The following is a 72,089-nucleotide window of genomic DNA, read 5'->3' as shown; positions in this document are numbered from 1 at the left end:
CCCAGGAATTTCCTTGGGTGTGTGAGATTAAAGGTGTGTGACTTAAGAGTGTGACTTAGAGATCAGATTTAGAGACAAGATCTAAGGGCATGATTAAAGGTGTGACTTAGAGGCATGGTTTAGAAGTGAGACATATAAAGGCAAGAGGCAGACAGAAGACAGATCAGAGAATCAGAGAAGAGACAGAGAATCAGACAGAGATCAGAGAGAATCAGACACTTTAGAGAGTAGAACTTAAAGAACAATTTGGAGTAACAGAGATTCAGACAGTAGGAGTAGGAATAGACATTAGACACTCGGAAGAGAACAGAGGAGTACAACTAGGAACTAGGAACTCAAGACTTGGGACTTGGACTAGGAAGAGAGACTGAAGAATAAACGAGATTGAATCACACTCTGTCTGGTCTCCATTCTTCGAGTCCATCCTCACTCTCTCTCTTGCTGAACCCCGACCGGCGGACCGGAGCGGCAGCTTGGGCTGGGATACAGTGGCCACCAATCGTGGAGTGGAGAGGGCCTCAACATTTTTGGCCACCCAAAGTGGGCCAGCCTAGGCCCCAACACTTTAGGTATTTGGAATGTCACTGCCACTCAGAAGCATATGCGGAGGGGACTGTAAATTTTATTTAAGAGTCAGATAGCAATAGTCTCTTAACTCAAATGTGAAAACTTATCTATTCATGATTCAGTTCTTGTTCAGAACAAATGAAGACAGTGCTATGCAACCGAACCTTCTGTAGCTATAGATGTGTTTTTATCTGGCTTGTCTGATGTGTTAGCCCATAATTTCTATTCATTTAAATTTAAATTAGATTGTTAGAAATGTGCCCACCAGGCAAAGGTGAATAGGGAAAGTTTGGGAGGTCCCAGAAAATAAGTCCAAGTAATGTAAGAAAAAAATAAAGTGACTCAGTCTTAGTGCCACACAGACAGAAACCTCAGAGTTCCGGCTCTCACCAATTCTTACGTGCCTACCAGGAAAGCAAAGGGATTCTGATAGTTCATAGGCAGGAGCTTGTCAAAGACCGTTGAAGGAATGCAAGAAAAAAATAAAATGTTTCTTCTATCCTTTTAGCTTCAGTAGCTAAAATATAAGAACTGACAAAAGAATAAGGGGACACACACACACACAAGGAGCAGCTAAAGAGGCAAACGGAATATACTTCTTTGGATTTTAATCCAAGTACAGTAGGAAGCTTCAAAAATGTTTGGAAGTATGTAAGTGACTGTCCAATGTGCATTACAAAGTAGGGGTTCTGGGAGTAAAACAGAGTGAACAAGAGCGAAGACGGGGAAATCGCTCAGAAGGTCCGAAAGCACAAGTCTAAGCCCTAATCCATGCAACAAGCATGCAGGCAGGATCCCACTGTATACAATCCATGGTCTGACACCCAGAACTAAAGCACTAAGTGAAGACATTGATGCTGAGATTTCATCACAGATCAGCTCAGAGCCTCAGGCTGATGTCTGAGATTCCCTAAACGGAAGAGTATGAAATAATGTCGTCATTGAGATAGCGAGAGAGCTCAAGAGAAGGAAATGAGGAATGTGTAGCCTGGAGTGGCAGGATGTTTGCAGGACAGGAGGAGCGGGAAGCAGGAAGAAGACTCAGACTTGGCACCTCACAACCACAACCGGCAGGCAGTGTGCGTCCCTTCATCTGCAGCTCCCAACCACACTTCCCTGAGTGCCCTCATCACGGAGCATCGGCCCCCCCGCTCAGCCACCTCAGATTACACATTATTTAGAAATACTTGGAATGGTGCCTCGAAATTCACAGCTGGTTCGGAACATGGACAAACTTATTTAAAGTAATATATCTCTTCCTCAATAAAAATCTAGTTCACTTTAGGATTTAGCTGTGCCATTATATTAAATTTATTTTTATTAGTTATAAAAACCCGGTCACCTCCTATACAAACCTTGTTCATTCTCTTTGCGGCTCTCTATTGAGTTTACTCAGACATTTGCTCTTAATAAAACAGTACGGACAGCTTGAAATTTATTTCCTAGGTTAATATAATTAGGGCTCTAGCTATAACTCCTTTGCAAAAGCAGGATCGATCCAAAAATCATCTGCTTTAAGATGAGGAGACGTCTGACAAAGGAAACGGCCTCCTTGTGCTTTAAACCATAACTTGGAAAAGGTCAAGAGGGGAGTGTTAGCATTTGAAGTGTGATTCAAACTCCTTCCCTTGTGATTATGAGCAGAGTCAAGGCGTTTCATTACATCTCAGTGGCTGAATTATAAAGCTCTTTGCAGCCATAATTATTTACCATATGTAATTAAGTTTGCGGTCACAAACTCTGGCAAGAACCAACAGTAACATTTTTTATTTCTCCCTTTAAACTGGCTCAATGATGAACGTAGTTATTACAGAGGGATTATAGGGCTGAAAAGCCTTAATTGTTACTAAATCTTAAACCCTGCTCTGTACTTGAATGTATTCTTACAGAAGTTTCAAAGAATTGGCCGTTTGAACGGTCTCCATTTTTACATAAATGCCATGTACTTCTTCAAACTTGCCTTTAATAATTAAGTCATTTAAGAGCTCATAGACTTCTGGAGTATGGAGACTGTACAGTAGTAAGGGTAAAATTAAATGACTCACGTCCTTTGTGTTCGGAGCCAAAAAACTTGTCTAACTATTATCTTGTGGATTTCACCAAATACCTCACAGTCATTCGCTGAAGCTTTCTTCTTGCTATTTCAAGCTACATTTCAAGCTATTGTGTACAAAATGAACTCAACTCTTCATAATATACCTCAAAATTTTTCTTTTAAACGTCCTACAATGAAAACAACACTAACGCCAGGGAATGGTGGTTCACACCTTTAATCCCAGCACTTGGGAGGCAGAGGCAGGCGGATTTCTGAGTTCGAGGCCAGCCTGGTCTACAGAGTGAGTTCCAGGACAGCCAGGGCTACACAGAGAAACCCTGTCTCGAAACCACCACTCCCCCAAAAAAAAGAAGAAAGAAAAAGAAAACAATACTAACACCTAGCAGAGGGGAGACCCAGTTTGTTTTCTTAATTTGTTTTTGTTTTTATTTTTTAATAATTCTTATTTTTGAGATTAGAATATACTGACAGCATCTCCCCTTCCTTTTCCTCCCTCCAACCCATCTCGTGTTCTCCCTCCCTTGCTCTCTCTCATATTCATAGCCTCTGTTTCTTTCATTGCTCATATATATATTCATAAAGGTATACATCAACCTGTTCATAACATAAACACATATAATGTTAGTTGTATGTATATTGTTTCAGGACTGATCATTTTGTGCTGGATAACCAACTGGGGGTCTCTTCCCTAGAGAAGAACATTTCTCCCACTCAGAGTTACTTAGTTATCTGCAGTTCTTTGTCTAGGGCTGGGATCCCCTGAGAATTCTCCATTCCATATTAATATGCCTATTGGTATGGTCCTTCTTCAGGTCTTGAAGCAGCCAAGTTGTTGAGACTTCATGGGTGTAGCTTCCTTGACGTTTCCGAGACAAAAATATCATAGCATACTTCCTGTTCCTCTGGCTCTTACAATTTGTCTGCCTCCTCTTCCATATGATCCCTGAGCCTTAGATACAGAAATTCTGTTGTAGATATATTAGTTGGGACTACTGATGGAACAACCTGACTCCATCTTAATAATGGAAGCCATTTTGTTATAAGGTCAGAAGTCCAATTCTATTTGCTGCAAAATTCAAGTTGATCATGCTTTAACATGTTTCTAGAACTTGACATGCTCCCCACCCTATGGAGTTTGACTCACACCTTGAATATACCCTGATAAGATAAACTGTTCTGCCAAATAACTTTGAAATGTTCAGCCAAGTTCCTATGTATCAAAATTCCTCTGGAAATCACCCACTCTTTGAAAACCCCCTAGTCTTGCAGGTTTTTTGGGCTATGTAAGCCCACATTTTCCTATGTTCAATAGTATAGTTTCAAACCCCACTTTAGGGAGATAAACCTGTGTGACAGAAAATAAAGCTTGCTTAATCTGACTGGAGATTGGTGAAGTTAATATTAACTACCACATGTTCTCTGCATTTTGAACAGTTGTAGTTTCCTGTAACAGTTTCTGTCTGATACCTGTTGAGGTTTGGTGTGTTGCAATGTATTGTAATGCTAAATTCTATACCCAAGATACAGGCCTATAAGTGACTTTTCATGTTTACAAGCTTTTGTTGTGCAAACCTTGTTCCTTGATTTAAAACTATTGGCTAAATAAAATTGGCTACAGCCAATTAATCACTGGAGGGATTAGAGGTAGGTAACATTAGAGTGACCTGGTTGGAGACAGAGGAAGAAGCCTCCATGAGGGGAGATGGATCATGAGCACATGGCCAGGAGAGACTGAGAGTGTCTGAGGTATACTGTTGAGGAAATAGCCAGGCCAGCAGTTAAAAGAGTAGATTGGGAATCTCACTTCCACATCCTCCCACCCCCCGAGTAATTGTCAAAGTCAAATAAAATAGTCATAGTCCAAGTCTCATTTTTTTGTAAGCTAGTCAGGGAGAAAAATAAAGTGGTTGTCCTATAGCTACCAAGAGATCTTTTGTTGGGGAGAGGGAGCTACTCATCTGTGGGAATAAGAATAAATAATTAGAATGCAGTTAAGAATTATACTGGTTTTGTAAAGTAGTTGTAGGCTCTCCTTTAAGATTCATGACCTCATTAGGCCTGGGTAGTTAGCTAAGTTTCTAGTACTAGGCATGCTTTCCCTTTTGTTAAGTAAGCCTTAAGTCCAAATAAAAAGCTGTTGGTTGCTACCAACACATGAGCACCACCTTTGCACTCAGTGTTATCCTGCTGCCCTGGTCATTGGTGTAGCTTATGGTGTCATAGCTGGGTGGGACTCTTGGTTGCTCCCCTCCTTTGAATGCCTGCATAACACCTATTGGTATCATGGAAGCTCATCCTCAAGGGAGAAGCATTCTGTTCAATTCCAGCTCAGGAACCTCTGGGCCATTTGTCAGAAGTACATGGTGTCTTCAGAATTAAAGACTTACCTTCCACTCCTGGGACATAACCAAGGATAATAATAGCCTATAATGTTTTGGAAGTCTCTTGGATATCCTGACCAACAACTTGAAAAGGTTTCTCAGGCCTTATGCTGGGGTTTTTGGTAGATAGTCTATGACTCTTGGCAGGATGTTAGGAGCCGCGTGAGCCTGATAGCATTCGCCATTACAAGATGGCACGGGCATCCTGTCCTTCCACAAGTAAACAACTAACTATGCAGGTGCAAAAGGCAAAAAGCGCGCCAAAGTCACTGCCCATCCCGGGGCTTAATATGGGTAATGAGTGAACAGCCAATCAGAAGTGAACACGCCACTCTAGGGTACATATAGCAGTGCCTTTTCCGGGCTTGGGGTCTTTCCGCTTCTGCTGATACAAGAATAAAGCCTCGCTGTAGTAACCACCCGAACACTGCCTCACGTGTCTCTCTCGCGGGTGAAGGGGACACGGAGGGGCTCGGAACAGCAGGGGTTGGGGGAGCATTGTCAGCACAAGTAGAAATTTTTCATTTAAACTATATATGTGGCAGGCTGATGAGATGGCTCAGCAGATAAGAGCACTGACTGCTCTTCCAGAGGTCCTGAGTTTAATTCCCAGCAACCACATGGTGGTTCACAACCATCTGTAATGGGATCTGATGGACTCTTCTGGTGTGTCTGAAGACAGCTACAGTGTACTCATATACATAAAATAAATAAATAAAATCTTCTTTAAAAAAAAAATAAAAATAGCTGGGCGGTGGTGGCGCACGCCTTTAATCCCAGCACTTGGGAGGCAGAGGCAGGCGGATTTCTGAGTTCGAGGACAGCCTGGTCTACAGAGTGAGTTCCAGGTCAGCCAAGGCTATACAGAGAAACCCTGTCTCGAAAAAAAACAAAAATAAATAAATAAAAATAAAATAAACTATATATGTGCACACATAGGCTTATATGTATTATATGCAATTTTAGGTGAATAGGTAATAGTATGAGTCTTAGTGAATTTTTCAGACATCCTTATGGCTATTTTTACCTTCCTTCCTTCCTCTCATTCTACATTGCATTCTCTCTCTCTCTCTCTCTCTCTCTCTCTCTCTCTCTCTCTCTCTCTCTTTCTCTCTCTCATCTACCTCCCAAATCAAAGCCAACACCCATTTTTCCCAATTCCCCTTCCTAAACACTTGTACCCTGCTATTTCCCTATTGCATCCACCACAACCCACCAACGGTTCCTTTCCTTTCCTGGTTTCCACAGTTACTCCCGGTTATACTCCACATCTGAAGATTTGGAATTAGGAGCCACAATTGAGAAAGAACACGAAGGCAGAGGCAGGCGGATTTCTGAGTTCGAGGCCAGCCTGGTCTACAGAGTGAGTTCCAGGATAGCCAGGACTACACAGAGAAATCCTGTCTCAAAAAAACCGAAAGAGAAAAAAAAAGAGAGAAAGAACACGAAATGTTTGTCTTTCTAGATCTGGGTTACCTCATTCAATATAATATTTTCATCCAGTAACCTGAAATTTTCATGATTTTATTTTTCTTTACAGCTGAGTAATATTCCATAGTGTCCATGTAGCACACTTTCATTAGTTATTCACCAGCTGGAGAACAGCTAGGTTGTTTCCATTCCCTAGCTATTGTGAATAGAGCATCAGTGAACATGGCTGAGCGAGTTTCTATAGAGTAGGATGTGGAGACCTTTGGACATATGCTAAGGAGTAGTATAGCTGTGCCCTCAGATGATCAACTCTTTCTGAAGATTCTGGAAACTTTAGGACATGAGACTAAACTTGAAGAAGTAAGTTATTGGGGTACTTGGGGACAGATTATCTCTGACTGCTTCCTGTCTTGCTTTATGTTTCCTATTGGCCGTTAAGAAACAGTACTTCTTGCCAGGCAGTGGTGGCATACGCAGCACTTGGGAGGCAGAGGCAGGCAGATTTCTGAGTTCAAGGCCAGCCTGGTCTACAGAGTGAGTTCCAGGACAGCCAGGGCTACACAGAGAAACCCTGTCTCGAAAAACAAAAACAAAAAACAAAAAAAAAAAGAAGAAGAAGAAAGAAAGAAACAGCACTTCTATATCACATACTCCCAATGCCAGGATTTTCCAGACAAGTAAATGGAGGGAAGGAACTGCAGATTAAACCTTCCAAATCTTTAAACCAAAACAAACCCTCCTTTACATTGTTCAGCCACAATGATTTGAAATTATTACAATATAAAGTGAATAAACTCAACACCAAAACTCACCGAATACCATTTTGACAAGGCAAATACAAACTATTGGAAGTGTATGATCTTACAATGTATGAGGGGAAAATAGCTGTAAGAAAGAAGGGCTTCTACATTACACTTTTACTTATGAACATGCACTGTGTCCAGATAGCTGATATGTGGCGGTAGCTCTAAACAGGAATCAAGAAGCTTAGGTTTGAGCATGTTCAGACAGTAATTTATCTTCTTCACTGAGCTTCAGTTTCTTGATCTGTATATAATGGAGAGAAGAGAAAATGACTACTGATCCCAGAGCTGTTTGAGAACTAAAAGAAAAAAGACCTGTGATACCTTTTCCAATACGAAAGTCTCCAGGTGAACAAAGCTTCACTGAGTGTGTGCTCAAATGAACTGAATGGAAAGCCAAAGACAGAAAGGCAGGCTACCTGCTATCAAACTCTCCCCCGGAAACAAGCGAAGGAAAACACCCAGCATACAGTCAAAACTTGCAACTAGTGGCAATATTTCAACTGACATGAAAATGTTTTCATTTTGCAAGTTTCTATTCACTGTTAAATAATATTATGTCTTATTCCATCCAGCTTGATTGACAGGCTCAATTTCTCTCTGGGGCTAACACCAAATGAAAACTCTACGAAAAAAAAAAAAAGTGTGCACTCTGTCATAACCAAAAGTTAAAAAGATTTATGTGGAAAGTTTAAAAGCAAATCACATGTGCTTTTTCTTTCAAAAATCTGAGCACAAACCAGTCCAGTCCAGACTTTGATCTCAAGTGTTGAGATCAAAAGTCAATTTGCAGTAGACTAAAGAAAGAGAGTGAGGATGTGCACATAGAAGATACTGGCCTCTTTAGGAAGACACTCTGCTGGGGAAAGAAACCGAGGATGCTGTGGAGGACTGTACAGAAAGGCCTTCAAGGCACAAAAGAGGAGAGAAGGAGTAAGCTTAACATATAATGAGAAACAAAAGACTCTCTTGAAGCAATGATACAATCAGAAGCCAAACTGAGAAGAGAAGAGTTGAGATGCCAGAGACAAAGAAATGGGCAACAGCAATCCTGCCTTTTGCTACAACCTGTGCTGAATACAAAAGAGGTATTTTTACCTCTTTCCTTTTGAAATAGATGGAGACTATAAACAAGTTTGCAGTAGCCAAAAAAAAAAAAAAAAAAAAAAAAAAAAACCAGTGACCCTATAAGGTACACCCCAAAGTAAAACAATAACCATACAACTTCTGTGACTACAGCTCCTTCTACTATAAATATATGATAAAAAAAAAAAAAAGTGTGAACTTTCTCATTGTACATAGTTTTTTTTTAAGTTTATTTTATTTATTACTTTATGTGGATGCAAATGTACGTATGAAAATCAGAGGACAATTTTGTGGAGTCTGTTCTTTCCTCCCCACCACTACTCCCTCCCCACTTCCTTTATGTGGGTTCCAGGAGTAGAAGTCAAGCATCAGGTTGAGGCAGCAAACATGCTTTACCTAGTGAGCCATCAAGGGATCCAGTGCCCTTTTCTGGCTTCCACAGGCCCTACACAAGTGTGGTAGACAGGCACATATACAGACAACATACATATAAAGTACATAATGTTTAAAATAAAGAAAATGCTATCTATTGCGCAAGGGAGACAGCTAAGCTGGTGAAGACCTTGCCTTTCATGCTTCAAGACCTGGGTTTGATTTCCAGAGCCCTCATGAAGATGCCACATATGGTGACACTAGTTTATAATCCCAGTGTTTTAGTTAGGGTTTCTACTACTGCGAGAAAAAAAAAAATCCACCATGACTAAAAGCAATTTGTAAAGGAAAGAGTTTAGTTCAGCCTGCGCTTCCAGATACAAGCTCATCATTGATGACAGAAATCAGGGGAAGAACTCAAACAGGGAGGGGATCTGGAGGTGGGACTGCTGCAGAGGCCATGGGGTGCCGCTTCCTGGCTTGCTCAGCGGACCTAGGGCCACTAGTTTAGGACTGACACCACCCACAGTAAGCTGTGCCTTCCCATAATAATCAAGAAAATTCTTCTGTATTAGTCAGGCTTCTCTAGAGTCACAAAACTTGTAGAATGTTTCTATATATTATAGAAAATTATTAGAATGACTTACAGTCTGCAGTTTAAGTAACCCAACAATGGGCAGCTGTGAATGGGAAGTCCAAGTTGCTCAGTCCCAGAGGTGTTTCAGCTGGTCTTCTGTAGAAGATGGAATCCTGAAGAATTAGGTTCTGACAGATGTGCTGGCAAGTAAGTGTTAAGTAGGAGAAGAGGAAGATGGAGGAGGAGGAGGAGAAAGAAAGAGGAGGAAGACAGGGAGGAGGAGAGGGTCTTCCTTCTCCCATTGTCCTTTTGTAGGCCTCCAGAAGGTGTGACCCAGAAAGTTGTGTACCACCATGCCTGGATTTGGAACTTGCTCCATCCCAGGTTGGCACTGAACTCAGAGATCTGCTTGCCTCTGTCTTCTGGGATTAATGCCTGGGCCTAAGCTTTTCATGGCCACTAAGCCTCAAGATCTGGATCAAAAGTGTGTGTCATCCTATGTCAAGATCCAAGTCAGAAGCCTGTGTCTTCCAACCTCAAGATCTGGATCACAAGTGTGCCCCCCATTTCTGGATTGTAGTTCATTCCAGACATAGTCAAGTTGACAACCAGGAATAGCCATCGCAGCTCCACAGGCCAATCAGATGGGGGCATTTTTCTCAACTGAGGTTCCTATTTCTCAAATGACTCTAACTTGTGTCAAGTTGGCATAAAATTAGCACCCAATACTGGAGAGAGAGACAGGAAGATCCATGGGGCTTGGTAGTTAGCCAGTATAGTCAAATCACTGAGCAAGAAGAAGCCCTGTCTCAAAGAATGTAGTGTTCCTGAATATGACTCACAGTGTCATTGATTTCTGGTCTCTGTATGCTTACATGCACACTCATGTGCACGCACACACACAAACATACTCATATATGCAAGCATGTGCACATACATTTTTAACAATAGTTATCTGTGGAATGGATGATGAAGGCCATGTTTTTGATGTTTGTATATGTTCTTCAAAAGCTGATTGTGGTGAGCCTTAAAAGTCAATCCCTGAAGTGAATAAGGGTCTATAATTGGAAGATAAACTTAAAAAGATTTTAGAAATGAGGAAACCATACAAAAAATAGATAGTAAACACCTACTATGGTCATTCACTACTTTAGATACTTGTAGTATATCAACAAAGAAAATAGGTAAATATTTCTGCTAATTTGGAGAGGAAAGCAGTAAACTGTAATACTACATAATATAATCACTAAAAAGTAAATTATATAATACAATTAGTGTTATAACAGAACAAGGGCGTAGGGAGTCCTGGCCTAGGGACAAGAGAGCAGTACATGAAGAAAGTGATAAAGATGTACCTCGTAAGAGCAGACATATTTGAACAGTCTTTAAGGAAGTCATGGTGTTTGGTAAGTGGGTTCTGGAGCTTTGTGGCTGGCAGCAGCCACCAAAACAGGTAGCAGCATTCCTGGGATGTGTCCAGGACATCAAAGAGGATGGCTGAGCTGAGTATGTGAGAGGCAAAGAGGGTTAATGAGGTCAGCAAGGAAACATAGAAGTCAGATCATAAAGGTCATTAAAGACTCTTGGGGGCTCGCAGGGCCATAGGACAGCTGTAAGGAATGGGATGGCAGGTCACGAGATACGTTTAAATCCTCCGTGTAGCTGCTGTTAGAATAAAGGACATTGTACTGAATCTCTCCATGACCTAAGTCCCCTCACACGATGGCATCTTAGAACAATAGCATTACTTATTGACTCTTGGTCTAGAAATAGGAAACAGATAGACTGGCTGTGACCCAAGAAGTCTCAGGAGGTTACAATTAGCTGTCAGCTGGGACTGCTGTGAACTCAAACCAGGATGGCTGAGCCCAGCTGCACAGCTGTTACCAGAGGCCTCGGTTCTTTGCCAACACACGCAGGTGTCTCCAGAGGGCTGCATGACTGTCCTCATAGATGTCTCCAGAGGACTGCATGACTGTCCTCATAGGGCAGCTGTTTCTCCAGAGCAAAGAATCCAAGGGGACAAGCCCGGAGCCGTGATAACCTTCAAAACCAACTACGCCAAAGGAGCAGTGTCACTTGCCTTCCACAGTAAAGTTTCCTCATTTTTCTGTTTTTCCACATTTTCTGAGCATCAGTACTGAAGCAAATGCTTTGAGAGAGAGAGAGAGAGAGAGAGAGAGAAAGAGAGAGAGAGAGAGAGAGAGAGCACCTGTGGTTTTCCAAATGCTATAAATTTTAGCTAATCATAGCTTTTACTTGTGCAGCTCCCCAGTGATTTTTCTTTCTTTCTTTCTTCTCTTTGTGGGGGCAGAGGGCTGGGGTGGAGAACGTAGCCATCAACCTTACAAAGGAAAAAGTGGATGAGAGCAGGGTTCTTGAAGGGTCCTGATCTGCCACAAGCGGCATTAGATCTGAGATGGCTCCCGGCACACCAGGGAGGCAGAAAAAAAGAACCGAGACCAGGGTGGCAGCCACTTCCGAATCTTCACTGAAGCCCTCACAAGTGAGGATACTCCCCTCCAATACACACACACACACACACACACACACATACACACACGTACTCCTTCTGAGCTACCTCATTAGGCAGAGCTTTCGTTGGTGCATGGTGCCGGTGTGGTGAGATACGATTGGTCAAAGATTTAGGGGCTTGGGATTGGCTCAAACAGTGTATATAAGCTTGTGACCTGGGCAATAAACTCAGATCTGCACCCTGATGCTGGTCTCCGGAATTGGATTGCCCAGAATTCGTCACCTGACTCTGTCATCTCTCATCCCCTCCATTCTGGGTCCTGTTCGCACCGGAGGGAATTGCTTCCAATGTGTTTAAATGTACATATGTTTGCATTAAAGCTGAACTAAAGTAAATGGTGAGAAATTGATATGAAGTGTGCCCTTAAGAGGTCCACACGCACAGTAAAGACTTGGTTCCAAGACAGTGGTGCCAAGAGTGGAAGGTTCGTAAACCTTTAGGGGGTAGCAATAAATTGGATGAAGGTGTATAATAGCTGTGGGAGGGGCAGTAACTTGTCCCTGCCTGTTTCCTTTCTGTCTGCTGCTTGGCTATCATGGGGAGCCACTCTGCTCCTCCATGTCCTCCCCGACGTGATGCTGCCTCAGCATGACCCAGAAACTCCGAAGCTAGCTAACCACAGACGAGAAGCTCTGAAACCATCACCCAAAACAAATCTTTCCTCCTCTTGTTTCCCTAAAGCATCCGTAACATCAACGAGATGTCCGATACCAACACAAAAGTGAGACAGGAAAATGGCACCGCCAGGCACTGTGGGGTCTACTGCAGTCATGTTACGGAGAGGAAGGACTTAGGGCTTTTCTATGCTTGCATCCACCCAAGCTTTGAAGCTATGTCCTTCGCTGTGCCCATCACAATACTTTGCCTTCACAGCATGCACGTACAACTGTGTTTTGTTTCAAATATTTAGTACAAAAAACATGGGGCCATTGTCCAGGGGCCAGAAAATGAGAGCCAGTGCAGTGCCCTTAAGTTCACTGTAGCATGCTATTGTTTGAATCTGAACTACCTCCCAACCCTTCTCTAACATACAGACTTTTTTAAATGACTGGTGGTGTTATTTCCAGAGGTTGATCCTTTAAGAGGTAGGGTTTTGCAGCCAGAAGAAGTAGGCTACCAGGCACAGGCCTTTGAAGGCTAAGCATGGATCCTGGTTCTTGTCATTCTCTACTTCATAGTCTACTGTGATGCAAACAGCTTTCCTCTGCCACAAGCTCCCATCCCAACCATGGGGTTCTACTCAATCACATGAGGCCTAGTGACTATGGACCAGACCTCAAACTATGAGAGAAAAAAAAAAAAAAAAAAAAAGCCTCTTCTCCTCTAGGTGTCTCTGTGAGGTATTGTGGAAACAGCCATATAAAGGTAACAACACAAAGTTCTTCTCTCCCTCTTCTCCCTCCCTCTTCCTGTACTAAAGGGGTATACAAAAAGGATCAGAAATCAGAAATGGAGCACTTTGCTGCAAAAGAAACTCAATACCAAATGCTGGATGAAAACCAAACTCTTGTTGGCTATTAGACTGTCACCTGTGATTAACATTTAAGTGGTCTCAGGAGCATTGAAGTTCAATAATAAAGATCATGCAAAAGCCTTTAAGTGATCTGTCACGCTTAGCATCTATCGTGCTGTAACGGAAAGAATAAAAGGAAGGTCTAACGTAAGAAGGAAAAGCACAGTAGTTTCAGCTGACTGCTTTCTATTTAAAGATCTCTTTAGTGTTTTTAAGTCCTCTGACCTATTTAATCTTGGTGGGTTTTTTTTGTTTTGTTTTGTTTTGTTTTTTGTCCCCAGAAATAGGCTATTCTATGTAAATGCACCATGTCTTCGATTAGTTGTCATTTATAAAGAAAAACTCTCTAGTTTCATAAATTCTAATTAGGAAGTTTGATAATGCAGAATTTTTATAACAGTTGATATCTACAATTCAGCACTTTAAGAAAAAATATCCTCCGAGATGATACACTTCCTTTTTAATATCCCAACCTTAACTCTATGAAGGGCCTAATCCTCTGCTGAGCACATGATAAACTGATGACATGCTCCAGTTTTATTTCACTGAACACAACCTGAAAATAAACATCTTTTATTTGGGAACAAAATTCAATTATAAAGAAAATGCAATCTGAGATCAATAGCTTATTACACTCTCAGCATGAGGGATAATTTGAGTTTAGCCTTATCTACCGAAATATGTATCTATCTACGTAATGTTTATTGGCTTATTCACATCTACACCCAAAGTATCATACTTTCAGTTTACTTTTACTGAAACACAAAAGATAGAATAAGTGGTACTCAAAAACATAACAGAAACCTTAAAATCAACAAGATAAAAATGAAATACATATAAATGCAAAAAGGAAAAGGGGGCATGGGATAGGGGTTTTCTGGGGGGCGGGAGTGGGGAAAGGGGATGGCATCTGAAATGTAAATAAAATATCCAATAAAAAAAACGTAATACATAGATTCTCCTTAAAGTTGTAATTTAAATATTCAGTAGTCTCATTTTAATGAACATCTGATTTAAAAAGTTGATTGGCAAGAAGGCAGAAATAAATTAGTATTTAAATAAATAATAAATAAATAAATAAATAAATAAATAAATTATCATGTAAATTATTTCCATTTTAGTCCGCTAAAATGGAAATAATTTAAAGATGTATATTTCAAGTCTAATTATATTTTGTTTTGCTCTGTTTTGATACAGGGTCTTTCCACCACCTAGGTTGGTCGTCAGTCCTGGAGTTGAAGTGCACTTCCCACCTGCGGACTGAGTACCGAGACTACAGGTATGTACTCTCACACAGAGCCATCAGTTCGTAAGGTTAACAAGTGATGTATGAGAAGAGGAAGCCATCTGCTGTGGCAGATGCCGATGATACGCTGAGATGAAGAAGAATTAACTCTTCATTCAACAAGACGGAAGACATCATTTGCCTTCATAAGACCACCATCAGTGGGATGGTCATGGTAAAAACTTGCTGTCATGGGCTTTGTAAGCACCGGTGGGAGTCATTTTAGATAGTTGTGAGGTACTGTAAGGAGAGATGTATGGCTAAAGAAAAAGTCAGGAGGGGATGCTATTCTTGTTTTCAATGATAATTAGCACCACCCTTAGCAAAACAAAACAAAAACTAATGACTCAAAAGGAAGGTAAAAATTATTATAGTGTGCAAAAAATAGTGCCTAATATAAGGGTTTCCACAGAAGGGAAAGCACTTAACTCTTTAGTCTCAGAAGTGAAGACAGTGTTTTAGTTAAACTTTTCTTGTTGTGACAGAAGACCTTATACAGAGCAATGAGAGAGAGGCTTTGGCTCACAGTCTGAGTGGATACAGACCACCTTTATGGGAAAGGAAGGCATTATGGCAGGTGGCTGGCAGATTGGGAATCATGGGAGGGGAATACCAGTGCTCAGTGGGGTCTCTATTTTCCCTTTGTACCAGTCTGGGACACGGAATCATGCGAATCGTGCTAACCATATGACAACAGTCTTTCCCCATCAGTGAGTCCTCTCTGAAAAATCCCTCACAGACAATAATGCCCCCATGAGTTTCTTGATTCAAACAGGCTAACTGAAATGGATCTGTTCAGCTCACAGAAAACTGTGGGAGAGTAGACATAGACTAGACGCCTGAGGAAGTTCTCTCCTGCTCACCTTAGCTTCCTCAGAGGGAAACAGACCCAGATCAGCTGAGAGGGGGCAACAAGGAGCAAAAAGGATAAAACTGGCAAATTCTCAAATTTATATTGCTTCTGAAATATGCAAAGAAGTCTTTTTATAACTCATTAATTTCTTTTTAACACTTCACCCTGTTTGGGGAGATGTAGGTGGACAAGGACAGTATAAAACTGCCAATTAATATTTCCAGCTGGAAACCTCTAAACTGGGAGAGAGTCAGCCACCTCAAACTGTAGCTGTTCTTATCATCCTCCTCTTATCAGGCTGTCCTCTGAACAGACACGAAACTTGCAGAGCTAACCCGGTGATCCCTGCCATGTGTCCTGACATCCTCATACTAGTCTCACTGTGGGGTGCTGGATGTGACTTCGGGGTACACCAAGTTGTTAGATGGCGCATAGTCATGTTTCTTGAGGACACAGTCCATTATCCCTGCTCCTGAGACTTCACATCTACATCTTCCAACCCTCCTTGCTTTCTCTCTTTAGCAAGCCTACTATGTGCACATCCTCAGAGTGTGGAGGTCACTCCCAGTGACTAGTCAGCCTCATTCACTCCTGCAGAAAATCACTCCCTTTACCCTCCCCTTCGTCACAAAATTGCTTCCCACTGACACAGACACCCTAAGTAGCTACCACACGGGAACATTCCAGATAGAAAATGGAAACAAAAGCTCATTTATTCGAAGTGTCTTGGCTGCCTACTACCTCCCAGAGGAGTCAGAACCCCAAGTCTGACTACTTTCCACACATTTAGGAGCCAGAAGAAGCAGGCTCCTTCAGCTTCCTGTCAGGGTCTTGCAGAGAGCACTACATCTACTTTTCTTCTGACTACTGAACCCAGCTGCTTAACCTGAATGCATGGATGTGTGCATTTATTATACTGTAGAGGAAAATATCCGACAGATAATCTGGGTCTGACTCTAAATAACAAGAGACTTGCATCAAGGTAGAACAGAGGATTACCTAAAATGGAATTACAATTGATTCAGTGTCTTAAGAGCTGATTCCTTCCACACAAACAATAATAACTACAATCCATGTTTTCTATTTGCCTGTGCACTTTAGCGAAGTGTTGCTAATATAACTTTCACTGGTGTGGAACTACACCGGTGACTTTTCATGCCAGCACGTCATCCTGCTTCTTTTAGCCATGCTCCCCACATGGTTTTGGAGGCATTACCATCATATTAATTCTATACTGAGGTGATTATTTAAAAACGCACAAACTTTACAAATAAGCAAATCAGTAAACACACTTTACGGCTATCTAAACCGAAAACCAAAAATATCTACCAACTGGCTATGTTTAGGCTATTTGTGCATTCTCTCTTAAAGATCATGTCTCTAGATCAGAGGCCAGGCTGGAACTGCTTATGTTTTGCTCATGGACTGTTTAACCTGTAACAACCCTTTTCCTCTGGGGAGAGGAAAACCTCATCAAGTCATACGAGAATACATAGGTGTGACGGTCAAGGCTGTTAGGTGTTCGATTCTACAGTCTTCCTGAGAATGTGTCAAGTGGGTTACAGGGAACTACAGCTGCACCAAACGGGCTAGAAGGTTGATGTACTTAACAGAACAAGGATGGGTATCGATTGTCTCCTTCCATGCTAAGCAAATTAACCCCTTAATCATATAATTGTGAAGCCAATGCATTCGAGCCATGTTTGGGAACCATGGGGACATGGGTCTTTGAGGATAAATTACAAGTACATAGGAGGTTATACAAAATGGTAAAGAATGACATTTGCACTTTATAATAGGCACGTAGGTTTTTAATTCTAAAGGGAGAAAAATTTAATGAGCCCATCATAACTCAAAAGCTTATAATTCATTGTACTTTTTATGTTATAATACACAGCTGGAATTTGTTTTTCAGCTTGTGTTTTGTGCTTTGTTTCATATTGAACACAGGTAAATTTTGGAAAACATTTACCAATTTACAAATTAGTTATGAATGTGACAGTTACAGCTATTTATATTTGTTAAGTTCCCATTTCCTCTAACTGGCTTTAATGTTAGACTAACCAGGCTTGACTCCAACTCCATTATTCCCATGACCTAACCTATCTGGACTGCCTCAACATCCCTGCTCATCTAATGAGGACAATTATACTTAATGCTTCTCTTTGGAGGGTGGCGAGTTCTTTGTTTTGTTTTATAAACTGCCCAATGGCAGGCAGGCAGTGACACCTGGCTTTAAAGAACTCATAGAGGAGGGAGCCTTGCGGCTCCAATGTGGAGGACGATAGGTGTAGGTTTTCTGTGAGGCGGTTAGGAACAAAGCCTCAGAGGCAAGTGACCCAGAAATGCGAACCGTTCGTTTTTTCATCTTTTTCATAATGGTCATTAACAAGCACTCAAGCGTAATTCAAACCAGAGCAGCACTCTCTACTAACACAACTCAGGTTGCTGTCTGGAGGTGGGAGATCCTTAATACCACAGGTTCTCTGGCAACCAGGATATAGTATATTGTGGGAAGCCATGGCAAGGCCTTACTCTTGGCTAACACTCACCCTTGGCTCTCCTATCTACTATTCTTCTTTCTGCTTACCTTCTGTGATTCACTTGTCAGTCCTCAGAACTTCAAACAAGGCCTCATAGCAAACCACCTTAGTAACCCTTCCTTCTGATCTCTAGATTTAGCCAACATCCTGCTAGATAGATGTTTTTAGAACCCCTGGTAACGGCAAGGCTTTGTGAGAATAACTTAGTTAGACCCCACAGCTGCAGCTAGCTTCCTCCACCTGTAAAGCCCTCTTTCCTTTCCTGCCCCTCCCCATATCCTGTTTTTAGAGTATATAACCTGTGTGAACAATAAAATCTTTGCCAGCTTGATCAGACTTCTTGACTTGCTGTGCCTCCTTATTTTCTCCCACATCTCAGTCCTCTCCACAGGGTCTAAGGGCCCCACTCGATTGTTCAGCTGGCCTGGACAGTATATTTAGGTAGATGGACGTAATATGCTTGGCTGCAGTGCTCAGAGAATTAGCAGCTTCATATCTCAGTTCATAACAAAATCTATTGACTGTTTTACCCTAGTGTTTATAAAAGATTTAATCAATTGGAGCAATGTCTCATTCAGCCTTTTAACTTGCTTGCCCATCTCCTAATCTCTGCTTTCCTTTGACTCAACTCTTCCCACTTTTCCCTCCTCTGCAGGAACGAAGAATCCATACTTAGGGCTTCAGACATTTCTTTTTATGGTTGATACTTAGGTCTTTCACTATTGGTCCTCTATTCTCAGTCTGAATTCCTAGATTCAGACTACCTAGATTCCTAGATTCCTAGATTCCTGGTACTACCAGTGAACATTTATATCCACTGGATGGCCCCTCCATTGAACTGCATGGCATGTGTTGGGAATGGAACCCTCCAATTTCCTTTTCACACTGGCATCTTTAACCAGCCTCTTGCTTTCTGATCATGTTATCTTCTAGGAGTTTTGTTTATATTTGTTGTATTATGGATGTGTGTGAGTGTGCACATGGCACAGTGTGCATGTGGTAATCAGAGGACAACTGGTAACATTTGGTTCTCTCTCCTTCCACCATGAGTTCTGGGGAATAAACTCAGGTCATAGTGGCAAACTCCCTTATCCACTAAGGCATAACCCTAATGCTTCCAGGTCTGACACTGGAATAATAAAAGAGTGACTTCATTCTGTACAACTGATTAATCTGAGTCTTTTATCCAGAAATGTTTCCTACCCACCAATCATGTTCCATTATGCCTTTGACTGCCCTTGTCCAGTACTTGATTTCATGAATAAGTTAACATTAATTTTTCCTATGCTTTTAATTCATTCTATATAATAGGAGACAGGTCTTAAGAGTTTGTTCTATATACTGCTTGTCTAAGAGAAACATGCACAGGGTTTCACTTTGCAAAATATGATGCTGATAGTAACACCTATGATGCTTGCTTGCTCCAAGTACAGATTCCTATGGAGACTACTCTGTACACAGCCCCAAGGTGTTGAGAGCTTGGTTGCCACATGATGGATTTGGGGAGTTTAGATCATGCTAGTTTTATCCTCTTCAGAGAATTAATTGATGGAATCGCTAACATAGTATGATGCCTCTTATTTCAACCACACATGCCCCCTGCTACCCACAGCCATCATGAGGTGAGCAGCTTTCTTCTCCACATCTTTCCACCATGATACACTGCTTCATCAGACTTAAGGCAATGGGGCAGTTCACCATTGGTTGAAACCATGGACTCTAACAACTGAAGAAGCTGTAGTGGCCCACAGCTGAGCTTCCTGTAACACTGAATTAGCACTCCCCCTTAGTTCTGCTTTTTAAAACAATTGGCTCCGTATTTCAATTATTTTATTGTTTAAAGGGAAACTTTGGAGGGAAAAAAAAACCAACTTATTTATACCTGCTCATTCTTATACTTGGTATACTGCTAATAGGAGTACATTTTTTGATCCTTTATAATAAAACCAAGTATGTACTATACAATTAAAATCAAGAGTCACAAGTGCCAAGAAAGCACAAAGACTTACAAAGTGTTTCAATTTTTCCAAAAGCTTATGCATTTTCCCCTCAATAACCAGCTGCTGTTTTCTGACTAGTCACCAGCAGGTGGAGGCACACCTGCGCTGACAAGTGTTTCTAAGGAGCAGCAGCAGAAGCACTGTTTCTAAGAACTTTAAACATACACACGGATGCATTTCAAAGTATTTCTAGAAGGCTTAACTTCTAAGCAGCAGCCAGGAAGAGACGGATTGTTTAAATTTACAGATATTCCACAGATTAATCAAAGAAATAACTTAGTAAAAATTAAGATATGACAGAAAAGTCCCTAAGAAACTTGTTTCACTGGACCTATCTCTTAAAGAAAAGTACACCGTTCCTGCCTGGGAACTCTGTCATCTGGTCCCCCACCCCCCCACCCCCATTTGCTGTAACTTGGTTCTAAAAGGCCATTCATGCTCTCTGAGCCAGTGAAACTTTTTATCTCAAATACATGTGCACACCTTAACCTCGATTGTATATACTAACACAATGTATGATGAACTAAACAAATTCTAACATTTAAATCTTCACAACTAATAAATATGACCATTGACTTAATATTCAGGCAGTATTTTGCATAAAGTTTTGTTTTTCTAAGTTGTTTATATGAATTTTAGGTTTCGGGTTTTTTTGTTTTTGTTTTTTGTTTTTGTTTGTTTGTTTGTTTGTTTGTTTGTTTTTTTTGAGAGACAGGATTTCTCTGCGTAGCCCTGGCTGTCCTGGAACTCACTCTGTAGACCAGGCTGGCCTCGAACTCAGAAATCCACCTGCCTCTGCCTCCCAAGTGCTGGGATTAAAGGCATGCACTACCACTGCCCGACTTAAATTTTTTCTTAAAACATTTTTAAGCAACAGAGTTGTACTGGAGCCCAGAAAGTACAATAGTTCTCTAGTGCACCTCAAACGTAAATATTGTGTATTTCCATAATTTGCCTACCTTCCTCTACTTCTATTCTCCCATGCACAGTCCCCCAACTCCCTCTCAAATGTATGGCCTCTTAGTCTTTATTATTGTTACAAATAAATATTACCTGATGAGTCCACTTATTTCTACACATAAGTGTGTTTGGGCTGACTAGTTGGTACTAGATAACCAATTAGGGGGATCATCCTGGGAAATACTAATTATCTCTCAGCAGTTGGTAATGACTTGTAGCATTTTATCTAGGGGTGAGACCTTGTAAGTTTCACCCATGCATATTAGCACGTCATTGTTCAAATACTGGTTAAGCAGCCATGTTTAGCTGTCATTGTTCAAGTACTGGTTAAGCAGCCAGTTTAAGTAGCTTTCTTGTAATATGTAGAAGACACAATTTTATTTTATTTTATTTTATTTATATGAATACATTGTAGCTGTCTTCAGACACACCAGAAGAGGGCGTCGGATCCTATTGTAGATGGTTGTGAGCCACCATGTGGTTGCTGGGAAGTGAACTAAAGACCTTTGGATGAACAGTCAGTGCTCTTAACCACTGAGCTCTCTCTCCAGCCCAGAAGACACAATTTTATAGACTTCCTGGTCCTCTGGCTCTTACATTCATTCTACCACCATTCCTGCCATTTCTGTGTAGGTGCAGAGGTTGTGTTGTAGATGTATCAGTTGGGGCTGGGTATCTCACAGTTAGTTGTTGTCTGCATTGTAAGCAGCTATGGCTTTCTATAATGTTCTCCACCTGTTAAAAGAAGCTACCTTGATAAAGGGCGAGAGCCACATATATCTGTCTGCATTTAGAATCAGGTAAGGACTACACTGCTTTAGAAACGTGGCAGAGGTAGGTTCTCCTCTAAGATCCATGACCTTACTAGCCACTGGTAATTGGCTAAGCTAGAGTAAAATTTCTAACCTGTGAATAGGCCTCAAATCTAGTCAGAGAGAGGTTGGTTGCTGCCAAGATATGTGCCTCTGTTGCTCCTTTAGGGATATCCTGCTGCCATGATGTCATTATGGTTCACAGACATGACAGCTGGGTAGGACTTCTGACTGCTTTTCTCTTCTGGTAGTTTGCAAACCACTTTCTAGTACTGTAAAAGGAAGCCCTCATGGAGGAGACTCCCAGGTCAGATTCAATTCAGTTCTTCCAAATCCTGTCTCCAGTGTGTGTTATTGTCAATGGGACTTCTGAGAGGCAAGCAAAGGCAACAACAGTAGCCTACATTATTTGAGGGAGTTGCTTAGACTCCCCTAACTTCAAAAAACGAGGGGAAAAAACGACCATGGAGGTAAAAGGAATTCTAGAGGGAAATACCAGGATGCATGTGATATGAAGGGAGAAAAATGGTTGGGGAGCTTGAGTTAAGAAGAGGGGAAGAAGACAGTATTAGAAGAAGAGATGAAAGAGGGATAAATAACTAAGGGTGTTTTTTAAAGCCACAGAGAGGGGCTGGAAAGATGGCTCAGTGGTTGAGAGCACTGACTGCTCTTCCAGAGGTCCTGAGTTCAATTCCCAGCAACCACATGGTGGCTCACAACCATCTGTAGTGGGATCTGATGCCCTCTTCTGATGTGTCTGAAGACAGCTACAGTATTAAATAAGTAAATAAATAGCAAGAGAATCATTACCATATACCTATATAATATTCTATCTCTCTCTTTCTTGTGTTTATAGTCGATCCACATGAGATGGAACACTCTCCTCAAGAGCCATAGACTAATAAATCCTTAGGCATTAGATACCTCTTATCAAAGGCAATGTTGGGTATAACGATACTGTCATTTACATTTATGTTGAAATTATACTCCTTATGAATTTAGGTTTAAGACTTTGTGAGGGAGGTCAGAAAATGAGATAGGTATATTATTACAATTAAGAGACAGAGTTTGAAGGCAACACAGGAAAGCCCATATGTGCTTCATCTCTTTCCTGATCCTACACAATGGTGGGAAGTACTAAAATAAACAAAGACATTGAAACAAAGACAAATAAAGGACCAATGAGCACCAAACAGCTTATGGAAATGTATGCACAGTCACAATAGCACAGAGCATATTACTGAATGACCTAAGCAAACTGGAAGGCACCCTCAAAGCAGAAATGGTGTGCAGTATTTACTCCTCAGTTCCAAACCCCATCTCTTTACTCTCCATAATGCTGGAACTGGCTCAACAGCATCCATTTCTTCCTTCGGCCAGCTGGATCGTGGACTCTGCCAAGAGAGGGCACAGAAAGAGCACAGCCAGCAACAAGTAACAGGAACAGCTTCTTTTCCAAGATCTGTTTCCAATGTGGCTAGACTGAATTAAAATTAAGAATAATGACAACAGAAATACAGAGAAAAGTTCTGTTAAATAAGGGGGAGTGAAATGAAGTAAGAAGAAAGCCAGCCACCACATATCTGCACACTGTAAGAAATGTGCAGGAAAGAAACCAATAGGCAATTAGAAAGGGTTACCTGGAGTTTACCTTTCTAAAGGTCCAAGAAAACCAATTCTACATAAAAAGAATGGAAAATAAAGAAACAAAATCAAATCTCACCTGAGCCTGGTGACACAACTTGGAAGGTTGAGACAGGCACATCTCTGAGTTCCTGGCCAGCCTGGGCTACATGGGAAGTTCCAGGCCTGCCAAGATAACATAGTAAGACCCTATCTCAAAAAATGAGAGGAAAAAGGAGAAAGGAAGATCAAGGAAAAGGAGAAGAAAGAGGAAGAGGAGAAGAGAAGATGAATAGGAGGAAGAGAAGGAAGAGGAAGAGAAGGAAGAAGGAATAGGAGGATGAAGAAGAGGAGGAGGAGAAAGAGGAGGAGCTAAGATTAAATCTCTTAACTTAGTATGATTAAAAAAAAGGGGGGGGGGGAAATGACACCTGTGTGTTTAGGCAATAAAAGTATGAGCGACACGACCCAGAAAAGAGCAATAGTATAAAAATCTATTTCAAGTGGAGCTAAGACACATTAAGGAACAATGCAAGCATAATGGAATAATCTGAGTCAGAATTAGAACTGGGAGATGATGCAGAATTATGACAAGAATCCAGTTAAAAACAATTTCAAATAAAGAGCATATAACTAAACAAGCACATAAAGCTCATTAAAGGTGAAAAACAACTCTGCTTCTCCACATTCTGTCTTTCTTCTCCTTTCCTACCCAAATATACAGATTATGTACTCTAAGAATTACAGAATATTCTTTACTTTTTAACTTATAATAAAATGTATTTTCTATTAATACCCTTTGAGGGGCTTCCAACTACCTCTCTGCTATCCAAATACTGAGGTAAATAATGAAGCTGAAATATACTCTACTCTTGTACAGCAGTTCCCTCTAAATTGAAGCATTTCTTCCAGAAGTGAGAGAAGGCTCATGCTGAGCAGAGAAAATCAGAATGTTCTTGAGAGCCTCTCTCTAGCAGTATAAAAAGGAGATGTGTAGTGATTAGGAACACTGGCTTTAATCCCAGCACCCACGTGGTAGTTCACGCCAGCCGCATCTCTCGGTTCCAGGGGATCTGACACCCTCTTCTGCCTCTGTGGCACCAGGTATGGAAATAGTGCACATACATACATGCAGGCTAAACACCCACACTCATAAAATTAAAATAAAAAAAGAAATAGCTGATAAATATTCAGGATACCTTAGTATGGGAGAAAAGCCACCAGGTTTACCATGCTGGTGAAGTTGTGAGGGGTACGGAGTTTCAGGACACGGGGCAACCCTTCCCTAAATAATAAGCTGGACTTTGCACCTTCCATTGCTGAAAAGATCAAATTCTGGATTGCTGGGAAACGCCTTTAATCTATCTTGGGTGTCAGAAAACTTTCGTGAGGCCGAGTAGGAAGACCAAATTAAGGCTATAATAACCCACCACTCAGGCCAATGGTGAGGTATATTCCAACATTCTAGAGATACACAGTCTCTGGCAAGTCCTTATTATAGAACTCATCAACACAAACATTTACTGTTCGAGAGCTAAGCTCCTCTTACTGCACCCTTACTTTCCTGTAACAAGTTAACTGTTTACTGGTTACAAAGCAACTTCTGGCATCATACCCACTACATAACAAAGTATCAACTCCGTACCCATCAAAAGCTAGGCATTATCAGATATGCTAAGCTATAGGACTAGATCAGCATAGTAGCAATTCACAATACAGTCAAGATAGGGACCAATTCAGAAAGTGATAGCCATATGCCTAATGCCATTTACTTCGAAAACACAAATATCTCGACCTCTCCCTCACCTTACCATTGATCTTAGTGGATTCACTATCATAGCTGACAGTGCAGAGAAACACAGGGTTGGCATAGCTAGGGCTTGACGTACTATTAGATAGCACACCAAAATCTGCTGCCATGGTGGATGGACTCTGAAAACCTACCCACTTGGCTGAGCTTACACAGCAAATCACATCGGCTCCTTGGTTTAGAGATGCAAAGTCAAATGAAATGCTGACCACAGCATTGGATTATCCATCGGATTATGGAGCTGATTTGAGGAGCTGTTTGAGAACACAGATGACCTTATTCATACTCCCTTTCCATAGCATCTAGGGTATATTCACCTGCTTCTCTCCTGGTATGATGTTACTGTTTCAGTCTTGCTATTGTTACCTAGGTGGTCAAGTTCAACCCTTTCTGTCACTTTCTCTGGAATAAAATTCTCAGCTGAGTCCGATGTTGTTCTTATACATACTTCCAAATACTTGTATTTTTGCCAAATTAATTTCCTTTTCATTCAATGTATGTTTTCTATGTTAGGACTTATTAATCTCCTTAACTGCCTTTTTGATTTCAAAAACCATCTTTAACTTCTTTATTTTTGCAGCTGCCAGCCTTACACAAGCTAGATAAGAATTTCTCAGCTCGGGCTGGAGAGATGGCTCAGCCATTAAAGGCTAGGCTCACAACCAAAAATATAAGAATTTCTCAGCTCACTCCCCACCACCTCCCTTTGTATCTTGCATTTCCTGTAAGGAATCTATCTGCTTTCACTCATTCTAGTTTTCTTGGTAACTTTTTCACTTTTAGTTCCAATATTTTCTTAAAAATTTAAACATCTGATTTTGTGTTATTTTATAGTTTGATGTTTTCTAAACAAATTAAGCTTCAATATAAGCTAGGAGTGACGTTTATCTACCTCCTGGACATTCTTCCGTATTTATGAAAATATCATTTTGACCTTCATCATCTTTCATGATAAGTTAGTGTTATCACTTATAAGAATCAGCATTCTGAACTTTTAAAAGAAGACTTGGTTCAAGGTCCTCCTAGCTTTACAGAGATGACAATTCTATTGTTTTATTATACAATAATCAAAAATTCAGAAACAGATTTCCTTGGCTCTTAAAGGAAATTATGTGATAGATACAAAATGCTATTAGGAAAAAAATTCAAATCCAAATACAACAAAAAATATTTCTAGCCAAAAGACAAACTTCTCATTTCATAAAGGCCTAGAAGGTTCCATCCAAAAAAAAGAAAGAAAAAAAAAAACAAGGCAGCCTTTTTAAGTATGCTCCCATTGCCTAGCCTTTTCTATTGTGAATAGAGTTCTTTGTATAATGAAGCAAGATATAAGTTGCTTCAATGCAAAGGTGTTCTAATAAAAAGATTTATTTTTATTTTATCCAAACCTTCATCCCAGAAAACTAAAATCTCCAGTTGTCATTTGCAGTGACCTAAAGCTTATCAAAACCTTACACGGCTTGTTTCTTACCAAAGTGTGCTAAGGCATAGATGGATGTCCTAGGGGACAAATGCTACACTCAGTCTCGACAAGCAGGTTTTTTTACAGTCAGCAGCAGTGAAGGCAGAATGAAGTGTTGAGTGTTTAGCCCTAAAAGGAACTTCTATCTTATCGTCCACAGCTTAGGAATGTTACGCAATGGGAGTGGAAAGGCTCTAAGAGGGGGATAATGCAGAAGACTGCTGGAGAATCATGGGCTCACAGTGGCTGGGGCAGCCGTACTGGGCCTACTCAGAACTGGACCTGTCAACCTTCAAGTCACATGGCTGCTGGAGATGCAGGTGTTTTTGTCTTCTGTGGTACAGCTACTAATGAGTGCCCGATGTTCCGGTAGCTCCACACCCTTGCTCATATGGGAAACCCTGGCTAAACTCAGTGGGCATTAAAAACAAAACAGATGGGAAGGAGATGCAGGGATGGAAGACACGGGTGAGAGGGGAATAAGAGGAGGGTCTTGATCAGGGAAAATCATGACCAGAATATACTATGTGTAAAAAATTGTCAATTATTTGCAGTAAGTAGGAGGAGTGGGGGAGTAGGGAGAGGAAAGAAGTTAAAATTCTATGAAAAGAAAAGTATTAACTTAGTGCATGCCCTGTATTTTTTAATTAAAAACTTCTTTTAAGAGCCCTTTGCTGAGAACCTTATCAGCCAAAGGAGATTATCTGAAAAAAAAAGAACAAGAGACAGTAATAAAATGAAACTTTTTTTCAAAGCTATACAAGTATATAGAGATACTGTGTGTGTGTGTGTGCATGTGTGTGTGTGTGTAATGTATATATGTATATGTATTATATTTAAGTTCATAAGACACCACTGATAATTATCTGCCTGCCAAGGCATGAAAATATTATTCTGAATGTGTTAAGGGAAAGGACTGGTATTTCTGTATGAATATATGCTATTGTAACCAAAGCTTAGTGCAGAAAGGCTTCTACACAGGGTAATTCCAAAGTATAAATGCAACAGTGGTGACAACTGGAAAAAAGTCTTATTGTCTCCAAACAACTGAAACAGATAAGCATCAAAAATAAACATTTTATCAAAGAATTCAGAGAAGGTTCCAAAGAAGGTATCAGGCCTATACCTACATCCAGTGATCAAGATAAGTACCTTTAAAAGTGTGACAAGAATTAAATGCCTCTTCTTTTTATATAAAGTATACCTATTACTATAAAAAAATGAAAGCAGAATGTGATTCTCTCTAGATATAATAGCTAAGATATGAAAAAATGAGGTATAAGTTGAACCATAAATACATATACATACATACATACATACATACATACATACATACATACATCTGACCAAATACAAGTACAAGTACTAGACTATGTACTTACAACTCACATAGCTGCTTTACCAAGGCCAGGTGTGTTGAATGGTGAGGACACACAGAACTATTTAATAGATTTAACTATTTAACAGTTAAATCATAAGACACTACTAACACTATGGCAACCTCATTAAGATCACAGTTTGAGTAAAGCACAACAAAAAATAGTAAATTTGGGGAAAATTACAAATTTCTTAAATGACCTGTATTTTACATATTAATAAACTTAAAACTCTATAGAAAGGTTTTTTATTTATCCAAATATTTAGATGGAAAATATCTCAAATCTAAGAAGTACTCAAACAAAATGATAAAGGAAATCAAATATGACACAATGTAATGGTAATAAAATCTGGATTGTAGGTATAAGTTATTAACATGTTTTCTATTATTTCAGTGAACTCTTAAAACTACAATAAATGAACCTTCCAAACAAATGTTTAGCACATAAAAATTGACAAAGTTTATTAGGAAACATTAGTAGTAGATGGTTTTTAAAAAGAACATGAAAGATGACAATCCACAAGACATATACAAAGATATTAAATACTATCTAAATTAAGACCATAATTCAAATTGCTAATTATAATCACTGTGTCTTGGTAAAGCAGCTGTCGCTCTCTGTGAAATTCATCCATCTTCTCATGAAAGCCAATGAGACTCACTTCAAGCTCAATCATTTAATTTACTGCAGGAGACGATGAGTACACAGCACTAAGCATGCACTACATGACAGAAGCACAAAATCCCATCTGGCCATCTTCTCTTCAGGTGTATCACGGCCATCTTTTAAAGTGCAAGCTACAAGTAGGCTGTTTCCTTAAAGGATTGTAAAAGCTGTATCTGAGATGGGTATCCAACACTGCCAGGATGGTTATACAACTAACCCAAGGCAACTGGCAGCCTTCTGCTAATGGCTCAGTCCAGCTCTGCTGTACTACCAACCGAACATGTACTCCATCGCTCTGGACACAAGACTTTCATCCTTCTTTGGTGTTTGTCTGTCAGAAATAACCTATTGAAACACATGTCACGATAAAAAAAAAAAAAAAAAAAAAGAAAGAAAGTATTAGGTTAGCTTCCTTAGTGGCAGGCAATTCTACAGTTAATGCCTAGCACTGAACTATGTAAGTCTGACACTAAAATTTGGATCTTTAACATCTAATTAGAAAACTGACTAAGGCTGGGCAGCGGTGGCGCACACCTTTAATCCCAGCACTTGAGAGGCAGAAGCAGGCGGATTTCTGAGTTCGAGGCCAGCCTGGTCTACAGAGTGAGTTCCAGGACACCCAGGGCTACACAGAGAAACCCTGTCAAGAAAAGGAAGAAAGGAAGGAAGGAAGGAAGGAAGGAAGGAAGGAAGGAAGGAAGGAAGCTAAGTAAAACCAAACTCTACGAAATGAGTAATTTAAAATACTCATTAAAAAATGAGTAATTTAAAATTTAAAATGAGTAATTTTAAATAGTAATAACAAGAAACTCCAGTTCTGCAATGATCTCCAAATTTCAGGAGAGTACGATGGGAAATTCCCCCACGCATCTGAGCAGCACACACAGACTTCATGTGCAGGATCACAACCCGTACTAAAATGCAGGTAAATCGATGGGGCCAACAACAACTTAAGCACCTCAGTTCCCATACCATTCTTGAGAATGCAATGAATTTCTTACATTTTTAAAATGACAACTTTTCATCTCTGATACTAAAAGCTGGTCACCTTCCTTTGATAACTAATACTTTACTGTATTGTAAATTTTCTTTTGCTTTGCAGTACTAGAGATCAAACCATATACCGGTGTGCCTTCCCCAGCCTTGAGAGCAGGCCAGAAAGACCTTGTTTACCACATAGACTTGTAATAGGACCTATGTGGAGTCATCCACCCTGGCTGCACATGCAACTTCCTACAGGAACTTAGAAGAATTAGACTGCCCACTGACCTTGCCTTGCAACATAATCCAGCTGAAACAAAGGATGGGTTCCCTGGGCTTTCCCTATATATACAAGTGCTGAATATTAAACTTTGAGCCTTGATCAGAAAACTTTGTCTTGGCTCCATGTTTCTTTCACCCCTCCTTTCAGGTGAACCCAGTTCATCCATGGCCACAGGGCAGCTACATAACTATGGCACATGCTGAATAAAATGCCTGTCACTGAGCTATGTCCCCAGCCCAAATAAGGAAACTGCTTCAAAATTAAAGACAACTTTTGAACTGGTGAAGACTCTAACTTTAAAATGGGAAATTTAGAAGTTTGAAGGTTTCATCAAGGAAAATGAAGAGTAAACATTTAACTGTGTGCCCATTTTTGCGCGCACCCCTGCACGCGCGCGCGCATACACACACACACACACACACGCACGCACGCACGCACGCACGCACGCACGCACGCACGCACGCACACACACACACACCACTGATCTAATGAAACAGTAAACAGGCTACATACACCTCAGACTCTGTGTATCCTGAGAATACCTGGTAGTCACTAGTGGAGGCTTTGTATGCTGTGGCAAGAGGCCTCATGGTAGAAACCCTAGGAGTGCTTCCGGGCTGTGTTGGAGTGCCTAAGGTCCTGATGGGTGGTGTAAAGGCTAGAGATGGAGATGACAAGACTCCTCTGTCACTGTTTTCCATGACATTCTGGAGAAACAAAGAAACATGGGACACATCATCTAATACTATATAATATTTACCCAAACACACAGACACACACACACAAACTTATTAAAGACTACTATATTTGATCATATAAAGTTTTTAAGTAAACTTAGCTTTGAGAAGAGAGTATATTTCTTACCTAGAATTTGAGATCTAATCCACATCAAACAGCCTCACTTTAATTATATACCACAAGAACAAGAATGTCTGAGCAAAACAGATGTTTTGGAAGAACAGGGTTGCAGAGGATGTGAGAGAGGAATGGAGATGAAAAAGACCAAAATACATGATATACGTGTATGAAATCTTTTTTAAAAGCATTTTATAGCAGATGCTAAGATGAGTCACCAAGGACAAACAAAAGAAAACCTAATGCATGTCACTGTACAATTACTGTTGTGCCACCAGACAGGCCTAGGGAAGAGAGGACTCTGGAGGTTCCAGGTCCTAAGCAGCTTCAGACTTTGAGTCTCTCTTCCTATTCAGGTTCCCCTAAAGATTCTAAGAAACACCGTCTGTTTTGCTTGGTTCGTGTGTGCACTGGCAACAGGCACAGAAACTAGTATGGAGCACTCAGGAAAAGGTTTGCATATACTTGTTTCAATGTATTCCAAAGGATTTTTTTTTTTAAGCCACAAAGTTTAAATTATACTCACTAATGTTGAAAAGGTACATATAAAATAAGCTTTAGCACTCTGAAACAGAAAACAAGTGTCAGAAAACTTTAGCTGTTTAAAGCTGTCAGTCATTCAGCATCCATGTGGTGTCCATGCTGAGATAGCACCAGTCATTACAGGCTACTAACCCTGAGAAGCTCTGAGCAGAAGTCAGAGGGGGCTAGTAGTCCAGACACGTAAAATCTAGGCCTCACATATGTGAGTACTCTACACAAGTTACCTTTCTGTTTTCAAACAATGAGAAGTGCAGACAGATAATCTCTAACACCTTGTGATTACGGTCGGCCTGCTGTAATGCCATTTACAAACTAGGGAAAGAAGAGAAGGGAGGCTAAAGGACAAGCACGAATGTTAATTTACCTACACTCCTCACACTGACTAAGTACGATACTTTCTTTCCTCAACAACTTACTTTATCTATACACGGCTTGACACCAATCATGATGGATTCTCCAAATATTCTCCCATCTTTGCTTAAGGCTTTCCGGGCTTGCAATTTAGATTGGTAACGAATATGCATCCAGTTGCCTGTGTTAGACATCTGGAAAAAACAAATTTGTTTCTTAAGATACAAAATCCACACCTAGCATACAAACATGAGGGAAAAAAAATTGACTTTCATTTTTTATTTGATCCCCTGTAAAAACTGCATATTAGAATTCAGAAAGATCTATGGAAATAGCTTCTATAACCCCTCTTCAGATCTCAACTCTCTAAAATAAAACATGGCAAATGTTCTCTGAAAGTAAAATAACTTCCAAAAGAATTATCTCCCACAGAAAAGTTATATTAGCGACTATTATGAGATTTCTTAAAAGCTATATTCATGCATATGACTGTGTAGGAGTGAGAATTGAAATAACAGAAATGCACCCTGGGTCTGGCCTGTGTATGAAACAAGCATCTCTTAAGGTCATTGTAAGACAAAAAGCTCTTAGAGACTCCAGAAGCTCTGGGCTCCCTGCTTCCTCTGTTCCCAATAAAGCTTAAGAAAAAAACACCCCTGAACATGAGACACAGTCAACCTATCCTAAGAGCCTGAACAAGTTAAGGAGGGTGAATCCTGACACAGTCACTCAATCCTAACTATTCCTTTGCAGCTAACATTATGCAAGTTTGAGTCTAGACTCCAAAGTAAATATTCTTTGAACATAAAAACTAAATTTAAATTTAGAAAAAAGACAAAAAGCATTACCCTTCAATTTATAACTTTTCTTTCCTTAACCAAAATGTTAATTGAAGAAAAAAAAATGAGTGAGCTTACCACATGCTTTAAGATATTCCCATATTGTGCAAACTGTAATAATATATAAGAAGCAGATGCTTGTGGAAACCTGGGGAAAAAAAATTGCCCAGACAAAACCATCAATTTCCATCATCAATACAAAAGCAAACTACCATACCATTTCCTCTATAGTAAATTCTTTCAATCCCCCTTGACTCAACTATACTCCATGCCCAGGGCCATATCTGATTTATTTTATGTATGTAAGTACACTATTGCTGTCTTCAGGCATGCCAAAAGAGAGCATCAGATCCCATTACAGATGATTGTGAGCCACCATGTGGTTGCTGGGAACTGAAATCAGGACCTCTGGAAGAACAGTCAATGCTCCTAACTGCTGAGCCATCTCTCCAGCCCTGAAATTTTCAAATTCCTAGTCCCATAACTTATTACCACAGCTCTTCAACAGCTAGCCAGCTGCAGGTGTGCACATGCACATTACAGTGCATATACCTAGGTATATTAGGACTAGAAGGGTAAACTTTTTAAATTATAATACCATATCACTCTGCACTGGGTATCACCTTAAGATTTTAAGCATTTAGTGCTCAAAAATAAAATTTGACTTCAATAACAAAGCTACAAAGTTACTTAAAAGCCATACTCAAAAATTTAATAGCTATATCTTTAAGAGGATATTTGGGCCGAGCAGTGGTGGCGCACGCCTTTAATCCCAGCACTTGGGAGGCAGAAGCAGGAGGATTTCTGAGTTCGAGGCCAGCCTGGTCTACAGAGTGAGTTCCAGGACAGCCAGGGCTACACAGAGAAACCCTGTCTCGAAAAACCAAAAAAAAAAAAAAAAAAAAAAAAAAAAAGAGTTTAAGAGGATACTTTATTAAGTCTTATATAGTTTGAATATTTTACAATAAGGCGTGAATTCTTTTGTAGTCCAAATAATGACATGATTTTCTGTATAAAAACAGTAATAGCTACTTCCAATATAAAAAAATTTTTGAATTTTTTTAAACCACTAACATAGATTAACCTAAAAGTTCAAATAAACAGCTCTAAAGAAAAAAAAGGTGAAATTAAATACATTACAATCAATATGGTACATGCCTTTAATCCCAGCACTTGGTAAGTAGGGGCAGGGGGAGCTTGGAGTCCATGGCCAAGAGCTAGAGATGGAGTGAGAGTCTATCTTAGCCACTCCTCTATCAGTGTGAAAAAAACACTGCATTCACAACTCAAATTTCATCATTTACTCATATATCTCTGGATATAAGATTTTTAGTTTCAAAAAAAAAAAAAAAAGCAACAAATAAAAGACACAAAAATGAAAACAGCTGCAAGTGAGGATGGCATTTAAAAAATAAAACATGCAGTGGGCTGGAGAGATGGCTCAGTGGCTAAGAGCACTGACTGCTCTTCCAGAGGTCCTGAGTTCAATTCCCAGCAACCACATGGTGACTCACAATCATCTGTAATGGGATCCAATGACCTCTTCTGGTGTGACTGAAGACAGTGATAGTGCACTCCTACACATAAAATAAATAAAATAAATAAATAAATAAAAATTTTAAAAAGAAATAAAACATGGTTTAAGGCTCAACAGCCACTTTCAGTAGTATCTAATATTCTATTACTCTTAAAATGATCACCTAAGACAATGGATAATATTTCATTACTACAACCCAAAGTTGAAAGAAAAATTAAACTAGTTAAAGAAGGAACGTATAATGTATCTTGGAAATACCTCCCTTAAATGAGCAAAATAAAATGTTTTATTCCTTAAAAGAAAATGTTTCAAGAACCACATATAGAATAGCTAAAACATGAAGTAATCAGATACAGCATAGTAAAACCTTAAATATGCTTAAATAACTACAAGTGCTTCAAGTGCTTTTTCTAACTACTTGAAATCTTCAAAGTCACACTATTACTTCTGAACCCCAAAACAGAAACAAACATGCATGCCCAACACTGCTCCTTCACGAGAAAATAGAAAATTTAAAACACTGAAAGGTAAAATCAAGTAGCCAACTCAACTGCCAGGGCCATGGGCTCTGCAATGGCTTCCAAGGAAACAAGGAAATAGAGTCGCCCTGCTTCTCAGTGAAACAGTCACAGAATCAAAGCAGTGCCATCATGGACTGTCCCCTAGTTACAGCTGGGGACAAAAATAGTATGACTGACTTTCTACCATGCACTCCTATTTAAATTTTTAAATTTTAAAATAAATTAAATGAATAAAATTCAATAAATACTTATTACCCACTATTTATTCTTCCTTCAAGGAGCCATATATGTTATCTTTATATATTTTACTCCCAAAATAAATATAGTAGGTCCAATATATTCCAATATAAATAAGGCAATCACACTTTTGTAAATAATCTATACATGGTTTGGTGTAAAGACCAAACTGCAATCAAAAGACCTGTTTTTCTGCTGAAATTCCTGCTATTTAATGAGTGTAATCCTCTGCATGGGGTGGGGGGAGGGGATTTTTTTTTCTTGTCTATAGTCCATTTCTTCATCTGTATAAATAAAAGATTTCTAAGGTATTTAACTTGTTATGGCAATAAAAATTATTCTGTTGCGTATAGGAGCTTCATCACATTCCTAATATTAAATACTGACTAGGGGTGCCACTGTGACACAGAACATAAACATATCTCAGCACTGACAGTTCAAGCCAGCTGAGATTATTATAGTACAGGAGGAGCCACTAGAAAATGCAGAAAATGTCCTAAATCTAACAGGACAGCTTCGACTTTAACAACTACTAAATAACTTGGGAAGAGTATGCACAAGTGGTCTTTGATACAAAGTCAAGTTCTAGTTAATGATGTTCAGCTGTGGACAGTATGAACAGGATGGTCTGCACTGCTGTCTGCAGCTCAGTACAAAACACAACAGCAGCAGAAGAGAGCTGATAAACGGATGGTGAGGCAAATTCGGCCACTGTTCTGTTCACTTGTACAGTTCAGCTGGCAGGTATGCTGGTGTATTTAAGAGGATGAGCAAATACTGGGGTGGGGTAATTGTTTAACAGGTCCAGAATCCTTACCCAAAGACAGTCACCCAAGTGTCATCTAGGTGATCTTCTGAAGTCAGAGCATCTCCTTGAGTATAAAAAGGATCCAGTTGGGCAGGAGATAGTGTCGTCTTTCGTGGTTGACCAATATTTGCTGGACTAAACATGCTTTGCCCTATATTAGTAAATTTAAGAAGTTAGTTACCAAAAATAAACACATGAGCTTTAAAAACACATGAGCTTATTTTAAAGCAAAGATCTTAGTTCACAGGGCAAATTATATTAGAAGCTGATAATTAGATATAAATGATTTGAAACATACAACTGTAGCCCGTAGCCATTTCATACTATCATATAGAGACAGTCATTAATAACTGGGATAATTTGTCATTTTGTCTTTGAAATAGGGTTTCATTATATAGCCTAAGCTGGCTTCAAATTTGCAATCCTCCTGCATCCGCCTTTTGTGCTCAGATTACAGGTACGTGCCACCAGACATGATTCGGTATTTGGTTATTCTGAAATTAAACACTACACATCATGAGCATGTGAAACATTTGTAAATTTCTAACAGAAAAGTAACAGAAGCTCCTTCTCCTCCCCTAGACCCCAGTGCTGAGGATGACACCAAGAGTGTGACACACGTAAGGCCACTGCCTGCACTGTCACTGAGCTACACTTTAACCCTTGCTTATTAAGACACCTGATCCTCACACATCGAAGATTGCAGATGTACGCCACCAAACCTTGCTGTAAGTTTATTTCATCTCAAAGGTCTTGAATATATATTTATTTCTAAGTAGACATTTATTTTCTTTATCTTTTACAATAGAAATAATTTATTCAATCCAGAAACTCGCTTCATATATATGGAACATCATTCTTGATGTTACAAGCGTAGTAGTATAAATCATAAAAATATGAAACCAAGCACAAGCAACCCTAATGGAACCTAAAATCTAGAACAAAGACAAACAGATGTGTAATGCTAGAAAACATAAAAGTCTAGACAGTAACAACTGACAATTAGCAAAAGACAGGAGCTGTGAACACAGGGTGGCAGAGTGAAGCCGACACACAGCTCAATGTCAAGTGTGGGAACTAGGTGGAGACAATGGCCAAGGCAGGGCCCAAGAAGGCTGGGGCAGGTGTTGGTAAAAGCAGAGAGTCCACTACTTCCTCACTGAGCACACTGGGGAAGACTGGGAATACCAGCTCATAGGGAAGCCTTTATAAAAACCACTGAAAGGATTGTGGAGTGTGCCTCAGATGAAGAGAAAAATCAGTGGAAAATTGTGGGCAAGAGTGACAGAGAAGGCCTATAAATATGAAGTAAGAGAGCAGAGCCCCACTGAAGATTATCAAGTCATTCCACACATGTGTGATTTTACTTCCTAACTGGTCTAGAGACTAGAAAATGGGATGCTCTAGTTATAAAGAAAGAAAACCATGGAAAAGAGACTTGGAATTCCCATTCAAACAGGCAATCAGAAGCATGGCTCTCCCACAATAATCATAGTTAAACCTGTGTTTACCAAAGTATCAATACACAAGTGTAATCCAGAGACCCTCTCTCAGGCTCAGGCAAGACAAAATTACCTTTAATGTTTAAGTTTCATTTGCCTTTTCATTCTTGCCCTGTAAGCACACCTGACTTTTCCAAAGCTTCATTATGTGCTTGATGGACTGAGAAGCAGATTATGGAAATGTAGTTGTATCTTACTCAACTAGACACCAATCATTAGAAACATAAAACTTCACCATTCCTTATCATGAAACTATTTTTACCTTAGAAAAAAATATTTTTACTTCAAAATTATTGGTTCAATAAAATGGATTTACTACTACGTGTACCAAATCCCAAGACCCAAAGGTTTAGTTTTAAATGAACATATATTTAAAATTTGTTTTAATTTCCTATCTTTAAACAATGACACAGACTTCTTTAGTAAATGAACAAATTAAATAAGGCCCATCTTAGCCAGTGGTCAGATAAGCTCTGCTCCTGACTACCACAGCCCACTCTACCACAGTAATTATATTCAATGTGTATTAGTTCCTCTTGCACATTGATGACCAAGAATCTAACAGATATAACTTATATTAAAAAAAAAAAAGGGGGGGGTTGTGAGCTCATGGTTTCAGGGGGATTCGAGGCCATCACTGTGGAGAAGGCAAGATGGACAGCAGCTCCCTCTGTGACAATGGGAGTGTAAGGTAGAGCAGACGTTCATATTGCAGCAGACCAGGAAACTAAAGCAGGCTGGTCGAACAATCTCACCTCTTCTCAACTACTTTCACTAGGCAAACCCAATCTCCTAAGGGCTTCATAGCTTTCAAAATAGCAGCTCAAACTAGGAAAGGCCATTCAAAACACAAACCTGTAGAGGACATTTCAAATTCAAATAGTAACATTCCATCTTGGCCCCAATGTCTCCTCCTCATCTCATGATGTAAAATGCATTTAGTCTACATCAAAGGTCTCCACAGTTTTAGTAGTGCAACATAGTTCAAACTCCAAACAACCAAAACGCCAATTGAAGTTCTCTAATAAAAACTACAATGTAACAATATATTTCTAACTTGGGGGGAAAAAAGTTACCTAAAACATCAAACATCTCAATTTTCCTAAGTAGCCTACATAAATTGGGCTTAGAAAGCCATCTAATCCAACCTACTAATGTAGCCTTTACTTTGGGAAAAAGGTTAGATCAAACCAGACCTACTATACTTATTAAAAACTTTTCAAAAACCAGCCTGATAGCTCAGTGCCAGGTAAAGGCACTCTCCACTAAGAAAATGACTGATAACTAGAGCTGCACCCCTGAGATCCTCATGGTGGAAGACTTAACTTCTACAATTTGTCCTACCTTCAACATTCATGTCATGGCAGGTGTACATACATCCAAGGTCAAAATAAATGGGAAGACAGGAAGAAAACAAATAACCTAAAAGAGGGCTGACCACATATATTCTGGGATCCTTAGCTTTGATTGTCCAGTTGACACAATGTAGAGTCTCAATGAGGAACTGGCTATACCAGTCTAGTCTGTAGGTATGCTTGTAAGGGATTCTGTTGATTGCATAACTTAAGTGGGAAGCCTTGTCTTCTGTGGGTGGTGCCGTCTCCTCACTGGTATGCAGAATTGTAAAAATGGAGAAATTACACTGAGCACAGACACACATGTAAGCAAAGAGTTCTTTGCTCTTTCGTGTGGATGTATTTTGACCAGCTGCTTTAAGTCAATGTTGCCTCAGCTTCTCCACAATGATAGGCTGTAGCCTGAAACTGTGAGCCAACAAGACCTTGTGCTTTTGTTGTGGTGCTTGCTTGCTTGCTTCCTTCCTTCCTTCCTTCCTTCCTTCCTTCCTTCTTTCTTTCTTTCTTTCTTTATCACAATAGGAAGAGAAACTATAACACATTATAACACATTGAACAATTATTCTTCTTCACTGGGCAATGGTGGCGCACACCTTTAATCCCAGTGCTCTGGAGGCAGAGGCAGGCAGATTTCTGAGTTCGAGGCCAGCCTGGTCTACAGAGTGAGTTCCAGGACAGCCAGAGCTACTCAGAGAAACCCTATCTTGAAAAAACCTAAATAAATAAATAGTAATAAATAAATAAAATTATTCTTCACATCATCACAGATGGATTTAATAAGTAAAATGTATTTTTAAAATGAGACATTTATAATGGACTACCTCAGGAACTGGAGAGTTGGCTCAGCAGTAAAGAGCATATAATCCTCTTGTAGAGGACCTGAGTTTTAGTTCCCAGCACCCGTATCAGGCAACTCACACCTGAGTGCAATGCCCTCTGTGGACACTACTTAAATGTACATTCAGACTCAGACACACACACACACACAATTAAAAACACATCTTGCCAGTTACAGTGGCACACCTTTAGTCCCAACACTTGGGTGGCAAGAGGATCTTTTGTGAGTTCAAAGCCACCCTGGTCTAAATAGCAAGATACAAGCCAGCCAGGGCTATACAATGATATTGTGCCTGATAAACAAACAAATAAATAAATAGATAGATAGATAGATAGATAAGCCTTATCAAACATCTCTTTAAAATCTAATTAATTCTTACTAAGAAGATATGCCTTTAATAAGCCAAAGACAATAAAAGGCACATTACTATAAAACCAATTCAATTTTTTATGCCCTATATAACCATTAAGATACAGTTAAGTTATGTTATGTCATGTAATAACCTTTGAGCAAGAAATTAAATTAAGGCTCAAGTTGAGACAACCATTATGACCTTTAAAAAGACAAATCAAAATTAAGTCTCAAATGAATAAGCAATCTAATTTTTGCCTTGTCAACTAATCTAAAAAATGCAATTACTTATACTAATCAAAAAGTATTTATATAAGTTTAGTATAATTGCTCCCCGCCAAGCTAATATTTAATTGGTCCACTGATTTCACTTCCTTTAAATCAAACTTCTGGTACCTACACACTATGCTTAAGATGAAAAAAAATGCCAATCAAACCACATCAGATTAGACTATAATTTATCTCCCTTGGTAAATCACTATCCAAACATCCTTCATAAAATCAAATTAAAGGGAAGGCAAAAGCCATAATTATCCTTCAATTAACAAACAGATCCAGCCGGGCAGTGGTGGTGCACGCCTTTAATCCCAGCACTTGGGAGGCAGAGGCAGGCGGATTTCTGAGTTCGAGGCCAGCCTGGTCTACAGAGTGAGTTCCAGGACAGCCAGGACTACACAGAGAAACCCTGTCTTGAAAAACCAAAAACAAACAAACAAACAAACAAACAGATCCAATTATTTCAAAATAAGTGAAAACAAAAGAAAAATTATAGCAAAGTTCAAAACGATATGATAAATGAACACTGGCAAAGGAGGCTGTGGCCACAACACCTCACCATGAAAACAAGTAGGACAGACCTGGAATAAAGACTTCGCCTCAGCCCAATGGACACTAGAACCACTGTTTAGAAATACCTACACCAGAGAAGTTTGCCCAATGATAGTATTTTTCTTAATTATGTTAGGCTCCTCAGATTGAACTCGATAGCTTACAGATCTGTGGTCACTACAAACAGATCACAATAGCAGTAGCAATGGTTTCTGAGAGCCTTTCACATACATTATCAAAACATAGACTCATTTGGTATCCTCCACGTTTATATCCAATCCATCTGTGGATATGAAGTCCTGACTATGCTCACACTCACAGCCTGTGTGAAGTGAGGATAAACTGGGGGATTCCCTGTCTCCAATCCATCTGTGGATATGAAGTCCTGACTATCCTCACACTCACAGCCTGTGTGAAGTGAGGATAAACTGGGGGATTCCCTGTCTCCAATCCATCTGTGGATATGAAGTCCTGACTATGCTCACACTCACAGCCTGTGTGAAGTGAGGATAAACTGGGGGATTCCCTGTCTCCAATCCATCTGTGGATATAAAGTCCTGACTATGCTCACACTCACAGCCTGTGTGAAGTGAGGATAAACTGGGGGATTCCCTGTCTCCAATCCATCTGTGGATATGAAGTCCTGACTATGCTCACACTCACAGCCTGTGTGAAGTGAGGATAAACTGGGGGATTCCCTGTCCTGTCTAGAACATTTTTTTTCCTTATCTCCCTCACTTCAGGTTTTGGAATAAATTTTTATTTTATTTTTTGTACCTGTGGACAGGTAAAATAATGACCCCCCAGTGATGTTCATAACCTAATCTCCTGAATATGGGGACTATTCTATAGTATTTGGCAAAAATGGATTATAGTTACAGGTAGAATTGTGTCTGCTACTCTGGCTTTTTAACAGATTCAGGAGGCCAATACATTCACAGAGCTACTAAATAAAAAAAGGACTGAGATTTAACTACAAGAATGCTCAGTGTGGTAGTGCACACCTTTAATCCCATCACTTGGGAGACAGGTAGATCTCTGTGAATTTGTGGCAGCCTAATCTACATAGCAAGTTCCATGACAGCCAAACCCTCATAGTGAGACTGTCTCAAAACAAACAAAAAGAATGGTCAAAAAGTAATTGCTAACATCAAAAGTGGAAGACATGGACCATCATCCAAGGAAAGGGAGCCATCTCAAGAACAGAAAAGGTGGAAACTGTACTCTCAGTAGCCTCCTCCACAAATTACAACAACCTTTCCAGTGCCCTCATTTAATCCACTAAGAACTATGGCATGCTCTTGATCTCCAGAACTGCAGCACAAAACATAGTCCAGCTTAAGCCATTACTAAGTATATGGGAACTAATAAAATAGCAACAGAAAACTAACATACTACTCTATAAAACTCCAAGCCCAGCCAAATGAGATAGATACAGCACAGCTAGAATCCTAACAACATTCAAGAGGCTGAGACAGGAGGGCTAAAGTTAAGAGACTAGCCTGAGCTTCTTATTAGCAAGACTCTGGCCCAGCCCTCTCCTCTTAACAAAAACCTTTAAATCCCTTCTACCCCAGACCCTCTCCTCTACACAAAACATATTAGTTTCTAATGAGATTCCTAATCTGCTTATTTTGTTTATAAACATAAATCCTGTGACCAATGTTGTCTATGTGAGGATTATCTACTGTGTGTTTGTTCTCTTTCACACAGGTTGTTTCTGAGCAGCTGAATACATTGAATAGGAACGATAAACATGAATAAAGGGCCATGTCCTAAGGATAATACTGAGAGTGATTAGAATGTTGTTAAAGACAAACCAGGGATTATATATTCTCAGTGGCTGTTAGGCTTACAGCTCAGTGTCGGTACCCCTTAAAACACCTATATGGTCTGATCTGAGTCTTCTTCCCACTTGTGGCAACTCTTTACTTTATACAGTTTTTAATAATTCAAGAACTACTTCAAAAATCTATTAAGTATGCATTCTTAAAGTCTTAATACTTTTGGTAGACTATCCTGTCTGTAAATTCACAAAGCAATCTACACAAAGCATTGCCTTCCTAAAGATTACTGAATTTCAGACAGCCTCCAAATTTAAAGAGTGAAAGTGTTGGCAAACGGGAGAGCAGAAAACAAAAGCTGAATAAGGACTCACCAGTCACAGGAGTTGTAGCTCCAACAAGAGGGCTCTGCAACACCGAAATATTTGCCTGCATGAAAGGAGCACTAAGTTAAACACACAAACACAGTAATCACCAAAAATTCAATAGATAAGCTTCTTTAATAATAATTGAATTCCTATAATGTACTATCAGCTCACAATTTCAAAGGTGAAGAATCACTTTTTATTTTCTGTCTTGACCAGTATTAACCCAAAATATGGCCAGATCAAATTTCCTTTGTCTCCTTTAGTATATATTTTTAAATAGGAAACATGATGCTGGTGACCCGAGGCTAATGAGACAGCTCAGGGTCAAGTACTCTTGCTGCCAAGCTTAACGCCTCAGTTCAGTCCCCAGATCCACCTGGTGGGAAGAGAGGACCTACTCCTACAGGCTATCCTGTGGCCTCCACAGTGCATCTCGGCACTTGTGTGCCCCCATACACATACACACACAAAAGAAAAAAAAAAACATAATTTAAAAGAAGTTACACTGGATAAAGAAAAACTTTTATAGGAATTAATAGTAACATAGTAGCTATCTGGTCTTATTTCCCAATGAACAATACTCAAGCTAATAAATATAATGATAATTTCTACATCAAATTCACAGAAAAAGAGAAAAATAGTACAATTTTAAACAGACACAAACTATAAAACAGAACACATTCAAATGACAACAAAAGAGAACTTATGTTTAATACTCAGTAAAATATTACCAAGAGGAAAATATCATTAAGCATCTCTAAATAAGAAAATATTTTAGAGTTAGAAACCCATTAATAGAAGCCAGAGAGATGACTCAGATGTTAAAAAGAAGCACTTGCTTTTGAGTTCAGTTCCCAGCAACCATGACAGATAGCTTGCAGAGGCTTCTAAAACCAGCCCAAGGGGATCCAGGGCCCTCCTTTGGCCTCCCAGGGCACCCACAAAGATATATACATACTCACAAATAAAAATAAATGTTTTAAATCCTCCTATAAACAGAACAAAAGAAACAAAAAACCTACTCACTCTCCAACTATCAGATCCAAACCAGAGCTGAGCGTGATATCTTGGGGGCATTAACTAATTTTGGCCCTCATCAATTAATAATATTCACATTTAAAATAAAAAACATTGGTATATGCTATCATCTACAAGTCTTGTCAACATTTCAAATGAGTTAATAACTAATGCTAGTTCTCTTTATGCATCAGAAGAATAATGAGAATGGTCATGAATCCAGAAGCCAGTGGTTCTCATACTAAGCTGCACATCAGATTTTACTTAACCTTCAGAATGATCCCTATTCTGGATGTCCTGGCTATGGTAAACCTAGAAGAGCACTGTCCATTAAAAACATTACCCATACAAGCCAGGCATGGCATCACACACCTGTACTGAGAATCATCACGACACTGAGAGAAGAGCATACTAAACAATTAGCTCACCAATTTGCAGAAGGCATTTCTTTAGTACAAGAATACTGGTCTTGCCGGCGGTGGTGGCGCACGCCTTTAATCCCAGCACTTGGGAGGCAGAGGCAGGCGGATTTCTGAGTTCGAGGCCAGCCTGGTCTACAAAGTGAGTTCCAGGACAGCCAGGGCTACACAGAAAAACCCTGTCCACCACCCCTCCCCCCCCCCAAAAAAAAAAAATAGAGGAAGAATACTGGTCTTATATAAATTTTAAAAAATTCCTAAAACAAAGCTCTCAGGCCAGGTATGGTGACATGTACCTTTAATCCAGCACTTGGGAGGCAGAAACAGAGATCTATGAAAATTCCAGGCCAGCCAGAATTACATGGGGACATCCTGTCTCAAAACCACCACCAACAAAGTTCTCAAATCATTATTATTAAACATTCAACCTCCAAATACAACACTGAATTTTCACTTACTTTTTTCCAGGAAAAATAAATAAATAAACAAATCTTATGCTTAAACCAGTGGAATGACTTAAAACTCTAGTTATATACCCTACATTTACAATAATCAGGTTGGGAACATGAACAGGTTAATAAGACATAACTAACCCACAGAACTACTCACATGAGAAAACATTCTACAGCGTACCACTTTCTTTCTTTTTCTGGCTAATACAGAATCTTGCTCTATAGAATAGGCCAGCTGCAAACTTCTCGTGCTCCTGCCTTGCCTTGCCTCAGCCTCCCTAGTACTGGGACTACAGGTGTATGCCACCATGTCCACCTTAGGATCCTATGACATCTTAAGTACATTTCATGTTAACTTAAGTAGAGTACATATGTACTTAATGCTTACTCTATACTCATGGTTACTTCAGAATTAATAGTAGGAAAAACTTTCTAATTACTAACCTGTAGGAGGAGCTAAGGAGGGAAGAGTAAGGAGAAGAGGAAAAGGAAGAGGAGGAGTGAGGCAAGGGAGAGAGATGTAGCGCCATGGAAGACCACACATGTACTGAGAGCAGTCTTGGGTGACAACTTATCTAGGTTAGTCCATTGGGAAACATCTATAATTATGTGGGCATATTGTTATTGAGCATTACCAAATATATAAAGCCTCTGATTAATATTTAAGCTTTAGAGTCTCCTTTCCTACCCGGCCCATGTGGAGGGAGAGATGGTCTGGGCACAGCTCAGCTTTGTGGCATCTCATGGGTGGCAGGGCCAGTGTCTCTGGTTGCCTGAGCAGACTGCATAAAATGATACACCACCGCTGCCACCACCTCCAGTGCTGCTCCTGGCCTCAGGCCTAGGCTAGTCGGAACACGGCGGTTGATTAAGAAAGGCCAGATTGAATGCTGCCGTTTCAAATATCTCCTGCAACACTGACCTAACTGTGTAATTATACAAAACCACAAAATGACTACCTATTGAGCATGGGAATTCGTTTATCACCTGTCTTCTTGAAGTCAAAGGTGTTGATCCAAGTCCTGGGCTGGAAATGTCATCATAGATACTTCTAACGGGTGGAGCCCCACTTTTATCTTTATGAGCAGGTACAACTGGCTGTGGTGGTGAGCCCCCTACAACAGACAAAAACAGTCAGGTGAAAACAAAGCAACTGCTCATCTCTCTTGTAAGGTATATTTAGTTTGTGGTTTTGAAATAAACTTGTTTCCTACAGCTATTCAAACTTGAATGTTTAACAGTCACCTGGGGCTCTTGTTTGAAGTCAGGCTCTGATTCAAATGGTACAAATGGAACCTGTGACTACACCTCTGACAAGCTTCCAAGTGACATCACAATGCTGGTGAGCTGCAGAATGCACTTTGAATAAAAGGTTTCAGAATAAACTGCTATTGGAAATTTTAGTTTTTAAAAAACACATGTAATATTGCTTTCTCTACTATATGCTTAACATTCAATACCCAATGTGATCAATCTCAGAACCACACATGATGATTTATGCCCTAGGTCTTAACTATCCAGGAGGCTGAGTTGGCAGATCACCTGGATTACAACAAGGTAAAGGCTAGGATAGACAACTATCAAAACCCTGTCCCAGAAGAAAATATAATCCCATTTTCTTCCTTGAAAGTAGGTATTAAACCGGGCAGTGGTGGTGCACGCCTTTAATCCCAGCACTTGGGAGGCAGAGGCAGGTGGATTTCTGAGTTCGAGGCCAGCCTGGTCTACAGAGTGAGTTCCAAGACAGCCAGGGCTACACAGAGAAACCCTGTCTTGAAAAACAAAAAACAAAAAAACAAAACAAACAAACAAAAAAGTAGGTATTAAACAACTCCATTATATATTTACCTGAATAATTTAAATCACCCAGTATGGAGTTTGACTATCAAAATTAAACAGATCTTATTTAACAGAAAAAGAACCAACTTTTGTCACATAAGCAATGGTAAACAATGAAACAGCCCAGCCCTTTATTTGACACTGAACAGCATCAAAAGCCATCTGGCTACTCAGAGTCCAAACTAGAGAATAAAACTGACCTAGGTTCAAAACTGCCACTAAGGAGCAAGTTTGTCAAATTAGCTTCAGATTCATCTTCTGAAATACACTGGGGGGCGGGGGGGAATAGAGCTATGCTACCTATCAAACTGATGTTTTAATGAGAGAAATATAAAAAGATTAGCATATACAACAGGGCTTACCACTTAGTCAAGAGCCTGAGGGGAAAAAAGTATACCTTCGTTTCTTGTGGGATTTTCTGGTAGTTGCTTATTGGTTTGTATTTTATTGTTTTGAGACAGGTCTCGTATGGCCCAAGCTGACCTCGGAGAATCACAATGAGGGGAAGACTGTCCTTAAACTCCCAAACTTCTTGCCTTTATTTGCTAGATGATGGATTATATAGACTTTCACCACCATGTCAGGCTATGTATAAGGCTTTTTAGAGAGGGTACTACCTTAACGCCCCAACTTGTCTGAAATACCCTTTGTGGCTAGCCTTGAACTCACGATTCTCCTACATCAACCTCCTGCATGGCAGATTATAGGGGCTTACCACCAGGCTGGGCTAAGGCATAACCTTATAATAAAAATATTTAAAAACCAATAATGTGTTAGTGAGGAAGAGTGTTATACCATTACTTCTCTGAAATTCTACTATGAATACTGATATACCATAATACCCATGAGCAATTAACCCACCTGCAAGTAAAGGTGATCTCATTTCCATTACTCCTACTGAAGGGCCGCTAAGTGATCGAGGTTGCGGAGTCACTGGAGCTGGTAGATCTCCCATTAAAAATCCAGGCAAGAACTGGGCATTAACGCCTGGCTTTGGGGAGGTAGGTGAACCCAACATCATTGGTTCTGATCCTAAATTAATCAAAAATGGAATAAAATAAAGCCATTTCAATTATAGTACCTCACAAACATAGCAATTTATGATAAAAGTTGAATAATTTAATAAAAAAACTTAAATATTATGAACTTTTTAGTTGAATTTATTTTATAAGCTAGTATGAATTCCAAAATGTGAAATGATCTTGCATTCACAATATTAATTTCTACATCTATGTTTCTACTATGCACCTACCTAAAAACAAGAATACACCAATTTTTATACAAATATCGACAAATCAGAAACAATGGGCTTAGTTTCTTCTTCCCTATACATAAAACACTGAGTTATTTCAGTAATAACAATGTAGTCATGCACACATTACAACACTAACGAAGCTAGAACTTACCTTCTAATTCAGAAATACATGAAAAAGAGCTATAAAACTTTCAGATCATTTATCTTAAATTCATTAAAAACATTTGAAAAACTGTAATCAACAAGTTTCCCTAACATAAAACCAATCTAAAGAAAAATTAATATTTTATAACCATCAATTCAAAATTAATCTTCTAGGGTTGAAGAGATGCCTCAGTAGTTAAAAATCACTGGATGCTGTTCCAGATTAAATCTCCAGTGCCCAAATGGTGGCTTACAAAAGTCCAGTTCCATGAGATCCGATGTCCTCTTTTGGTTTCCTCAGACACCAGGCACACATGTGGTACAGGACATTAATGCAAGCAAAACACCCAATTACGTATAAAAAACAAGTACATATTTTTAAAATATTAACCTTCTCAAGTAGCAGATATGATTATTCCCATTTTGAGGATAAGAAAACTGTTTAACTGAATTACACAGTAAAATTAAGCAGTCAGAAAAGCACAGGCCACATAGAGATGTGGCCTCAGGTTCTCTTAGCAAAATGAGCATAAGGGTAGTATCCACTCACAGCTTTTATTACTATATAACAAGTATAGCACTTGACCTGATAGCCTATATTCAGTAAGTACTTAATAATCTACCAGCATCTTATAATTCAAAACCTTAATAAAGTGGCAATGGATTTGCATTTCTGCTGATGAACACTTAATTTTCTGGCTTAGGTAGTAAGCCTTTGTATGATTTATTGTATTCAGAGAAGCCTGATGTGTAGCATGAGCGTTATGTTGTTTTTATTAACTGATGCTTAACTTCTAAATAGCCTAAATACTTGTTTTCTGATATTGCAGAGCTTTCAATAACTTATCCTTCCTCTTTTTTCCATTATTGCAGATCTGGATATTAACAGTTTAAATTTAAAATGAGCGAAGAAAAAAACAAAATAATTCGAAAGGATAAAACAAGATCAAAAGAGACTGGATGGTGGTGGCCTTTAATCCCAGCACTTGGGAAACAGAGGCAGGTCTCTGTGAATTTGAGGTCAGTCTGGTCTATAGAGTGAGTTCCAGACAGCCAGGGGCTATAGAAAGAAATCCTGTCTTGAAACTCTCCCCCCCCCCCATAAAATGTATGTAGATATGTGTATATGTATAAACATATATATACATATATACATACACACACACACTAAGGTGTAAAGAAATGTTGTAACTCTTTTGTAAAGCACTAGCTATGTTACACAGTGCTACTACATATCGAAAGAAACTCAAACCAGAAGTCTCAACAAAAGCAGATTCTAAATAGATATTTAGAAAAGACCAGTAACAAAATACAAAGGTTTTGGTAACATCACAAACTACCATCTACAAAGGGATAGGGAAATTATGACAGGTCTAAGAGTTAGGTCAAGGCCTGGTGAGGCGGTTTAATAGGTAAAAGTCCTTGCCATTAAGCCTAAATTCAGTCCCCAGGACACACAACACATCCATACACTTGCACATTATATAAATAAAAATCTAATTAAGTCAAGTATAGTTCAGTTACCTAAATACACAGTGATAAAGTAGGAAGCCAGACTATCACTAACCATCTCCTCATGACTAAACATAAAGACTTAATGATCACATCCTGCATGTATGAAATTCCACTTCTCAATCTCTGCGCCTATATGCTGCTGCACTGTCTTACTCAGAGAGCAGTCTGTTGGTGAGGTGTTGAGAGGATGTCGGACCAGCAGATACCTGAAAAATGTGCAACATGTGACTCTGAACAGTTAATATCAGACAATGTCAGATTCTAAGCTAGGCAATAATATACAAGAATGTGTTCACATTTATTATTCAAGAAAATATGCTCTCCAAAACGTCACTGTTGAGCAGAAAAACTTGGAACTGCTAATGAAGTGTCCTGATCTCTATGAAAATATACCTAAATCAACATCTGTAAGCAAGTTTAAATGCAAGTGTATCTACATTGCTAACATTACTCTTCAGTTTTTATGACGCGCTAAAAAAAAATCAAGTTACATTATTCTTTTTCTCCCTTTTGTTTTTTTGTTTGTTTTTTGGTTTGTTTTTGTTTTTTGGGTTTTTTGTTTTTGTTTTTTTCGAGACAGGGTTTCTCTGTAGCCCTGGCTGTCCTGGAACTCACTCTAGACCAGGCTGGCCCTAAACTCCAGAGATCTGCCAGCCCCTGCCTCCCAAGTGCTCAAATCAAAGGCGTGAGCCACAACCGCCCAGCAAAGTAACGCTATTCTTAAAACAACTTTTTACCCCAAACGTGGCAAGTATTACATGCCATTTGAATCTCCAACGCTAATTCTGCACAATATATACAATGCTTACTCTCTTTAACAAGCTCAGAGAGTTATAAACTAATAATACTACGATACTTCTATGAAACTGTAGACAGGTTGTTTTTGTTTCCTGATGAATATGACCGTTGACATTACTTACAAAACTCAGCGGGAGTAGGGAATCAACATGTTAATTTGGTTTTTCCAAATTCGGCATATTCGGAACGTTTCCCCCAACAAATAATGGGAATGAATTTTTAGAATCAACAGTCGCCCAATAGAGCGTTCCAAAGTAAAAGGCAGAGGCGGTGGGGCGAGCCAGATAGGTTCTAGGTCATGCATTCATATACAAATTTCTTTTGTGACGTTGAAACAGAACCTAGAAACCTAGGTGGTCCCGCGGCAGCGGGTTACCACCCCGACAAGGGTTCACGGCCCATCCTCGTGCACGCTTTCGGGGTGCGGGGCAGGGGACCACAGTGGAGCCGGGCGCAGTGCAGGGATCCCGGATACCGCTGCCCTAGATATCACAGCCACAGCGTTCCCCGCTCCCTCTCTGGCGTGTGGAGGCCGCCTCCCGGTCCTCAGCGCGCTGGCTGAGCCACCAGGGAGGCCGTGGTTCACTCACCCAACGTGGGCGCCTGGGGATCCACCGCAAACGCTGCCATCGCAACGGCTGCCTCTACTCCAGCAAGGATCTTTCCCACTTTTCAAAAATGGCGGAAACTCTTCTGACCGTCAGAGCCGCGCGGCCTTATGGGTTGCGTAACTTCCGCCCATGCTCTCTGCGGACGCTGTAGGCACTTCAGCCATTTTGAAAGAGGGCAAACTTCTTTACTCTGGGATTCTAAGGTTCTATGAGGATACAGGGAGCAATGTGGGACCTCTGATTCTAAGATTGGCAAGCCTCCTGATATGTTGTTGTTTATGCTTCATACAAACAGATTCCTTTGCTTTCTTGATAATTAGTGTGATTTTGCATCGACTTTTCTAACACCTGTTAAAATAGGTTTAATAAGCTATATATTCCTTTTTATTCAAACTTGATTCCTACACTTGACATAGGACTTTTGTTTATCAAAGTATGTTTACCATCATCTATATGTCATTTCTCTTAAATGGTGTTATATAAGAATAATTTTACATTAAAGCATAATCATAGTTTATTACATCAAATAAATTAAAAATATGATTTTTTTTTAAAAAAAAAGGTAAGAAAAACTCTGGAGTCACATGGCATTCTGCCCATGACACCCCTGTGTTCTCCTTTTCACTCTGCTACCTTTCCTTAGAGAATATTCTAAGGAACACATAAGAATATTCTTATGTGTGTGTTAAAATACATTTAGTTTTGGCTGGGTGGTAGTGGCACATGCCTTTAATCCCAGCACTTGGGAGGTAGAGGCAGGTAGATCTCTGAGTTCAAGACCAGACAGGTCTACAGGGCAGTTCCAGGACAACCAGGGTTACAAAGAAAATTCTATCTTTAAATAAATAAATAAATAAATAAATAAATAAATAAATAGGCAAAGGTCAATAGCCTTAAGCCTGATACTGTGTTAAATTTGTTAGTCACCACATGGGAGTCAGGTATAAATCATTACACAGGTTTGACCACTCTGGGGAAAATGTTAGTAATGACTGGGAGACAGTAGTTTCTTCCTGGACAGGCAATACAACAGTGCCATCGGGTTAGAGCTGGCTGTCATATCTTCACATTAATGAGTCCAACATTGAATGACAGATTCCTAGAATTCAATTTTGCTTGGTTTGTTTGAGACCTGTTTTCTCTGTATAGTCCTGGCTGTCCTGGAACTCACTATGTAAACTAGGCTGGTCTCGCTGACTCTGCCTCCAGAGTGCAGGAATTAAAGGTGTGCATCACCACCACTCAGCCAGAATTAAAATTTTAAAACCATTTACATGTTCAATTTACTTTTAAAAAAAAAAGTGTGCTGAGTGCAATGCTGTACACCTTTAATCCCTGCACTCAGGAGGCAGAGGCAAGTGGATCTCTGCAAGTTCAAAGTCATCCTGGTCTGTACATAGTGCGTTCCAGGAGAACAAGAGCTACATAGACCCTATCCACTACACCCCACCCCAAAAAATACATAGATAGATATAAATTTTAAAATGAGTCTGGGTTGTACATTCCAAAAGGTGCATATCTTGATCTTATACATACGAATGACTGTTTACTCAACAATAGTCTTTACAGACACAAAAGCTGTGTCTGTAAAGTTTGTGCTGGATCACCAACTAATTGATAACTTAAAGCATCACAAAAAAAATTTTTGAGGCCAGAAATCCAAACTATGTTTTAAAGGGCTCCTATCAAGGCAGAAAGAGGACTGGTTTATTTGGAGATACAAGAGGAACATGTATTTCCTTCCACTTTTTTTAAAGACTATACTTGTCATTCGGCTGCTAGCACCACACCTGTCCAGTCAAAGCCAGAGGCATAGCATTCTCACCCCCCTCCCACTTCTTCCTAAAGCTATTTTCATGTGACTAACACCACCATAGTGACACATGTCTCTCTGCCTCCTGTCTAATGGTTCTTAGGGCTCACTCTCAACCCAAATGACCTATTTGATGTCAATAATCACATCAGTAAAACACTTGTGGATGTGTTGGAGAAAGGGGCCATTATCTTTTCTTTCTTATTCTCATTTAATCAGTAAATATATGAAAAAATAATTACAAGTTAAAATGAATATTGAACAAAGAATAATTATCTGACATAACTTATTTGATACTATTTTGCATGTTTGAATATTTTTCTTTTAAAGATTTATTGAACGTATACAGCGTTCTGCCTGCATGTACGCCTGCAGACCAGAAGACGGCATCAGATCTTATTATAGATGGTCATGAGCCACTATGTGGTTGCTGGGAATTGTACTCAAGGACCTCTGCAAGAACAACCAGTGCTCTTAGTCTCTGAGCATCTCTCCAACCCAAGATTTTTCAATCATAAGCTATGTACTTTAGTTCTATCAGAAGTGCTTATTATCATAAACAAAGACTCGGGTTTTTTTTATGTAATGAGAGTTTTAAAACTTGGATTATCTTATTTGAGAAACACTTGTCACTCTTGGAGATTTTTGTTTGTCTGGTTGGTTGGTTGGTTGGTTGGTTGGTTTGGTTTAGTTTGGTTTGGGAGTTTTTGGTTTTTAGAGACAGGGTTTCTCTGTGTAGCCTCGGCTGTGCTATAACTCAATCTGTAGACCAAACTGGCCTCCAACTCAGAGATTTGCCTGCCTCTGCGTCTGCCTCTAGAATGGTGGGATTAAAGATGTGAGCCACCACTGGCCAGCTTAGATTAGCATCTTAATTACAATGCTTGTCTTTCTCTTTTCTCCTCTGAACCTGTTGAAGGAAATGCCACATAGACTTCCTCCACATCTATTCTGAATTACTAGTTTACTCAGGATGTGAGAGCTCAACAACATGCTGGTTTGTACTCTAGATTTTCAAGCTTAGACGGAGAACTCTTTCTTCAAAGCATGGTGCACATGTCTAAGCAACACAGGGGTACTGCTCTAGTTACAGAAAAATACAGGAACTGTTCAAGTCAGACTGACTCAGGGTTCTTGCCCACCAGCCTGTCATTTAACAGTATAGGAAACACAGGTGAGAAACTTGGTCTACAAAGAATTCAACTTGAAAATTAATACAAGGCTGGATGTACAAGAACTTTCTTCTAAAATCAAGTTTTGAAATTTCAGAAATACATCTGTCTAAATGTATTCATCTTTCATTGATACAGTGGTTAAACTTTGTTTATCTATCACATATACTTGTAATTTGTCAGCTTAATTAAATCTCTATTAACATATTCATATACAAATATAAAATTAAGTTCTTAAGATAACTGTCTATTTTGTAATTATATAAAAACATAATTTTTTAAAAGTCAAAGTAGGGGCAGAGAGATGGCTCAGTGGTTAAGAACATCTGCTGCTCTTCCAAAGAACCAGAGTTCCATTCCCAGCACCCACACCAGGCATCTCACAGCCACCAATAACTCCAGCTCCAATGGAATCAGAGACCAGAGCTGTGGGCACCTGCACTCACATGCACTTATCATACACATACATAGAATTAAAAATAATTTAAAAATTAGAAACAAAAACAAGGAGAAAAGATATCCACCTTTTGCAAGACTTTAGGAAAAAGATGGAATTTGTCTTCCTCAGCCAGAGAGCAAAGGGAGGAAACATCATGCCTGTGCTTGTCAACTCTGCCTTTGGCAGCTTACACATCACGGGCTGTCATCCACCTAGACTGTGACGTTACATAATGCACTCACATGACTTCACAGTGGCCAAGATCAAATGATCTCCACAAGTTTCATGATTTAAAGCACAAGGACTACCTCAACAAAAATACAAACTCCACAGTTGGTAATGTATTTTGGGGCTCTATAAACAATAATAGCAGAAGCTGTATCTCTAAGTGTCTTTGAATAAACACGGTTGGTTACAAACAGAAACTTGGCGGTTTGCTGGTGATCTCATTATTGGAAACAACTGACAGAGAAGACAAAGCCAGACATCAGTGAAACATGAGCTCAGCTAATTTGCCTGCTCGTTTTTTAACCAACTAAATGGATCCTTTTGCTTTTTTGAAAGCAAAGAGTAATTTTCAGACTTAAATAACTTTCCTGTGCAATGTTGTCTCCTGGTCTTGTATTCAAATACCAGTTAGGTTTAATTGGATATGATAAAGGCTCAGAGAATTTATAACTGTCAAAACAGACTTCAGGGGAAAGAGAGTCTTGACAGAGTTACATCTGGAATTTACCTGGAGGGAACGTGTTCACATGTTCAAGAGGGAGAAGAAAGGATGACTGACAGGAAACAAGAATTGTGGTGATAAGTATGCTATTTTCTATAATTTTGTTTGAAATTTTCTCTCATCTTTTAAACACACCCAAATTCTAAGATATTCAAAAGTCATACATTTTTGTCTCCACTTATGTGAGAACTATTAGTGAAAAATCAATGAAGCAATTACTGTTTGCCTGATAATTACTTTTATTTAGCAAACAGGTATTTTGCGGAGGACTTTGAACAGTTAATAATCGGGGTACTGGTAAGTCTAGGATTTAGTTTATTCATCTGAATCATAGACAGTTTAGTGTCGACCTTACATGTAATACATTGGTTTATTCACCCCCAAAAATGTATGTTATTGCCTTATCAGTAATTCAGCAAGTTACATAGCAACACTTCTCCCATCACTTACTCTACCAAACTGATCTTTCCAAGGCCAACAGTAACCTCCATGATGCTGAGCCCAGACACTTCCAGTGCATATTTATGACATGTAAGGTCTCAGTATCGTCTGTTCTTATTTAGTACGCAGTTTGAAGACCTTCTTGGTTCCTCTGACAGTGTGCTTTGACTGCTTTCTTCTCTCTCTGGCCATATCTCTTTTCTTGGCCCACCCTCCATCTAGCCACTAAACATAGTTGTTCTACAAGGCCCAATTTTAGTACCTTTAGTTTTACTCTAAACTTTTTCTTGTGATGCTATCCATTTCTGCTGCCAATTCATACCAGTGCCCAAATGTACCCCCACCAAGTTACCCTTTTGACGTACTCACTTGACCTGGGTATCTCAAATCAAATATAAAGGGCCAACTTAGAAACAAATATTTATCCCAAAGAATGGCACCACCAGTTCTCTAATTATTAAAGCTGGAAACCTTGGGATAATTTTTGAAAACTCCTTTTTTCAATAAAATTCAACGCCAAAGCTTGTAAGTTTTAGTCTGTAAATATTTTTCAGAGTATCCACTTCTTTCCTTTTTGTAAGATTTATTTTTTTTAAAGATATATTTGGGCTGGAGAGATGGCTCAGTGGCTAAGAGCACTGACTGCTCTTCCAGAGGTTCTGAGTTCAATTCCCAGCAACCACATGGTCACTCACAACCATCTGTAATGGGATCTGATGCCCTCTTCCTGTGTGTGTGAAGACATATACATTAAATAAATAAATGTTTTTTAAAGATATATTTATTATTTTATGTATGAGTACACTGTAGCTGTCTTCAGACACACCAGATGAGGGCGTTGGATTCCACTATAGATGGTTGTGAGCCACCATGTGGTTGCTGGGAATTGAACTCAGGACCTCTGGAAGAGCAACCAGAGCTCTTAACCGCTGAGCCATCTCTCCAGCCCTGTAAGATTTATTTTTATTATTTCAATTATGTGTAGGTGTGTGTGTGTGTGTGTGTGTGTGTGTGTGTGTGTTGTGTGTGTTTGTGTGTGGGTATTTGCAAGTGTGTGCAGGTGCCTGTCCAGCCAAAGGCTGGTCATATAACCTGGAACTGGAGCTGCAGTTACACACTGCTGAGTTACCTGATGATTGTTCTGGGAACCATACTCTGGTCCTCTGACAGGGCAGTGAGTGCTCTTAACCACTGAGCCTTCTCTCTAGCTTCCACTTCCTTCCATCTTTACTGTATCAAATAAATCTAGAGTTGCCACTAGAAACCTGGACCTAACCTCCTTGCTGGTCTTGCTTTTCTTCCTAACTCACTCTAGGTAATACAATCAGATCAAACCTTTAAACGAACACTCTAAAGATTAGTATACAGCTCAGTATACAGCGCTTGCCTAGCATGCAAGAAACCCAGCACCAACCACCTAACCTGGGCTTAGTGGCCACAACAGCAAGTCGGAGCCTACCTCTTACACATTAGACCCCGTTGAATGAACTACCATTTCTTAAAGCTGGAGAGATGGTTCAGTAGTTAAAAGCACTGGCTGTTCTTCCAGGTCCTCAACTCGATTCTCTGTACCCACATGGCAGCTCACAGCTGTCTGAAATTCCAGTCCCATAAAATCCATGCTGGCCTCCAAAACTCCCACTTGACATGCCAACTGTCCACCTTCACAAACAGCATCTCATGGCCTCCAGCTCACCGCTCCCCCATCTCAGCACTTCCATTTTTCCAATGTTCAGTGCTCCCCCTCAGTCCTTGGCCTTTACATACATTCTTGACTCAATTCTGAAAAATCTGCCACAGCCCACTCACCTTCAGTCAACGCCCACTTATCTTTTTAGAACTTATCACAAATGTCACTCAAAAGGCATGAAAGAATTCCCTCATAACTAGATAAAGTTAAGATTTGCAGTATGTACTTACATAAGATTTTAAAAGATTTGTGTGTGTGTGTGTGTGTGTGTGTGTGTGTGTGTGTGCGTGTGTGTGTGTTGCTGCTGATAGAAATCAGGGCCTTTTGCAAAGTAAGCATGCACTCTACCACTTGATCTGCAATCCCCTGCCCCAAATTCAAAGCCTTGGAGCAAATTTTTAATGTACTTAGTTCAATTTGGTTAATAGAAACATTAAAGAAAAAAAATAGCTCTTCTAAGTATTCTTCTAGGAAATAGTGTGTATAATGTTAACCGTCCCAATAATGTTTACAATTTTTATAGCTTCATAATTTTTTCCTAAAAATGTTTTCTAGCAGAATACTGAAATATAAAATAGATCAATCTTAAGATTACACCTTTAAAAATTGTCTCTCGCTATAAGGCAATTTTAGGGATCCAAGAAAACCAAAAGAGTATGACAGGTGACCATAAACAGAACACTTAGCACCCAAGTTAAAAACCTTGAATCGTGGGGGGAGTGGGTGGGGAAACCACCCTCTCAGAGGCAAAGGGGAGGAGGGATGGGGGCAACATTTGGAATGTAAATAAATAAAATAATTTAATAAAAAAGTTGAAGTTAAAAAAAACAACAGTATAAATGATAACACCTAATTTTAAAAAATCATAAAATCTTCAGCGTATCTACACAATCATTTGAAGAATACAAGAGAAATATTTGTAATAGGACAAAATTTAAAAGTCAAAAATAACCATTATATAAATGTTTATATAAGCCTTTAGATTCTGGTACTCTTGGGGGGGTGGGGGGCTAAAGGTATTATTTTTAACCTTAAAATATTCTCAAAACTTTTACTTCCCTTTGAAATGGTAAGTCTTCACTTAGTAAGTCTATCATCACTTCCAAGGTTCTCAGTACAGAAAGCAAATGAGAGAAGGAGTTAAAAGGCTTCATGGCTTATTTTTCTGACTCTAACGAAGGTTCTTAGGTTTAACCTTTCTCTTACACAAATCAGGGACTCACTGACTTGATAATACACTATTTTCTTTTAGAACTCAAAGAATCACTTAACCAGATATTGAAATAACAAGGAAAAGGTAAAAACATAAAAATGTATTACTTCAGGGCGACAAAAGTAACTTCCATTTCCACTGGTAAAAGACAACAGAAAAGGGAAGTTTGACAAGTTTCCTTCCAAAACACAGGCAAGAGGACCGAGGCCGCTGCAGACGAGGCCGATGCAGAGCCGCTTGCCTCTGCTAGAGTACTGATCACGGACCATGGACCGAGTCCACTGGGGGCACTTCATTGTGCTCTTTGCCCACTTGGTAAGTGCGGAGTTGTTCCATGAAGCCGGGATTCGGACATATCGATGGTCTTGCCTCTTTCACCAATGACAACGCCCTGGTGAAAGCGAGTTCCTCAGAACTCATAAGGAAGCCGATGACAATCGCAGCAGCCCTGGAAACCCCTGCGTTACAGTGAACAAGAACCACGCCATCCTGAAACGCCATCAAACAAAATTCATATGAGACACCTGAGAATGCACACATTCTTAGTAGACTACAAAGTAAATGACTTGTCTATATATTTACCAGAATAGATTTCATTGCAAAAAACTTTGGGAAAAAAAATTGCATTGAAAAAAAAAAAAAAAAGTCATCCAGCACCTGCTCTTGCCCAGGACTGTAATGTGGTTGGAATTCTGGAATGGAACCTTTTACAGGACTCAAGTGATCTAGCCCAATACACACAAAAGCCTAACTAACTTACCATGTATATAAATAACTGGTGTCACTGGCTTGAATATCTATATACTGAATGGCAAGGGAAAAAAAATATGCCCTTAGGAATATTATTCTGTAAGAAAGTAAATTAAAAAATGTTTTTAACTCATCAGTAAATGATGGCATGGACAGCTTTTAACAACATGGAGTGGAAAAGGTAACTAGATACCGGCAGTGAGGTCAGTAAGTGAAGAGCCTCTCAGGTAACCTGTTAACGATACTTTACAAGGGAAATGAACACAATGTGGGTGGATGCTGATGCAGGCAATATTGTATTAATAATGAATGCAGTAGATCTGATGGGTCAGCACTGATACAGCCTGGCCTAGGGCAGGTTTTTAAAAAGTTAATGATCTGTAGTGAATGGAGCACACATCACAGAATCAAACTCTTCACCAACTTTGTTTCTCTTCATTTGGTACAACATAGAAAAGGGACAGGAGGAACTACCATATTATCCCCCAAGCACAAGTCACACTACTGTTGTTTTGGGTCACTTGGCTACTTTAGGTTTACAAGGCAGCTTCCTCACATCTGTGTATCTGTGGTAAAATTTCTTTCTTGACCCATTATATCAAACTTGCAAGTGTATCTCTTCTAAAGAATGATTAGCAACAAAATAACCAATACTTTAAAATTTCTTACATCAACAAGTCTACTTCAAATGTTTTCTTATACTATGATTCATTTTCCAGTTTTGTTTTTGCACAAGGAAAGGGAAATAATGTTCCCTATATACATCTATATATCAGGAAACGTTCTCACTTTAAAAAAATTTTTTATTTTTAAAAACAATATGTGTCTGTGAACACACACACACAGTGTGTTTATGCACATACAGGTGCAGTGCACAGGGAAACCAGAAGAGGGCTTCTGGAACTAGAGAAGGTTGTGAGCTGCCTAGGCCTAGCCTTTTGTGTGTGTGTGTGTGTGTGTGTGTGTGTGTGTGTGTGTTCTGCTTTTTGCAGAACTGAGAATTAAATCTACAGCTTTTACACACTAGGAAGCGCTCCATCCCCAGTACTTTTCCTTGTTAACTTTTCATTTTAAGGCAGGTTCTCCCTAAGTAGCCCAGGGTGGTTCTGAACTCACCCAGTACTTCTCAGACTTCTCAGTCCTCCAGGCTCAACCTATTTTTTTTCACTTTGTACCAACAGCTAACTTTTTAAGGCTTAAAATGTTTAAAAATTATATTACAACATAAAAATTACTAATGTATGTTACTCAGTTCAAAACAAATCTCCAGATATCAAATTTGCCTGTTTGAAAATATTAATATTTTCTTTTCACTATGTTATATAACTACTCTTCTTTTTTAAGATTCATTTTATTTTATGTATATTGCCTGCCTGCATGCATGTGCACCTTGTGTACGAAGTACCTTCAGGTCAGGTGTTGAATTCCCTAGAACTAGAGTTCCAGATGGTTATGAGGTACCATATGGGTGTTGGGAACTGAAGCTGTGTACTCTGAAGGAACATGTGCTCTTAAGAACTAAGCCAACCCTGCAGCCCCAATAACTACTTTCTATAGCTTGTAAATTACTTCCTTCCTATTTTTTAAAACGTATTCTGTAGGAATCCTATTGTCCTTGAAGGTATTTGTAAAAGAATAGTTGGATTTTTTTTTTTTTTATTTCTTGTTTTCAGAGCTAAATACAATGAAACAAACTTTCCCTTTACCCTTACTACTATGCTACATCGGACAGACCTTTATCTCTTCTTGGTGCAGGTGACCCTGGCTCTTGTCCTAAGAAGACTGCCTTTTCACAAGTGAGATAAGAGAGAACTGTTTTGCCCATCTTTGTATCTGTAGCATTAAGTTCAAATCTTTTTTAAGATTTACTTAGAGATAAACTTAAAAGTAGTAGGAATTCTGTAAACTTTTGCTAAGTAAATAAATCAATTTAGTGTTCACTTCTGTGAAGAAATCTTGTTACACTAAAAGTTCAAATTAAGGGAAGATGAGATGTCCAGTAGGTAAAGACACTGACTGTCAAATTTTCCGGCCTCATCCAGGGAAGGGTCTTGGTAATACAGACACTCATGGCCAGTCAACATGCAAAAAATAAGTGTCTGTGCAGTGCCCAGTCATAAATGGAACAAGTATGTAATAAGCCCTCCCCTGAAGGCTCCAGGAATATTGTGGAAGACGGGGCAGGAAGACTGTAAGGGCCAGAAGTCGAAGGTGGGTGCAATAGTGTCTTCTGAACATGACAGGACTGCTGCACTCATTAACCCACTGCAGCCAAGGCTGCCTGCACAAGATCAAGCCAGTCAACACTCTAGCAGGGGTGGGGAGGGCTCAAGTCTTAACCCAGCTTAAGTTATTAACAGTTGACTGGTACTAAGGAAGGGTCGGTTTTCTTTATACGTGTAGGTTAGCTATGTTCCAATGGGTGCCCCGTACCCATTTTTATATGGACAGTACTAATTGGACCCAGTGAGTTATTTAAAAAACAAAAGAGGACATGAATTTGAGAGGGGGATGTGGAAGGATCTTAGAGAGTTGGAGAGGGGAGACATATGGTTAAAATACATTGTATCCATGTATGGAATTCTCAGACTAAATTTAAAATGCTATATTAAAAATAAAATTAAAAAAAATAATTAAATACTTCCAAACTCTGTCAATCAGCAAAGCAAGACTTGGGTACAACCTCATTATCATGCTAAAGTCTGACTGCAAGCACCTGGCAGCACAGGTCACTTTGACACCATTCATGACTGTACAGACATGGTGCTGTAGTTTCAATATGCTTTGAGCATGTTCCCTGAAGTTAATGGTTTCAAAGCTTGGGTTCATGTTGCAAGGTTAGGAGCTGATGGCACCCTGGGCTGTGTAGCTCTCTTTTGCTACTGTGTGGATTCTTCTTTCTTCCACCCTTCTCCACCTCTTTTCTTCTGCTCTTTCAACCTCCCAACATTAGAGTTGAAAAAAAGGATGAAATAAAGTCAGGGTGGCATTATCTTTAGACTGCTTCCTGCTGATTCAGGATGTTGATTTCCTAGGGGGAAATCTGGTCTTCCCTGTGAAGATAACTAATTTCTCCTTCTTCTGGTTCCTTCTTTGCACATGACTACTTAACAAACCACAATCAACAACAGTCAATCAACAACCCACACCACCTCTCAGGGCCCTAGCTTTTATATACCCTCTGAAAAGTCCCCAGAATTCCAACTGTAACACAATTGCAAAACTATCTGCAGCTGGCAAAAATCACGCCCCAGCTAGAGCACAAGGCAAATCATTGCTGTGCAGCAGTCCCACATCCCCACACCTGAGATTAAAACAAAAACATATTCTTACATTTCTATGGTTTTTAAAGAAATCAAAATTCCAAAATTGTCACTCCTTCGTGGAAGGCAGTAGCACAGTTACCATGAAGCTCCTGATTAGTTATTAGGGGAGGAAATTTTTATATAAACCCCACCCATAATCTTGACTGTGGGTGTGATACTGCTAACAAAAACAAGTCTGTAAGTATGAATTCTCTGATACTATTCTGTGTTAAAGATGTATACATATTCTATATATAATAGCTAAAGGAATTAATTAGAAAATTATAAATTTAATTATAATAAGAATGTAAAAAAAGAAGTACTTATTGACAAAAACAAATTCATTTCAATATACAACTTAGGTAATAACCATCCTAGAAGCCCTGCCTATCAGAAAATTGATGTAGATGAAAAATTAAGATTAAAATAATATACTGTGTTGGTCTTCTAAAATCACAAAACCAGCACACAGGTCTTGATTAGCATTCCATATGATCTCAGTATAAAAATATGCATTCTTCCTTAAAATTCTATGGTTTAAAACACTTGAGGGCAGGAGATATGGTCCAATTGGTTCAGTAACTTACTTGGTTTGAAAGCCCTGAGTTCCATTCCAGTGCAACATAAAAACAGGCATGGTAATGCACACCTATAATACCAGCACCCAGATAGTGGAGGCAGGAGGATAAAAAGTCCAAGAAAATCCTTAGCTTCAACAGCAAGTCTGAAGCTTAACCTAAGGTACATGAGACCCTGCCTCAATAAATACATCAATAAAAATGTAAACGCACAGATACACAGTCTCTGTGTCTTAGTCATTAAAATGAATGAATATTCCTCATCATGAATACACTCACAAGACTAGAGCAGACTGTACCCTTTGGTCCATCTGGTTTCTTACGAATCAATCAGAATATAGGTCCCCATACAGCCTCCAAGGATATTTACACTTTTGCAGAGAAAAATTAATTACATGAGGGAGTTTATCTCCTAGTGTTTCTTGGAAGGAACTCAGAACAAAACTAGATTAAAATAAAAAGTAAACTGCTCATTAAGAAAGAAAAGCCAATTAGAGAATGAAAACCTTAAGGATTTAGTGAGTATTACTGGAGGGAAGTTTTCACAATGGCTCTTCACAAATTCATTGCAAAATGTACAAGACTGGGTGTAGTTCTATGTTTTTGAATTCCCACTTCTGAACTGTATCAAAATAAACCTTACCTTCAGTTTTGCTTGCTCAATAAACTCAAAACATTCTGGAAAATAAGACAGGATATTGGTTTCAGGCACATCCAGTATAGAAATGGTCTTATACGTAAACTCAGTGAGGAAAGCATTTTCAACGCCATATGCAACGTTGAGAATATGAGTCACCTTAAAGGAAAGAAAAAAAGATGAATTTTAAGCTCTATGAATCAGATGATCTAAAAATAGACTATAATGTTAATTTCTGTAATTAGAATAATCAGAAATCTAATGACTCACTGAATGATACATCTTTGTGCCCTTTCCTCTGCCTCATCCCTCACCAGCAGTTCTCTTTTGTAATACATGCACAGCCCTTTTGTTGTACCCCAACTCAATGAAAATACAGACCAGGTTGAGCTTACTAACATAAGCACTGAGTGAACAATGACCTTGGCAGAAAGTAGTTAAAATTACTGGGGGAAAACAAAACAAACAAAAGACCCCTCAGTGCATACCCATTAAAAAAAAAACAAAACAAAAACAAAAACAAAAAACAAAAAACAAAAAAACCTTTGGTGACAAAGGGGTGGGTTTTGGTTGGTAGGCTGGTTTGATTTTTTTTTTTTCTTTCTTTGTTTTTGGTTTTGGTTTTTTGTTTTTTCCTGCAGTGAACCACAGGTGGTAGAGTTGATGAGGGACCCAACCTAAAAGATTTTTTTTTTTTTCCTATAAAGCCTACCTATACTACTCAGGTAGAAAACTGTTTATTGATGCTGGCCTTGGGATGGGCTGGCCTTTATACTAGGAATAGTAAGAATAGTTGGCTTCTCCTCAGCATAATTAAGAGGGAAACTGTGTGGAGAGCAAGCAGGATCTAATAGAGATACCCTTGTTTCCCACCCCAACAGTGAGAAGCTGAATGTGGACACATGTGCCATTAAAACAGGAGCAGTGACAACAACAACAACAAACAGCCTTGCCAATGCAGAGGGTTTTCAGATTCTATCTGCCACATTATCCTGAATAGCACTGATCTGTTGGTGGAAATAAGGCTGAAACTTTCTTTCGTTTTGTTGAATTGTTGGTGTGCAAGGGTCCAGGCATTCTCACGTGTTTATACAACTAAGGGCCATCATTTCTCATTATCAGGTGGGAATAAGTGTAATAAAACAAAGAGAAGCTAGATTAAACACAGCTCAGTAAATTGGCAGGCACAAGTATCAGACTAGCTAATGAACTGATCAGATATTATCCTTTCAGAAATAATTGCAAATAATTATCCCGTCACATTTTTATCCTCCATTTGATCGATTTTTGTTCCCCTCAGAGCTGTGGGTGACAAGGTCTTAGTGGTGATAATATAAGGCAGACAGTGGTGGGAGCTAAGAGGCTAAGAAAGTGGACTCCAATGGGAGGAAGAGATCACCCAGTGTACCACTTGTCTCAACCCACACCAGTGTGTGGAGAGGAGAGGTGGCAGTTGTGCATAGCTATTCTCCCAGCCTGAATGCTCTTCACGTCTATATCAGGGTTGGCAGTTACGAGGTCTCAGTGAGATGAACACATTCTCAGAGAAATCAACTCATGAGAGCTGCCCTACCAGTCTCTTGCTGCTTTGTTTGATTCTTTTAGAGGAGACAATCTCCTCTGAAAGTGTTACATGGCAGCCTTTACATCTCCCAGTCAGATCTCACCATCTTACTTATACCCTTTCTTTCTGCCTTACTCCAGTAAATGATACATTCCTGCATCCTTTGCAGGCTCTTCCCAGTATGTGCACCTGGAACCATGCTACTATTTCTGCACTTTTCTCTAGTTACTTCCCAGTATCTTCTATTTCACTCTCTAATGGTGGCCTTAAAACATACTCAACGCCTTCCCGGTGCCACCCAATTTCTCTTACTTGCAGTTCTACTGCTGAGAGAGATACCATGACCAAGGCAACTCCTAAAAGAAACCATTTAACTGGGGTCTTGCTTAGAGTTTGGCAGCAGCCAGCCAGCCATGGTGCTGGGGCAGTAGCTGAAAGCCCACATCTGATCCACACTGAGAGAAGGTGTGAGATTATGCCTGGTACGGGCTTTTGAAATCTCAAAGCCCACCCCTAGTAAGACATCTCCAACAAGGCCAAGCATCCTAATCCTTCCTAAACAGTCCAGCAACTAACTAGGAACCCCCTCACCCTATAATTAATCAATCACTGAACTGTGAGGATTTGGACATCTAAGAATATCTCAAATCCACTACTATCATCATCTCTGAGAGTAATACAATAACTTCACAGTTGGCCTCCCCATCTTTAGCTCAAACAATTCCCACAATCTCCTGCTTCTAATGAGAAATCTTTTTTTTTTTTTAGATGCACAGGTAATCCTGTTATTTCCCTAGATAAAACCTCTCGTTGGCTTTCTGCCATGTTTTGGATCATGTTCAAACAACCTGCACTGGTTTACCTGGCCCTCCATAGTCTGTTTTATGCTGACCCCTCTCACTCAAACCCTTCACTCTCACACTGTTTTCTGAACTCCATTTCTGTCCCTGGAAACGTCAGCCTTTCTCTTCTCTAGCTTTGGGGTATCTACACACCCCATCTCTTCTATCTGAATAATCCTATGTCTGTTCCTTTTTCAACCCCCTCAGAGAAAAACTGAAGATCTGTGACAAGCAGAGATGAGGGAAAGTCTGCCCTGCTGCTTCAGCAGAGGCAAGAAATAAGCAAGCGTGGCCAAAGTCGAGTTCATGAGAGTCTGAAGGAACCTGAGAAGAACACAAAACTGAAAGGATGGATTTCAGGTCTGTATATTTAAAGTAGACACAATTATTTCGGCAATGCTACTAAAACGATAGCCCAAATGATACAGATTAATCAAAATTATGCAAAAGTGAGCAATACAATTCTTTCCATGGAAGAATGGACATCTTCCTGTATGTGGTGCCAAAGCTCAAATATCTATTTTCTCCATTTACCTTGTGCTTTCTCAGCAGCTCCAGATCATGAGCAGCATCCTGTGACCCTGAGGAAATAAGTCATATTACCTTGAACATAAATAACAATCATGAGAACTTTGTGTAATGATTCTCTTAAAAAATCACAACAGCGGGCGGATCAACATGGGAGGACATCAGTTCAGTTTTTGGAAGGGAAATTTGCTGATATTCATCATGGAAAATTATCTTTTATAATCTATGGACTTTCCCATTTTGAATAATTTATACTAAAGTTATAGGTGTTGCAGTGTCTCAGAATGTTTAACACATAACAAATAAAAACAAAAAAGGCAAGCAAAACAATTCCAAGTCCAACAGAGGTGCTCAGATAAATAAAAGATAACCATAATGAAATCTGTACCGAAAAATGTACCACTAGAAATAAAAATTAAAATAGGTAAGGCATGGGACACATGTTCTCAATATATTAGGAAATAAAATGTGCTTCAGGGGCTTGGAAAATGGCTCAGTGGGAAACGTACTAACACAGGACCTGAGTTTAGATGCCGAATACACACATAAAATCCAGGCATGCTGTGAAATAATAAAAAACAAAAATACATATTGCTGAATAACAAAGTACACTAAATAAAACATTAAACATGGGGTTATAATAAATAACCCTGTCTTTTATAAAAAAAAAAAAAAAGGGGTATTAAAAAGTTCAGGGCAGCTAGTGAGGGAACACTTCGTAGCTTTGAGGTTCACGGGCTCCCACCCACGCACTGTGCACCACTAGTGCACCATCTCTTTCTATTGAAGATGGCTTTCTACTCTCCCACATGTGAAGACAGGCTTTTGTTATGCAAATCCCTACCCAAGAATGACAAGAGAATAGCCGGTTTCACAAATGACCAAAAGGACATTCACAATAACGGATTTCGAGAATTTTACTTTTCTGTGGCTCTATTTCCATAAACAATGCTTCCCCCTCCCCTTCCATATCTAGGAATCAGCCAGCTTCTCTCACGTGATAACCAAGGGGCCACAGGTGCACAGTGATTCCAAGCTGAGAGGTTCTGTACTAAGCCTGATAAGCAGAATGTGTATTCTGCTTCCTTCTGCTTGGAAGCTGGACTTCCAAAATATGAGCATTTGGTAAATATGGATGGTGGGTACAGAAACTGTCCTCTCGCCATCCTGTGACTTTCTATCAGTTTGAAATACTTCATGACTAAAAGGTGATTCTCAGTTTTCTATATAGGAAGTTTTAACTGTGTTGGGGTGGAAAAACAGGTTCACATAAATTTATTCTAGTTTAATAGTTTAGCAAACATATCTTTAAACTAATTATTCTATTCTGTTTTATTTTAAAATAGTAAAGATTATAACATAACTTAAATGAAATTATTTCCCTTTTCACCTCCTACTGACTGCCTTGGTAATTCTCTCTCTGTGTCTCTGTCTCTCCATCTGTCTCTGTCTCTCTGTCTTTGCCTCTCTCTCTCTCTCTCTCTCTCTCTCTCTCTCTCTCTCTCTCTCTCTCTCTCTCTCTCTCTCTCCAAATCTGAAGCAGACAAGTCAGGTCAACTATATTGCAGAAACAGTTGCTGTGCTTTCTAAGTGACTTCCACCAAATTCTGACAATGTTGATATAAACATAAGCGCTGTGTGTTTGGTGTGTTTGTGGTGTTGAGGCAAGTACCCTATCATTGACTCTCACTATGTTGCTCAATCTGATCTCACTCTGGAGCCCAAGCAGGCCTTAAACTAGATTATCCTGCCTCAGCTTCTGGAACAACTCTAATTGCAGCCAATTAAGATTCTTTTTTAAAAATGTATTTGCTTATTTATTCAGTTACATTTTTCTGGTTATTGTGTATATAAGAGAGAAAGACAAAGAGAGGGTGAGAGAGACAAAGAGACAGACAAAGGAGAGACAGAGATAGAGTTTGTGATCAACTGTGGAGGTCAGAAAAGGCTTGGGGGGGGGCTGCAAAGTACATGCATACATATTCTCGTTCTTAGATACAAACAACAAGATCTGAACTACCCACCTTAGCCAAATAATTCACTTAACTTTGTGCTTTTCATTTGGTTAGAAGATGGTAGTTTTCTTTTCTCTCAACTGTGAAATTTATCTGGTCTTATGTATTTAGTCAATCTAAAAACAACGTGTATGACAGTTCTTAAGATACATGGTATAACTTGAGTATTGCCAAAAAAGGAAAAGAAAAATTCACAATGCCAAAACAACCTTATATGATGTCACTTCAATTAAAGCAGATAAGAGCTGGAGAAAGGGCTCAGAGGTTGAGTGCACTTACTGCTCTTGCAATGGACTGAGGTTCAGTTCCCAGCATCCACATGGTAGTTCAACCATCCTGAACTCCAGCTAGAGGAAATCTGATAACCTCCTCTGACCTCCAAGATTACCATGCACACACGTAGTACACATGCATACACGCATGAAACACATGCATACACGCATGAAACACATGCACACAAAATAAACAAACTAAAAAATAATTTAAGCAAATGGTTTTTTGGAAGTTTTGAGAGAACAAATGAATTGGAACACCTAATTTAAACTCTAACCTTAAACAACAAAGTACTATGACAGTGTGCAAGAGTCAGTCAGGCTCGGACCTAATCCCCTTGGATAACTCTGCTATTCACTAAATCTATTGCCTGTGCAAATTACTTACCCAATCTTAATGCCAATTCCTATTTGTGATATGAAGATAATCCCTACTTGAAGATCTTTAAAACAATTGTATGCTGTGTGTAGTTCCTATTGTGGGTATGTCTAACTCCTTGTTCTGTGTCCAAGTGTTAACTTCTCATTCATAAATGCACAACAATGCAGACTTATGGAATTGGCTGGTTTCTAAAGAACTCCATACGAGACCAACAAGATAACAGGTGAGTTCTCTTACAAGCGTGCTTCTTTTGTTATCTGTGGGTGATACTTGTATACGAATTCAGTATTTCCGTATCACAAGAAATAAGACCATTGGGTCCATGGCTATGAAGCAGAAGGCCTGTTTTTTAACACCCAAAGACAGGCACCATAAGCAGATACTGCCATAGGAAGCACGCTCTCACCATCGTTTCAACAGCCAAGGAACCACTTGGGGTTTTTTGTTGTTGTTTTTTGTTTTGTTTTGTTTTGTTTTTTGCATTTTTTTAAAGGATACAGTCTTTTTTACGATACAAGAAATCACAACATCCCATTATTCTTTAAATAAAGATAGAAAAATAGAGGAACATTTCTTATAAAACTCAATAATCAGTTGTCAAAGTGCTACTACATTTTTTAGAAAAATGTTGTGTGGGCAGACACATCCCTACTTTGTTCCTAACCTAAAAAAGAAAACATTTCAACTCCTCATCAGGATAGCTGATAATATGATTGTGCATAGGGGATTAGTATACAGAGGGGAGGCTGGTGGCAAAGGAATCCAGTTAAAGCGTCTCTGCAACACAGTGGCAAGTCAGTCTACTCACCCAGAAGCAACCAGGGCTTAATAACGCCAACTTGCAGGTCCAAGGTAAGGTCCTGCACATAGCCACAACCACTCCCACCGCTGGGCTCTGTTTCCACAACATGAATTGTGGCATCTTTCCAGGTTTCTATAAGTTTCTTTCCAGTTAGCGTGGTCACCCTGGTGCACTGCTTCCTGAGATTATCCCGGGAGAATGCTTTGATTTCTTGGTTCAGGGAGTGCATTACATGAGCGGAGGAGGAAAAGCAGCAAGCACAAAAACAAAAAAACAAAAAAGGCACTGCACTGCTCGTCAGTCACTAGTCACGTAAGGGAGCTGGCCCCTACAGTGATAACCGTCACCTATTAGAGAGAAGCGAATAGCCCAGCCCGCTCTCCCGAACACCGTTGTAAGGCGAATGCTGATTGGCGGCTAAGAAACGGGCGCCGATTGGATGTTGTTTCTCATCCTCTGACGGAAGTTGTGCGTCTTCCGGATTCATTCAGATGCTTTTTTACCCGGGTGTGCCTTCACTCTTGGTTTATAATCCTAGCTTTATTTTGGACCCGGGAGCATATTTATTTCTAAGACTCATTTGGAAAGAGCTGACCTCTCGTGGCTTTCCAAGGGCAGTGATTTTTTTTTTCTGGAAATGTTCGATTGGTTACGGAGATGACAGTGAAGACAGCCGCTGACCCCACGGCCTTTTCCCACCCTGGTGTGAGACTCCTGTGGCTCACAAAGGCCAGGGGCTGCTCCTCACTTCCTCTGCCCTCTTTTTTCTCTCTGCTGTTACTCCTAAAAGAAACATTGACTAGATAAAAACCACTGAGTCTGTTAGGCTCCAACGGAATAGAATCTACATTAAAAAGTCGTTTTAGGTATACGTTTCTACAGACTAGCAAGGGTTAAAATGTATGTGTATTCTGACTTTTCCACGCCTTATACGAAAACAATGGTAGTAATTCTATACGTAGTTGGGAGATGCATAAATATTTACCTAACAGATGAATAGAATGACAATTCTGCCTGCAAAAAAATTGTTTTTTGCAAACGGGAACTTCACTATTTCTTCAACTGAAATTTTCCTTATTAACCCTTACTAAAATGCAATTTTAAGATACTTTAAGTATAATGTATAACGTTTTAAGATTTAGAAAAAAAATGTATTCTTCAGCACTGCATACAAACATTTTGTTGCTTTCAAAACCTTCTGACATTAAAGTAAGTTTATGGGCTGAATTTTTGTGCCCCTTCAAAATGAGTTGTAATTATGAGCCCAAGTGTTCAGATATTTGGAGATAGGACTTCTGGGGGATAATTAGCATTATATTAAAACATATGGCAAGATTAATGGCTTCATGAACTCTTCCTCCCTTACTGACAAAGTACTCTACTTCCTTAATGCCAGACGAAGGATTAAGGAAGGAAGTTAGGAGAAGTGGGTGTCAAGGAAGAGGAACAAACACACCAGGAGCCTAGCATGGGCCAGCACCTTGATTTTGGACTTCTAGGCCTCCAAACCACAAGAAATAAATTTCTCTTGTTTAAGTTACACAGTTTATAGTTGGTTTTTTTATATATATATATAGTTATGGACACCTGAGATGTGAACCAAAGTTTTTCTCCTTCAAATGGAGTTATCTGCCCACAATACCTACTGGGAATTCCAAAGTGAACTGTAAATTGTTTGCTTCATTTAGTTGACCACAGGCTCCTAAGAAACAACTCTAACCATAAATCAATCCATGTATCTATCTAACAATGAACACTTACTGTATGCTCAGCACTCTGTTAACAACTTCTGCACACTTAATGATATGCACTTGGCATATAACAATATTTTAGATATTACATCATTTTACTTTACCACAAAGCATATATATACATGTGTATATATAGTTTACCACTGGGGAAACATGGTTTCTTTGTTATGGAATGCTTCACAAAATAACAGTAACTATATTAACAAATATTAATAGTAATATTTAATAGTAATAGTAATATTTGAGGGCATTAACAGTAATGCCCTCAAAATAACATTAACTATATTAACAAATATTAATTGAACAGGGTGTTGCATGGATTAAACATATTAGTGATTAACTCTGAGTAACCAATAATGTATCAGTGTCATATTCAAAAAAGAAATAAGCTGGGCAGTGGTGGTACACATCTTTAATCC

The 72,089-nt window shown here is 39.4% G+C and overlaps 2 protein-coding genes across 3 annotated transcripts; both read right to left on the bottom strand.

Moving 5' to 3' along the window:
* Positions 1–28,484: 28,484 nt before the first annotated feature.
* Nup35 (nucleoporin 35) lies at positions 28,485–50,947 on the bottom strand. 2 transcript variants are annotated; one of them, XM_076928960.1, is made up of 10 exons: positions 50,726–50,856; positions 49,390–49,543; positions 47,285–47,455; positions 45,572–45,699; positions 42,703–42,757; positions 35,680–35,821; positions 32,646–32,715; positions 31,794–31,922; positions 30,522–30,686; positions 28,485–29,060 (listed from the first exon to the last, which is right to left on the bottom strand). In XM_076928960.1, the coding sequence occupies exons 3-10, from the start codon at positions 47,442–47,444 to the stop codon at positions 28,983–28,985; spliced, it is 927 nt and encodes a 308-aa protein (XP_076785075.1). In that variant the 5' UTR covers positions 47,445–47,455; positions 49,390–49,543; positions 50,726–50,856; the 3' UTR covers positions 28,485–28,982. The 2 variants fall into 2 exon arrangements, with proteins under 2 accessions (XP_076785075.1, XP_034352740.1); XM_034496849.1 differs by lacking the exon at positions 49,390–49,543 and having other exon boundaries at positions 50,726–50,947.
* A 4,174-nt stretch (positions 50,948–55,121) lies between these two features.
* On the bottom strand, positions 55,122–70,318 carry Dusp19 (dual specificity phosphatase 19). Its single transcript, XM_034495263.2, has 4 exons — positions 69,926–70,318; positions 66,455–66,501; positions 63,521–63,673; positions 55,122–58,733 (listed from the first exon to the last, which is right to left on the bottom strand). Exons 1-4 carry the CDS (start codon positions 70,146–70,148, stop codon positions 58,503–58,505), a joined length of 654 nt encoding a protein of 217 aa, XP_034351154.1. The 5' UTR covers positions 70,149–70,318; the 3' UTR covers positions 55,122–58,502.
* Between the last annotated feature and the right edge of the window lie 1,771 nt (positions 70,319–72,089).

The sequence above is a fragment of the Arvicanthis niloticus genome, chromosome 2, assembly GCF_011762505.2.
Source record: "Arvicanthis niloticus isolate mArvNil1 chromosome 2, mArvNil1.pat.X, whole genome shotgun sequence".
Taxonomy (NCBI): domain Eukaryota; kingdom Metazoa; phylum Chordata; class Mammalia; order Rodentia; family Muridae; genus Arvicanthis; species Arvicanthis niloticus.
Note: the sequence above shows the minus strand (reverse complement) of the source record. Positions and strands in the feature narration are given on the sequence as shown.

Excerpts from the sequence above, each read along its gene's own strand:
- Nup35 (XM_034496849.1), bottom strand. The coding sequence starts at position 50,765 with ATGGCAGCGTTTGCGGTGGATCCCCAGGCGCCCACGTTGG. Across the intron at positions 42,758-45,571 it reads CTTTGACTTCAAGAAGACAG|GCAAATATTTCGGTGTTGCA; the intron begins GTGATAAACGAA and ends CCTTTCATGCAG. Across the intron at positions 35,822-42,702 it reads AGCTACAACTCCTGTGACTG|GGCAAAGCATGTTTAGTCCA; the intron begins GTGAGTCCTTAT and ends TTACTAATATAG.
- Dusp19 (XM_034495263.2), bottom strand. The coding sequence starts at position 70,148 with ATGCACTCCCTGAACCAAGAAATCAAAGCATTCTCCCGGGATAATCTC. Across the intron at positions 66,502-69,925 it reads TAAGCCCTGGTTGCTTCTGG|GGTCACAGGATGCTGCTCAT; the intron begins GTGAGTAGACTG and ends TTATTTCCTCAG. Across the intron at positions 63,674-66,454 it reads AGCTGCTGAGAAAGCACAAG|GTGACTCATATTCTCAACGT; the intron begins GTAAATGGAGAA and ends CTTTCCTTTAAG.